The sequence below is a fragment of the Cornus florida genome, unplaced genomic scaffold (genome assembly GCF_030987335.1).
Source record: "Cornus florida cultivar Cherokee Brave unplaced genomic scaffold, ASM3098733v1 CherokeeBrave_3.0.0_Hap2_Chr11, whole genome shotgun sequence".
Classification (NCBI taxonomy): Eukaryota; Viridiplantae; Streptophyta; class Magnoliopsida; order Cornales; family Cornaceae; genus Cornus; species Cornus florida.
In genome coordinates this window covers 120,804,392-120,867,533 of record NW_026775581.1, presented here as the reverse complement: position 1 = coordinate 120,867,533, position 63,142 = coordinate 120,804,392, and the positions used below count along the sequence as shown (strand labels likewise).

General features: G+C 35.4%; 4 protein-coding genes, 1 long non-coding RNA gene, 1 other non-coding gene and 3 pseudogenes across 6 annotated transcripts; 6 read left to right on the top strand and 3 right to left on the bottom strand.

Moving 5' to 3' along the window:
• Positions 1-18,723: 18,723 nt before the first annotated feature.
• Positions 18,724-21,380, top strand: LOC132285455 (7-deoxyloganetin glucosyltransferase-like). Its single transcript, XM_059787650.1, has 2 exons — positions 18,724-19,415; positions 20,240-21,380. The coding sequence occupies exons 1-2, from the start codon at positions 18,911-18,913 to the stop codon at positions 21,193-21,195; spliced, it is 1,461 nt and encodes a 486-aa protein (XP_059643633.1). The 5' UTR covers positions 18,724-18,910; the 3' UTR covers positions 21,196-21,380.
• A 467-nt stretch (positions 21,381-21,847) lies between these two features.
• LOC132285456 (7-deoxyloganetin glucosyltransferase-like) lies at positions 21,848-24,697 on the top strand. The gene is made up of 2 exons (XM_059787651.1): positions 21,848-22,490; positions 23,498-24,697. Exons 1-2 carry the CDS (start codon positions 21,980-21,982, stop codon positions 24,442-24,444), a joined length of 1,458 nt encoding a protein of 485 aa, XP_059643634.1. The 5' UTR covers positions 21,848-21,979; the 3' UTR covers positions 24,445-24,697.
• Positions 24,698-27,500: 2,803 nt separating this feature from the next.
• On the top strand, positions 27,501-31,365 carry LOC132285502 (7-deoxyloganetin glucosyltransferase-like; annotated as a pseudogene).
• An 88-nt stretch (positions 31,366-31,453) lies between these two features.
• On the bottom strand, positions 31,454-33,096 carry LOC132285467 (uncharacterized). The gene is made up of 3 exons (XR_009472556.1): positions 32,672-33,096; positions 32,438-32,550; positions 31,454-31,832 (listed from the first exon to the last, which is right to left on the bottom strand). It is a non-coding gene; the product is annotated as an uncharacterized LOC132285467 (long non-coding RNA).
• Positions 32,742-32,830, top strand: TRNAY-GUA (transfer RNA tyrosine (anticodon GUA)). The gene is given in 2 exon segments: positions 32,742-32,778; positions 32,795-32,830. It is a non-coding gene; the product is annotated as a tRNA-Tyr (tRNA).
• Positions 33,097-41,724: 8,628 nt separating the features above from the next.
• LOC132283605 (uncharacterized) lies at positions 41,725-43,912 on the top strand. Its single transcript, XM_059785588.1, has 3 exons — positions 41,725-42,420; positions 42,507-42,750; positions 43,269-43,912. Exons 1-3 carry the CDS (start codon positions 41,788-41,790, stop codon positions 43,319-43,321), a joined length of 930 nt encoding a protein of 309 aa, XP_059641571.1. The 5' UTR covers positions 41,725-41,787; the 3' UTR covers positions 43,322-43,912.
• Positions 43,913-44,151: 239 nt separating this feature from the next.
• On the bottom strand, positions 44,152-48,040 carry LOC132283604 (uncharacterized). The gene is made up of 4 exons (XM_059785587.1): positions 47,176-48,040; positions 45,003-45,095; positions 44,822-44,889; positions 44,152-44,547 (listed from the first exon to the last, which is right to left on the bottom strand). Exons 1-4 carry the CDS (start codon positions 47,797-47,799, stop codon positions 44,385-44,387), a joined length of 948 nt encoding a protein of 315 aa, XP_059641570.1. The 5' UTR covers positions 47,800-48,040; the 3' UTR covers positions 44,152-44,384.
• A 2,583-nt stretch (positions 48,041-50,623) lies between these two features.
• On the top strand, positions 50,624-55,399 carry LOC132283603 (uncharacterized; annotated as a pseudogene).
• Positions 55,400-57,986: 2,587 nt separating this feature from the next.
• LOC132286145 (pentatricopeptide repeat-containing protein At4g39952, mitochondrial-like) lies at positions 57,987-61,422 on the bottom strand (annotated as a pseudogene).
• Positions 61,423-63,142: the final 1,720 nt, after the last annotated feature.

The window sequence follows — 63,142 nt, the reverse complement described above, 5'->3', positions numbered from 1 at the left end:
TATTTTTATTGACTAAAATACTCCCGACAACTATACCAGTGTGGTCTTTCTTGACAAGATTTTCAATTTCATTAACACTTGCGCAGGCAAGGTCTGCGATTAGCTTCCCTTTGTGTTAATTGTGAGTATGCAGTGGATGATGCTGGTTCTCTTCTACTGCAACTTTGCTTCTGCTATTTGGTACTCGTTCAGTCAACTTCTTAGATTTCATAGCTTTTAGGCATTTTATAATCTGTTACCTTTAACAAACCAAAACCTCAAAGTTTGATCAATTTCTATGGTTTAAATTGGGAAAAATCTGTAACAGTCTGTAGACTCTAAAATTTTAGTGGGCTTTGGTTTTGACAAATAGACCCATTAAATATTGGCTTAATATTTAATTAAGTTATTTAATTGGCCCAAACTTGGTCCACTTAAATTATTTAATTAGCCCAGCCCAGATGATTAAATAGAATGATAATTATTCTTAATAAAATATATTTGAAAAAATTATTTTTAAGGATAATTATCATAATATAACTGGCCCGGTCCAGTTATGATTTTTTCCTTATCATGAGAGGACACGTGTCATCATCCTATTAATCCAAGAAGCCTATAAATAGAACCCTGAAGGAAGAAGGAAGAGACACATAAATTCAAAGTCCAGAAATCCAGAGACTCAGAAATCTAGAAGCAACACAAATTCAGAGTCCAAAAATCCAAAGATTCAGAAATCCAGAAGGTCCAGAAATTGAGAGAATCAAAAATTAAGAGGGCAAACCTGAAGGTGAAGAATACCAAGCACATCCAAAGTCGTGCCATTCTTCACTAAATTCAACAAATCCTTTCTGAAGACGAAGAACAACAAGCACATCAAATCGTGCCGTTCTTCATCCAAATTCCACGGTGATCAACAAAAAGCACATCAAATCTTGCCACTCTTCATCCAAATTCCACGGTGATTGAAGATTAAACTCATGCAGCCTTTGGATCCAACCAACCAAAAAGGAGATCGAATCAGAGGACCTTATTCTTTATAAAGATTATTACAGAGGATTATACTCCATCTTTATAAATTAATAAAAATCTATTTGCTCCCAATTTTATTTCTTATTTGCAAATTACAAAATTTGTGTATACAAATTTCTGGCATGCCCGGTGGGACATCCTTTGCCTCTCATTTCTTTTTCCTACATCAAATCTTCAACAAATTCATCATTAAATTCTATAACTTCCAATAAGATTCAGATGAAGAACAACAATACTACCAAAGACATCACGGTCATGACAGACAACATCAATACCATCACAAAAGGTGGCAAGAAAGTTGCAACTTCGTCAAGTGATACAAACACCTCTGCAAGTTCAATGATGTGGAGCATGGTCAAATCATCTGTTCCTACCAAAAGATAGCATGATGCGATGAGAGTTAATTCTGCCAAATCTGTCAAAGTAACAACTCAAACTCATACCGCCTTCACCTCGCTAAGGGCAAGGAAGAACGTTCTTACAACCTCAAAGGTTACTCTACTCACAAGTTCAAGTTCTACCTCGCTAGGGGCAAGGAAGAAGGTTCCTACAACCTCAAAGGTTGCTCCAGTCACAAGTTCAAGTTCAAGGCTGGTCCACCCAATGCCAAAGATTTTTTCTGACTCCATCACTATGCCAGTCATGATGACGAGTTTTACCTCGTATGAAGAGCAATTGACGACTGTGGCCCGTGCAATTGTAAGATTACAACATTTTCTCAATAAGCAAGATCTGAAAATTGCCTCGCTGATAGAAAAATTAAAATTGCGTGACGACAATGCTGAGTCAAGCAAAGGCCGAATTTTTTATTCTACTTCCATGCCAGAGAACACTCCAATTGTTGATCAAAATGACGTGTCCGCAATCCAACAATTGATGCTGCCTCCGTCACCTCATTTTTTGTCCAACAACTTCAAAACATGATAGTGAATTACATAAGAGAATAATATAGTGGCGTTCCTCAAAGTGATCGCATGTACTTAAAGCCTTACACAGAAAGAATTGACATTTTAAAAATGCCGGTTGGGTATTAACCTCCAAAGCTTCAACAATTTGACGAAAAAGGCAATCCTAAGCAACATATCGCACACTTTGTAGAAACTTGCGACAATGCTGGTACAAACGGAGATATCCTTGTCAAGCAATTTGTTCTTTCCCTTAAAGGGAATGCATTTGATTGGTACACAGACCTCAAAGCTAGAGGTATTGACAGTTGAGAGAAGATGGAACGAGAATTTCTTAACCGTTCTACAGCACTCATCGTACTACAAGTATGCTGGAGCTTACAAACACAAAACAGATGAAGGGTGAACCCATGGTTAACTACATCAACCGTTGGCGAGCTCTAAGTCTTGACTGCAAGGATCGTTTGTCTGAAATTTCTGCAGTTGAAGCATGTATGCAAGGCATGCGCTAGGAGCTTCTTTACATCCTACAAGGGATTAAGCCTCGCACATTTGAAGAGCTTGTTACTCGAGCCCACGACATGCAGCTTAGCATGGAAAATCATGGTGCTAGAGAAGATGTTCCTGATATATCCGACAACCTTCAAGAAGATGAGAGAAGTGAGTCCGAAGAAGAAGACAATATACTTCCTAACTCGGATGACGAAATAGCTTCATCTTTAATTATAAGCATCATCTCGAAAGACTTGCATCAAAAAGCGCACCATGCAACAACAATGACTTTAATCGAAAGTGCAAAATCACAGGGGGCATTAAGTCAAGGAAACCAAGAAGAAAATCCTCAAAGTGACGATGAGATAGTCCGTGCCCTCCGGTATAAGTTGGATTGTCATTTGATTCTTGCAAAGTTCAAGAAAATTATTAAAGTTAAAGTGCTCCCAGATACGAGCCTAAACTATCGATGACACTCTTTAACACGAGTTTAAACTGTCTACTTGAAAAGAAAAAAAAAGAAAAAAAACCAAGCACTCCTTGACACGAGTTCAAATTGTCGACCAGAAAAAAATAATCAAGAACTCTTTGATACGAGTTTAAATTATCTCCTAAAAAAATATGACACTCCTTGACACGAGTTTAAACTGTCTACTTGAAGAAAAAAAAAATCAAGCATTCCTTGACACGAGTTTAAACTGTCTACCTGAAAAAAAAAAAAAAAAAAAAAAAAAAAAAAAAAAAAAAATCAAGAACTACTTGAGACAAGTTTAAACTATCTCCCAAAAAAATATGACACTCCTTGACACGAGTTTAAACTATCTACCTGAATAAAAAAAAATCAAGCACTCCTTGACACGAGTTTAAACTGTCTACCTGAAGAAAAAAAATCAAGCACTTCTTGACATGAGCTTAAACTATCTACTTGGAAAAAAATCAAGAACTCTTTGATACGAGTATAAACTTTTTGAGAAAAAAAAAACTCTTTGACGCGAGTATAAACTTTTTCGGAAAAACTCATATGTCTATTGAACTACGTGTGACTTGATTCCTCTTTTGAGGGTACGTAGGCCATTTAGAATTTTATTCTAAATTTAGTATGACGCAAAAAAAAAAATCCTCAGAGTACGCAGAATGGCAAAGTTTGCTCGTTACGAGATATCAAAAGGACTAGTCGCAATTAATCAACTTGGCTTACTGTCAAGATATTGTTGTCGCTTGTCAGATATTTTCAACTTGGCTCGCTCTCAAGATGTTGTCACTCATCATGCGATATCAAAAGTGCTTGTCGCACCTGTCAACTTGGCATGCCACCAAAGTGTAGTTGCAAAGACAATTTTGGTCTATTACCAAATTGTAGCCGCAAAGAAGAATTTTGGTCCGTCGCCATAATTGTAGCTACAAAGGAAATTTTGATCCGGCAAAATGTAATTGTGAAGAAATAAATTGGTTCGGCCAGACTGTAGGTGCCAGGAAAAATTCTGCTCGCCACCGAGGTCTTGCTGGAAAAGATTTTCGTTGAGCTATTGATGAAAAATATTTGCTTGCCGTCGAGGTGTCGCTGAAAAAAAAAAAAATAAATAAAAAAAATTTGCTTGCCGCCGACGTGTTGCTGAAAAAAAAATTTGGTTTTCTATTGAGGTATTGTGTCAAAGAAAATTCACGGCGTCGCCAATTGCTAAAGTAAAAACAAATCACCACACGGAGGCATAGGCATGCAAGCTTCGTCTGTCACATCCTTACAACATCTGCAACAACTTCTCATCGTGGTGCTTGTGGCTCGAGTATCAATGATCGATTACCACCGTGTGCTTCCTTTTGATAGTTGTGTTAACAAATTGCGGTTTATCGGTTTTATCATCACTTTCTCATCTACGAATGGTTCTATTTAGATCTTTCTATCAGAAGGTGGATCAAGTTGCAACCAAGATCATGTGCTAAAGAAAATTGCCAAAAAAAAAAAAAAAAACCTTCTTAAATGTGTCACATTGCAGATAAATGTGGATAGGTATATTTATTTGCCTCGTGTGAACATGAAGGAGGACATGGTATAACCACCTTGTGTTGATTGAATCATCATCTGAAGCATTGCAAGTTCTTGCAAAATTATTGATATGTTTGAAGCTCAAGAAAATAAATTCAAATACAATATGTTGTCTCATGAGAATGGCAGCAAACTGGAACCTCGCTATGTGACAGCGCAATTGTAACCCTACTCTATGACAGCGCGATTGAAGACCTGTGGATCATAGTTGTCCTCGTTAAGAAGAAAGCTTCTGGTGGAAGAGATGGATTCAATTAAATAACCGATCAAGATTGACTGCCACGAATAAGGAAAAAGGCTTGGAGGCAAAGTTGATTGGAGTTGGCGTTGACTGCATGGAACAGCTTCTGTGTCATTCTTAGATCCGTAACTAGAGAGCTGATTCTTAAAAAGTCCTGAAAAAAAAAAAAAAACTCCATGCCGAACCACATTTTCACGTGGCAAGTATGGGTCTGTTCATACAAATAAAGGCGTCTATCAGTCTTTAAAGCTCCATCCATGGTTGTATATGGGTCTTTGATCGCTCCATTGTTGGTTGTAGCGGGTCTTTGATCTACAGATGCTGAAAGACTAGTGAACAAAAATCTCCATTGGCGATTATGGTTGAAAACAAAATAGGTGCAGGAACTTGATTGCTTTGTTAAGGTGATTCCAATCTCTGCTTCTGTTTTTCTTTTAAAAAAAAAAAAAAAAAAAAAGAAAAATTGGCATGAAAAAAAAAAAAGAAAAGAAAAGGTTAAAAAAAAAAAAAAAAACAAGAAAGAAAGAACCGTGAAAAAAAAAAAAGGAAGGAAAAAAAAAAAAAAAAAAAGGAGAGAAAAGAAGAGAAAAAAAAAAGAAAAAAGAAAAAAAAGAGCGTGAAAAAGGAAAAAAGGAAAGAAAAAAAAAAAAAAAAAAAAAAAAAAGAAGAAGAAGAGAGAAAAAAAAGAAGAAAAAATCGTACCGATTATTTGTTTGAGCAAAGGCCGCAATCTAGCAAGTCTTCAGAGGCTTTGGAATTGATAGCAAACCCTATGACATTGGTGGTATATATAGGCAACAAAATATCTCTTATTTGTATTGGGATTTGTATAATTCAATTCAAATAGGAAAGTAAAATTCTAATCCAAAGTTGGATAGTTGTATAATTTAGTTCAAATACGAAAGTTAAATTCCAATTCAATGTTGGATAGAAAAGCAAAAGAAAAAATCTTATAATCCAAAGTTGGATAGGAAAGTAAAAAAAAAATAAAATAAAAAAAGTTGGATACTTCAAGTTCCAGTCGAAAAAGGAGACAAGTCCTGTCAAACTTGGGACTGGAAATGGGGGCAATTTGTAGACACTAAAATTTTAGTGGGCTTTGGTTTTGACAAATGGACCCATTAAATATTGGCCTAATATTTAATTAAGTTATTTAATTGGTCTAAGCTTGGTCTACTTAAATTATTTAATTAGCCCAACTCAGATGATTAAATAAAAAGATAATTATTCCTAATAAAATATATTTGGAATAATTATTTTTAAGGATAATTATCATAATATAACTGGCCTAGCCCAGATATGATTTTTTCCTTATCAGGAGAAGACACATGTCATCATTCTATTAATCCAAGAAACCTATAAATAGAAGCCTGAAGGAAGAAAGAAGGGACACACAAATTCAGAGTTCAGAAATCCAGAGACTCAGAAATCTAGAAGGGACACAAATTCAGTGTCCAAAAATCCAGAGACTCGGAAATTCAGAAGGTCCAGAAATTGAGAGAATCAGAAATCCGAAGGGCAAACCTGAAGGTGAAGAACACCAAGCACATCCATAGTCGTGCCGTTCTTCACCAAATTCAACAAATCCTATCTGAAGATGAATAACAATAAGCACATCAAATCGTGCCGTTCTTCATCCAAATTCCACGGTGATCAACAAAAAACACATCAAATTGTGCCGTTCTTCATCCAAATTCCACGGTAATTCAAGATCAAGCTCATGCAGCCCTTGGATCCAACCAACCAAAAAGGAAATCGAATCAGAGGACCTTATTCTTTGTAAAGATTATTACAGAGGATTGTATTCCATCTTTATAAATTAATAATAATCTATTTGCTTCCAATATTATTTCTTATTTGTTGATTACAAAATTTGTGTGTACATGGTTAAACCAAAATAATTGTTTCCTTATTTTGTCTGTATCAATTGTTTCCATTTTTTGCCTCATTCAGAACTTTTCCTAAATGCCTTAGGAAATTTTCAGATCTGAAAATTGTTTATCGTGAAATTTGGGACACTTTGAATGGCTTTCGGATTGGTGCCGGAGTCAACGGCGAGGCGATTGAGATACGTGTAATACCCCTAATTTTAAAAAGGATAGTCTCGGCATTTTTAATATTTATTGTATTGCATTTTTATTTATTTTATTGTCTTTATCGCAATTTTTATTTCTTTTATTGTTTTTCATTTGTTTAATTGGTTATTTGAAATTAAATTGGTTTTATGTGCATTATTTGATTTATTTAAATTCTTAAATTGTTGTGTCTATTTTTGTAAATTATTAATTGTATTATTTGTAATTCACTGTTTTAAACTTAGGTAATTAACTTACTATAATGGTTAAAATTAAGTTACGTGATTTTTTTTTTAATTTAATCATAGGTTTTGTTTATGGGCCGACTAGGATAAAGATTAGGGCCCTGTCTCTAAAATTACAAGGATTAGGGTTTTAGAGCTAAACCTATAAATACAACCATTATGCTTTAGTCTAGGGTTTACAACCATAAATCAGATTACATAAACGTGAAGTAAGTTCTTAGCACAGAGGGTTGTGAACGGAGGCCCTGTAAAAATTGTCAAGGAGAAGAACAGTGAGTACCAAGGGAGGATTTTGGTGGATTAGACCAAAACCAGAGGAGGCTAGAAGGTAGTCTGTGGTTGCCGGAAGTTAGGACAACGGCGACAAGTTTTGAGTCTAAAACTACAGGCAAGTTCTTCTCTTTCTCCTTCTCTTTGGCTCGTGTTCTGTGCACCTAGATAGTCTCTAGGGATTAGCTAATTAGTAAATGAAACTTATGTGTTTAATGTATGCTTGTTGATGATTTGTTTACATTGAATTCAAATCTGTTTACAGTTCGTGTATTGTTGCTCCCAGTTTTGTTCAGTAAAGCATATTAAAATCTGTTGAGATTTTAGTTACGATTCTTGTTTCTATCTTCTGTAAACAAACCCTGGGGATGTTAATGGGATGATATAAGACTCCTAAGATCAGTTTGTGAAGAGAAATAGAGAGGTTGGAATAGAATTATAGTTTCAGTTTTGTTCCTAACGCAGGTTAGTTCGGTAGCAAATTTAATCTCTGTAATTGATTTTAATTGTTGTTATCAAGCCATTGGGATGCTACTGGGTATTAATATGACACCTAAGTTTGGTTTTAAAAACTAACAGAGTGTTAGGAATAAGCCGAAGAAGGAGCACAAGAGCTGAAACGACGCACCGGGGACTGAAGGCTCTCAAAGGAGGTGAGAGCCGGCTCCATAGAAGTGGGAGCCAGCTCCCACAACAAAGTAGAACCGGCTCTAAGGAGTCCTAGAGCCGGCTCTAGGCTGGAAAAAGAGCCTGCTCCAAATTTTGGAGCAGGCTCCCTTGTTATTTTTGATTTATTTTAAGTTTTTTTTTTTTCTTTCTACGTACTATGTTCACTGTTGGAGCATGGAGACTATTTGAGTGAATTTGGAACTTTACAGAGGGATTAAGGAATGAATTTTGAGTGTTATTAAGACCCTAAATTGATTAAAGTTTAATTCTAAATTGTTGGGATAAACAGTGTAAAAATTAAGGCACTTCCTATGTTGTTAACAATTGGAAGTTGAATTAATTGTTGAATTCAATTTCTGCAATTTGATGGAATATAATGTGTTTATAAAACTTGTTTTAGAATGCATTCAAGTGCATGATAAGTTCATTTAATTATTAATTTTGATCTATGCATACTTAGGAGGCTAGTTGCTGAATTATTAAATCGTTTCCTGCAACTATATGGTTAATGCTTGGATTTAAATTGCCGAAATATTAAACAATCTTCTGAAATTATTTTAGCAATTTATTGGATAATAATAGGATTATTTAACCTATTCACATGCATGATGGAGTCCCTGACATATTAAATTTGGTTTATGCATGCTCTGGATGTTAGTTGTTGATTTGTTAAATCGTCTCCTGCAACTATATGGTTAAATGCTTGGATTTAAATTGCTGAAGCTTTAAATATTTTTCTGCAATTGTTTGGATGGTGGTTTTTGGGTCTGTAAATTATTAAATTGTTATATATGTTGTAATTTACCTGGATATGGAGGATTGTATGTACCGGTATGGGACGATGACATACTAGGAACGGTTTAGCTCAAAACGCATAAACCTAACCTAATGGATTAATGGAATGGATTGAAAGATATCGAATCCTAATTGTGACTAAGTCAGACCAGCTGTAACCAAGTTGGATGACTTCTTGGATTAACGGATGGTAGTTAAGTCATATCAACTGAATAAGTTGAGTGACTAACTAGTTGGTTTATTGTAGGTCAATTTAATAAATAGTTGAACTGCTTACCCTGGATTTGGACGGACTTTATGTATATGTTTATGGTACCACGAGTTAAGCTTGAATCTCAGAATCATTGGTTAGGGTGCGTATATGCAGTGGATGCGTAGCTAGTTATAATAGGTTGAGGTGTACCCTGTTAGGTCTAGGTACTCATGCCCACCTTTGGGTGCGTATTCGCATGTTGCCTTCTATTCAGGTTGAGACCCCTATTATAGACTAGTGAATGTCCCTTAGTGTGGATATATTTATACGTATGGACTAAATAGATATTGTGAGGTGTCTACGGTGTATCTGCGTATCGGGTCACTGTATGGATTGCAGTTAGATTAGAACTTGCTCGTGGGTCTGACCCACTCCTTTATTATTCTTTTCAGGTACAGGACGGTTCTAGCCTTAGAGCTTGATCGTGCTTGTCGAGGACAGTCTCACTTTCATCGGATTACGTAGGACTTTCCCCGATGTTTCGAGTCTTATCTATTTTCAGTCTCAGTTGGATTTTTAGTTAGGGGTCCATCAGTGGATTCCCAAGTTGTAACTTTGAAGTTTTGAAGGATTGGAGTTTTAAATTTTCAGTTACACATGGAGGATTTTATTATTATTATTTCTTTTAGTTTTATTCTATCTTTATTGATTTTTTTGGTCATATGTGTTCGTTCTAAAATACTTTAATTGTTTGATATTCCCTCGGGTTTGGGCCTGGGCCTGATCAACCTGTGTCTCGGATCCGAGGGGTATCACAATATATCACCGGTGCCGGCAGTCACCAAATTCAGCAATCCTATAACCCTTTAACCCACTCTCTCTTTGACGGCTGTCGGTGTGGCGGTGATGGGTGTGGTGGCGTGGCTGTGATGGGGATTATGGCCGGTGATGGTGTTGGGAGGAGGTGTAATACCCCTAATTTTTAAAAGGATATAATTGGAATTTCTTTATTGATTTTATGTGCATTTTATTGATTAGTTGATTTATGTGCATTTAAATATGATTTATCTGGCTATGTGTTTAATGGTTTTTATTTGCTTAATTGATAATTGTGTTTGTTTAAATTCATTGTAATTGTTTTTAATTTAATTATTGGTTAATTTAAAGTTTTGATTATTAGTGACTTAATTGACGTGTAATTTTTGGTAGCTTATATAATTTAGGTGTGTTGTATTTATGGTTTAGATTTAGGGTTTTATTTTCATGTAGTCGCCGACATAAATTAGGTTTTACGTAAATCTTATAATTATACGGTTATATAATTTGACTTAAGGTTGGGACGTATATATATATATCTTATACGTCTGCTAGGGTGAGGAAATTAAAACTCAATTCACGTAAGGGTTTATGAGAGGAAAAACAGAGGGGTTTCTTGAGAGAGAAAAACAGAGGGAAATTGAGAGAATCAATTGGGATTGCAGCCATGGATTGAAGGTGGGATCAAGGAAGAAAGAGTTGATGGCTTGTGGAATAAAACTGGAACAGTGGGAGAGTTGCAGGTAGTCTACAGTTCGTTACAGAATTTAGCAACGGCGATAAAGGTTTCAAACCAGAATCTTAAGGCAAGTTTCAATCTATTCCTCTCCTGTAAACTTGTGTTCTGTGCATTCTAAATGGTCTCCAGGAAGTGAACTAGACATTAAAATGGATGTGTTATGCATGATTAAATCAAACTGTAATCTGTAGTGTGCCTTCGTTTAAACTGTAACTATTTTGGTCTTAACTGTTTCGATTGTGGCTAAGCTTTTGTCAAACAATTCATAAGGGATTTTAAAGAGTTTTTAGGACTGTTTGGATCTAAATTAGACCCTAAGAAGTTAAAAAAAAAAAAATTCAGACAGAGACTTAGAATTTTGCCGGTTTTAAATAACTGAAATCGGTTCGTACATAAACTATTTTGGATTAAGTATTAAACTTCTGTAAATTATTTCCTAATGGAATGTGAGGGTTTCTAGGATTGTTTAGATTTAAATTAGACCCTAAGAAGTTTAAAAACAATTGGGACAGTGACTAGAACCTTCATCGGAAGTGAAGGGGATGAACAGACGAAGAAGAGGCAAGCAGAGACGGCTCTCAGGGAGAGAGCCGGCTCCCTAATGATGGGAGCTGGCTCCCATGAAGAGAGAGCCGGCTCTTCATGAGGAAGAGCCGGCTCTAGAAGCTTAGGTACCGGCTCTAAGGGTTTCCAGAGTCGGCTCCCTTGGTTGCTAACACCTACGGGGTGTTTTCAGGCGGTTTCTGGGTTTCAGGGACTTGGATATGATTTTGGGAAAGTTGTGGGACGTTTTAAAGGTTTAAAATTAACCTATTAAAGCTTGAAACCAGTTAGTATAAGCTAGTGTGCTAACTTTAAATGGTGGATCATGAAAAATAAACATGTGATTATGCATACTGTTAAAGATGGAGGAAGATGAAGTTGTTAATTTGTTTAGCAACCTAAACAAACTGTGAAATTTCTTATTTGATGTTATATAACGGATGTATATAACTTAATAAAGACCAAAAATATTGGTTTAGGATATGGTTATTGACCACATGAACTTTAGATGTTGAGTTGCATGCTGTCGGGAGTCATAGAAGCTTTTGTTGCTAGTTTTGATTTAGTGATCTAAATGGACTGGTCTGGAATTTCATATAATATGCTCAGGGAGAGAGCCGGCTCCCTAATGATGGGAGTCGGCTCCCATGAAGAGAGAGCCGGCTCTTCATAAGGAAGAGCCGGCTCTAGAAGCTTAGGAGCCGGCTCTAAGGGTTTCCAGAGCCGGCTCCCTTGGTTGCTAACACTTACGGGGTGTTTTCAGGCGGTTTTCAGGGTTTCAGGGACTTGGATGTGATTTTGGGAAAGTTGTGGGAGGTTTTAAAGGTTAAAAAATTAACCTATTAAAGCTTGAAACCAGTTAGTATAAGCTAGTATGCTAACCTTAAATGGTGGATCATGAAAAATAAACATGTGATTATGCATACTGTTAAAGATGGAGGAAGATGAAGTTGTTAATTTGTTTAGCAACCTAAACAAACTGTTAAATTTCTTATTTGATGTTATATAACGGATGTATATAACTTAATAAAGACCAAAAATATTGGTTTAGGATATGGTTATTGACCACATGAACTTTAGATGTTGAGTTGCATGCTGTCGGGAGTCATAGAAGCTTTTGTTGCCAGTTTTGATTTAGTGATCTAAATGGACTGGTCTGGAATTTCATATAATGTGCTCAGCTCATATTTTCTGTGTATCATTATGTTCTACTCTGTGATTATTGAAGGATGAATTAGACGTAATGAAATTTAAATGTTATGTTGCATGTCGTTAAAGATTGAGGAGGATTTAAATTGTTAGGCAGTTCTAGTAAGTTAAAATAAACCAAAATGGAAGTATTGGTTGAGAATTTTAATGTAATATGTTCAGGTTAAAATTCTGAATATTATTATGTCATGCTATATAGGTTAATTGAGGAACTGTTAAAATTATTGTTCATTCAATTATGTGAATATGGATGATTTAAATTGTTGATTATGCTTTAGCAATTTAAATGGAAGTTTTATGATTATAATCATTTACTGGATGCATGATGAGATTTTAATAATATCTGTTTTCTATTATGCTGGTTTCTGGATATATTTGATGTTCATTTGAATGCGCATCATCTGTGGATTATATGCATTATATGTACCGGTATGGGACGGTGACATATCAGGGATAGATTAGATCAAAAAACTAAGTCCTACCCCTTCATACATACGGAATGGATTAACTAAAATAGTTAAATCTTACATGGATGCATGTCCTGTCAACTAAAACAGTTGAACGACATAACGGATGTTGGTTTTATTTTTCTGCATTAGGAAAGAATTTATATATATATTTATGGTACTGTGATACGAGCTTGAGTCTCCTGTTCATGGTTAGGGTGCGTATATTGCAAAGGTTGAGTAGCTAGATATAGCTAATGTTCCCTGATAGGTCTAGGTACTTGGCCGCTGAAAAACGTGTTTTATATGTCACATTCTACCCAGGCTGAACTATGTTATAGGCTAGTGAGCATCATATAGTGTGTATATATATATATGGACTATGGTAGATATTGCCGAGCTATCAAGGATGTATCTGCGTATCGGGTTTATGTACGGATTGTAGTAGATTGGAACTTGCATGTGGGCCTGACCCACTTCTATTTTTCAGGTATTCGCCAGTACCAAGCTTAGAGTTTGATCGTGTTGATGCAGATACAGACACTCACTCTTCCTGGTTACATAAGATTTCCTTTCTATTTTGGTTTTGGATTTTAATTCTGTAAATTTATTTAAAGTTTTAGAATTAGGGATCCACTAAATGGATTCCCGAGTTGTACGGATTTGGAGGATTTATATAATATTAATTTATTATTCAAAGTTTGGGGATTTTTATTTTAGTTTCTTTCAGCGCATAATTCTTTATTATTAATTCAGTTTTTATTATTTTATTCCTGCTTGTTTACATATTAATTGTTTGGTATTCCTCGGATCTGTGCTCGGACTTGATCACCCGTGGCTCTAGAATCGAGGGGTATCACAGGAGGTGGGGGTGTGGGTCTGGCGTTGGTAGAGAGAAGAGAAAAAAATATGGGTCGGTGGCGGTGGAGGGAAAGGGGCGGTGCCTGTGTGTGGTTATATATATATATATATATATAAATGAAAAAGGTAATTTGGTCTTCTAATTATTTTGATATTTTACAATTAAAAGTAATAAAATAGTGAAAGGTAAAATTGACTTTTCACATGTTTTAAGGTTATGTTTGATTTGCAAATTTCATAAGGGGTGTCTCTGTCCCAAAATAAAATAAGCAAATTCCAGGGTGTTGCTGTACTTAATTTACCCAAAAAGTATTAGGAAAAAAAAAAAAGTAGTTTTGAACAATATGAGTCGACTCATGTGACTAAATCCATACAAGTCTGAGGAGAAGGCAATTAATTGTTATGACAAGTAAACATAACCAAGTTCAAATGAATCACACAAATATATAAGTCACAAAATCTATTTGCATTGAAAGTTGCTTCAATTTTTGTTTCGTAGAAATTGAGCAGAAGTGTTTAGTGCACAAATTTTATATAGAAGGTGTTTTTATTTTTTACTTTTTTCTTTTTCCTCTCACTTTATCCTTTATTTGATCAAAATCTCTCTTTAACTTGTCTAATTGGTTAGAATGTTTTAATTTGCGAAAATGATAAAAAGCCCAAAATTGGGAAAGTCTATTTAGCTCAGTGCTACTAGATGTTATTATTATTTAATAGTTATGAACTGATGGTTTTTTCTAGGGGTGTAAATGAGCCGAGCCGAGCTTTGGCTTGTTTGGGCTTGGCTCGCCAAGTTTAGAATGGTGCTCTGGCTTGTCCGAGCTAGATTTAGGTAAGCTCGAGCTCGACTCGCCAATATTTGAACGAGCTCGGGCTCGGCTCAATTCAAGCTCGCATTTCAGAAATTTTCTTCTTAATCATCGTCATCTCTACAAATCATCTCTACAAATCAGTCTACTTTATCATCATCATCTCTACAAACCAGCCTATATTCTTCACCGACTCATAACTCCATCAAAAGTAGGAAAAAAAAAAAAAGGGTATAAAGAAAAAGAACATGGATGAGAGAGATGAAGACATATCTTAAAGAAGGAGTTGTTGTCAGAGTAAGTTTATCGCATCAATCACCCGTAGATTAAGTGGAACTGCAATTGAGAGGTCTCATGGCGTTACCAAATACCAAGCTTATTGTCCTAACAGCTGGTCTTGGCTAGAAAGACGAGAGAATGTGAAAGTGTCTATGATAAGTTGGTAAAGTAATGGGTTAGTTTGATGCTTCATTTGCTAGATTGCTAAGTAGGAATAAACATGGACACATGTCATTATAAGGACATAGTAAAGAGATTGCAAAGAGATAAGGTGGCACGGTTTTTTAAAGATAAGGCTTTCAAACTTGATTTGTATATTATTATTTTTTTATGTTTAAAAAATAAGTTGATGGCTTTTAGTAATCTATATATTCATAAGAGTTTGTAATTTACAATGTATACGGGCCTTATATGAGCTTGTGTTCACGAACACAAATGAGCCTAAAATGAGTTCATGTTCACAAGTCGAGCTCAACACTGCTCAGGCTCAGCTCGTTTAATAAATGAGCCTATAAATTGAACTCGAGCTCGGCTCGATTGCTTAACGAACGAGCCCGAGCCGAGCCCAAGCTGTTTATGAACAGCTCGGTTCATTTGCAGCCCTAATTTTTTCTAGATTTCTTGTGCTAATGTCTAATATGGTCAGTGGTCTTCAATGGCGTGGTGAGGGAGCAGGAGGGACACGATATATATACGTGTGTGTGTGTGTGTGTGTGTGTGTGTGTGTGTGTGTGTGTGTGTATAGATAGTATATAATAATAATAATAATAAAGTATTTAGGTCATTTTACATAATAATAATATAATTGTAAATTTATAAAGTATTTAGGGATAGTTTAGTCTTTTTACCTAATTTTTAAGGTTAAAAAGTTTTTTGACAAAGTGAAAGAGTATTTAAGTCATTTTACATAGTTTCAGAGCTCGGACGCTAACGGTTGAGGTGTGAGTGTGAGTGAAAGACGGAACAAACATTTGTAGTGTGGGTACTGGGTGATAGTAATTTTCAAAAGATATTTCTAACTGATATTTGTCCAAACCTCAAGAGGTGTCACTGAAATTAATCATAATTTTTATTTTAAATAACTATATTATATATAATATTTAATTTTTTATCACATTTTTTCTTTTCAACTTCCTCTATTTAGATCTTATTTTTATTATATTTTAACTCTTTGAAGAATTAATTTTCTAAGATTTTGTTTGTAATTTATTAAAATTCATTATTAGTTTTTAAAACCTTTTGTGCTTAAAATTAATTTACAATTAAACTAATTCAAAATCATATTAAACTTTTAGTGTATAAATTAAACTGCAGAGATTAACTCGACTTTCTAAACTAGAGTAAGAATGTCAACTAGACACAAATTCTCCTTCACTTTCTCTAGGATTGATTACACTGACACTTCCAGGTTTGACCAAATATCACATTGAAACACCTTTCGAAAATAACTATTACTCACATTACAAACGTTTGATCCGTTTTTCACCCACACCTCATGCGTTACTATTCAATGGCGTCAGATCACTTTTTGCATGTAAAATGAAACTATTACCCTTTTGACTTTGTGTTGACTTGCTAAAAGATTGTCTCGTGTATAAAATTACTTAACTACCCCCCACATGACACCAAAATGCCTAAAAATTGACATGTCTCCCTCCTCTTTTTCTCTCACTAAGTGCGCGTGTGTATATATATATATATATATATATATATATATATATATATATATATATATATGTGATATATGCATATATACAGCAGTGTTCAGTTGCTCTCTGATGAGCAAGAAAAAGTATGCTCATTAATATAATTTTTGCACTATTTTAGGGAAGTGATATTATTTGAATTAGTTATTAAGTACAATTGAAGTAAAATTAATATAATAGGCAGTTTCATAAAATAAAATAAAAATAAAAAAACAAGTTTTGTTTGACATAGCCTTTTAAGATTTGGTTGAGTAACCGTGAATATATCTCTTCCATCGAAATCATATATGGTTTTTTTTTCTTTTTTTTTTTTTTAGAAGATAAAAATTGAGGAAGAGTATAACAAAAAAAAGTTTATTTTTTCTTTTTTTTTTTTTTGGCTAATCTTATTTTTCTCTATCAATTAAACACGTCTTCAAGAATTTATTACCTAATTAACACCACATGAAAACCTTTTTTTGAAAGAAAAAAGTTAAGGAAGAGTATAAGAAATTTATTTATTTTTTATTTTTTGCGTTTGTTAATCTTATTTTTCTTTATCAATTAATCACGTCTTCAAATCCTAAATGAATTAACTACATAATTAACACCACATGAATTTTTTTATTTTTATTTTTTTTATTTAAAGATAACAAGTTAAGGATGAGTATAAAAAACTATTTTTTTCCATGATATGGAGACATATTTAATTGATAGGGAAAAATAAGATTAACTAAAAAAATAACAAATAAATAAATAAATTTTTTCTTGTTATATTCTTCCTTAACTTCTCATCTTTCAAAAAAAAAAAAAAATTTGTATATGATTTCGATGAAAATAATATTCCTCTATTCACGTATAATCAATCAAATCTTAAAAAGTTGTATCAAACAAAATTGATTTATTTCTTTTTATGAAACTGACTACTATTGTCATTTTATCTTAATTGTAATTAATTACTAATTCAAATAATATCAGTCTCCTAAAATAGTGTACTACTATGCATATATATATCAGTTATGGTGTAACGAACTTGAACAAAGTTAATATGTCACATATAGGACGTTACAACGAACCATAATATATATATATATATATATATATATATAACTCTTTCCATCTCCTAGAATTATAGCAACCCAGCAACCAAAAATGAAAGGAAATTGAATTAGGCTAACTAATTAAAGTGGTAATTGCCATTGCATTTTCAATTTGATCACACTCAACCAAATAAAACTACAATTTCAAAATTAATTAAGGGGGGTTCTCTGTTGCTCCAAACCTCCAATAAGTTCTGTAGTATGAATTTAATTTTAAATATAATAATGCAGTAACTCCCAAAATAATTTCTATAATTGCAAATATGGTTATATATCATAATGAGAAGTCGCGTGTCACAGACATAAGCAAAAAAGGCATAAAACAATAAAGCTTCAGGAAGTAGCAGTTCAAAATTGGATGCTATACTAGAGTACAAATTGAATCCAAATTTATATGTATATTTTCATGATTTAAACCTATTTCATCAAAATCTTCTTGATACCTAGTATTTAAATCCAATTTTCTATATATATATATATATATATGAAGACAATGAAAAAGAGAACGGAAAGAAATCATGATCCGAGTAAACAATACCCAACTTTGTTTAATTGTTGACCTGGAATATTTAATAAAAAAAGATCTTTGTGACGAAGACAAAAATGTACAGAAGATCCAACAATGGGACCCACCACATCACTTGTGATAGGTAAGACCTCACGTAAGAGTAACAAATGAGGTGTAAAATGGCCATTTTAGTTATCTGAAATTTTGAAAAAACATTAAATTAAAAAATGACAAAAATGTAAAAAAAAAAAATCCTCAAAAGTGAAAAATAATCCCGGACCATTTCAGGCTACAAATCAGCCCATTATTTATATAAAAAGTTACAAAAAGTACCCTTTCAACCACCGGATCACATTTTTCAACGTTCAGAGGTCAAAATTATTAAAATACTCATACTTATTAATTAATATAAAAGTTAAAGTATAAAATATCATAAATATATAATACCCAAAATACCCTTAAAAAGTCATCTTGCAATTAATTAATAATTCAAAAAGATTTATGAGTTTGAGAGAGTGATATTTATTTTTAAAAAGAATTTGAGAGAGTAAGTAAAATTAACCTTATTTTTTTTATGTATTAGTGAGTTAATCATTTGGGAGTGTCACATCACTAATGAACGTGATGCCCAAGGTAACACAAAGAACGTGATGCCTAAGTCATACAAAAGTCATTAAAAAATCATTATTTGAATTCATTAAAGAAAAGGTTTAATAATGATTTCTTGGAAAGCATATGACTAAGATTTCTTTTATAGTGCCATTTTTACCCCATCACACAGTCCAACTTGTCCTCCCCTCTAATGGATGTCATAAAAAATTCAGATACAAATTCGACTTTCGCATCTTCGCTACTTAATTATAATTTTCAAGCATGCACGTGTAGGAGCTCATATATATCCACCTTTATATAATGATACAAATCACTCCTTGAAATTTTGTGGGGCAGCAAGCAAGCGCCCAAGTTAGAGAGAGAGAGATGGCAGTGAACCAGAAGCCTCACGCAGTTTGCTTCCCATACCCAGCACAAGGCCACATTGGGCCAATGCTAAAATTGGCAAAGATACTTCACCACAAAGGTTTCTATATAACCTTTGTCCACACAGAGTTCAACTATGCTCGTCTTCTTAGATCCAGAGGCCCCGACTCTCTCCGTGGCTTGCCCACCTTCCGTTTCGAAACCATTCCCGATGGACTCCCGCCACCGCAGAACCCCGACGCCACCCAAAACGTCACCGACCTCTGCATCTCCACCACCGAAAACTGTTTGGTCCCATTTCGCAATCTTTGCCATAGACTCAATTCTATGTCGGACGTACCCCCAGTGTCTTGCATTGTCCCCGATGGGACCATGACCTTCGCGCTTCAAGTAGCTGAAGAATTGGGAGTTCCTGGTGTGTTGTTCTGCACGAACAGCGCATACTGCTTTTTGTGCTATCTGCACTTTCCTGAACTCATTCGACGAGGTTTCACACCACTTAAAGGTATGATAGCGTGTGTGTGTGTGAAATGAAAATGTTATCCTATATGCACCAAAAAAAAAGAAATTTCCATGCTTTAAAGTATGGAATCTGATACCTTGAATTCGGATTGGATGATAACTAATTCAAACTTTTCTCTACCCAATTCTATGACATCATCCTCGAGTTCTTCTTTATTCATATCTGTAATGTGATTTTTTTTTGGTTCCAACACACTCCCATAAATACTCTTTGTAACAATCATTTGTAAAAAAATAATGAAAATAATTCATTTATTTGACATAAATGTAATGCACAAAACATTGTATTTTAATATGTTGCAAGTAGTTTATTATCAAAAGTGAGTTTTAAATAATTTGTTATATGTATTAATATTGGTAACAATTAGTTTTTTTATTGGTTACAAAATTTTGGCAGGAGAATTTGTATTTTAATGAGGAAAGACACTAATGTTAATTTAGTAATAAATGACTTTACTGAAAAAAAGAAAAAGAAAAAAAGTGACCATAATTCAGAGAATATATACTTATCTGGAAATATTTCAAATAAGTATAATTTCTTGTGGTATAAATTTCTTATAGAACGAACTTGTGTTTAAAGGTTAAAGATAGGACTAGCCGGTAACTTCTTCTTTTTTTGTTACTTTTATTAGGTCATGTACTCCATGGCCCCATGAATATAATCTGACAGCTAATATGCATTCACACAGAGTTACACAGGCTATATTCCTGTAAATATAATGGTGCTCTAGTCTCTAGAAAGTAAAAACCAAGTATGATTACAGCTTGTGTTCCAAATGTAAATTCTAATGACATATAGTTTTACAGATGCGAGTTACCTGACAAACGGATATTTAGACACCGTTATTGATTGGATCCCCGGAATCAAAAGTATCCGCCTACGAGATCTCCCGAGCCATATCCGGACAACCAACCCGAATGACCGCATGCTCGAATTTGGTAACGGTGAAATTTCAAAAACTCACAAAGCCTCCGCAATCATCTTGAACACATTTAATGCCTTGGAAAGCGATGTTTTGGAGTCACTTTCGTCGATTCTCAAACGTATCTACACAATTGGACCTCTTCAACTTCTTCTCGACCGGGTCACAGATGATGATACAAAGACAATCGGATCCAACCTCTGGAAAGAAGATCCAGGTTGTCTCGATTGGCTCCATTCACAAGAACCCGAATCAGTGGTTTACATAAACTTCGGGAGCATAACAGTTGTGACACCCAATCAGTTGTTTGAGTTTGCATGGGGACTTGCTAACAGCAAGCAAAAGTTCTTGTGGATCATCCGACCCGATCTTGTCACAGGTGACCCGCTAGTTCTGCCACCCGAGTTTTTGACAGAGACTAAAAACAGAGGTATGATAGCAAGCTGGTGTGACCAAGAACAAGTGCTGAAGCATCCCTCCATTGGAGGGTTTTTGACACACTGTGGGTGGAATTCTACTATTGAAAGCGTGAGTGCAGGAGTGCCGATGAGCTGTTGGCCCTTCATCGCGGATCAGCAGACGAATTGTATGAATATTTGCAGGGAGTGGGGTGTTGGCATTGAGATTGATAGTGATGTGAAGAGAGAGAAAGTGGAGAGGGTAGTGAGAGAGCTAATGGAGGGAGAGAAGGGTAAGGAGATGAAGAAGAGGGTGATGGAGTTGAAGAAGAAAGCTGAAGAGGCCACTAGTCCTAGCCAAGGCTCTTCTTTCTTGAATTTGAACAAAATGGTAGAGGAAGTGCTTCTGCTTCTGCCCCCTAACAAAGTATCCCAGGCTTAAATTTAGCAGCAATAATTAATTATGTGTTTGATAAATTTCCATTTAAGTTTTAGTTCTTATGTAACTTGTGATAAATTTCCATTTAAGTTCCAGTTCTTATGTAACTTGTAGTTGCATGTTTAATATATATCCTCCTTTTGCCAGTTAACAAAAATAAAAAACTAGATACCTAATAAGAAATGAAAGTTGACGACAATTCGATCACTAAATACACAAAAGACATCGGAGAGGATATATTTCATTTGTTCAATGAGAGGCCTTAAACAAACGTTGATACTGATGGGGAGTATAGCTGAGATAAACAGAGAAGTTGATACTAATTGAGACACTGGCTGACTAACCTAAGAAAATTGTACTGGTCCTGGAAACCACTATTGACCACCCCTTGAGTCCTATGGGCCAAGAGAAAATCTCAACTAATTGAGGAAAGGTACAAGCTCTGGGAAAGCGTGTGATCAGTTTTCAAGAAAGGACTAAAAATTCTTATAGTGCAATTTTTACCCCATCACACACAAGACGTCCACAAGTCGATCCAACTTGTCCTCCCTGGAATGACGTCCACAAGTCGATCCAACTTGTCCACAAGTCGTTTTAACTTTCCCTATAAATGTTGTCTCATGGATAGACCATTTCGATAAATGTGCAACTATGTCCTTACAATTAATCCGAACCTACTTTTCCTGCATAGTTTTGTACATCCACCTTTATAAATGATCCAAATCTCTCCTCCAAATTTGCTGTGAGGAGGAAAAAACCCAAGTTACAGAGAGAGAACTAGAGAGAGATGGCGGTGACCCAGAGGCCTCATGCAGTTTGCATTCCATACCCAGCACAAGGCCACATTGGGCCAATGCTAAAGTTGGCAAAGTTACTTCACCACAAAGGCTTCTACATAACCTTTGTCCACACACACTTCAACTACGCTCGTCTTCTCAAGTCCAGAGGCCCCCACTCTCTCTGTGGCTCGCCAACCTTCCGCTTCGAAACCATTCCCGATGGCCTCCCGCCACCGCAGAACCCAGACGCCACACAAGACATCGTCGACCTCTCCATCTCCACCGCCAAAAACTGCTTGGTACCATTTCGTAATCTTTGTAATAGACTCAATTCTATGTCATCGTCGGACATACCTCCAGTGTCTTGCATTGTCCCCGATGGGTCCATGAGCTTCGCACTTCAAGTAGCAGAAGAATTGGGAGTTCCTGGAGTGTTGTTCTGGACGGTGAGTGCATACTGCTTTTTGTGCTATCTACACTTCCCTGAACTCATTCAACGAGGTTTCACACCACTTAAAGGTACGTATGTGTGTGAGTGTGTGTGTGTCTATATATATATTATATGAAATGAAAATGCTGTCTTATGCAATTTTTATAACTTGAAATTTTTTATCAGTTTAAGCACAAGAGTGTGCACTCCCTGAACTCATCCATACTGTTCTAATTTCTAACTATAGTAGTTGCCTAGACAGTATAGGTAAGGCAGAAAATTAGACTGACTTTGTGTCTTCGTTGAATTAAAAAAAAAAATTCTCGCAACATATATTCTTTTGGTGAATTGTCTGCCAGTTTATTGTAACTTCACAAGTGAAGATTGATTCAATGCACGAGAGATGCTAGGATCGCTCGACTAACAGTAAGGGATGAGTGTGAGATGATCCTTACGGTCCTCCCCTGGCATTGAATAAGATTTTAATTCTCCGACTGGTAAAAACATATAATTACAAGAATAGTAAGGGCATGTGATGGTTTTTATTAGGTCAGACTGCTGGGGAGTGGGGACCTCATCAATTTAATCTGACAGCTTAAATGTATCACACACAGAGGACCACACACTACACAGAAGAAACTGTACATCAACATAAGGCCCAATTGAACACTGGGCCAGATCCAAACATTACATGAAACCCACCCATTACAAAACTCCCACCCCAGCGACCTCAAGCTTCGTCTCTAACACTAGGAGGAATACAGCTCTGGTTGCCATCCAGAGCACCATTCATCTGGGTCTTGGTTTGATCATCGTTAAGAATGAAGGTAGGAGGAAGATTCCATTCCAGCATTACCCTTCTAGTCGCTGCCGAGTCCTTCCATTGCGTAGTTCCCAGTTTTCCTTTAATTGTTTCCAAGATGTAATTCATGACCTAGTTAGCATGCGTTTCTTTTCCCTTGATTCTTATATTTATTATTTTGATTTAAACTTTTAATCATAGTTTCCTCCCGCTAAAATGAATTTGGCCACGGGTGGCAATTATGAACCTGGTCTGTGGCTCAAATGTAAATTCTAATAATATTTAGTTTTACAGATGCAAGTTATCTAACAAATGGGTATTTAGACACGGTTATTGATTGGATCCCTGGAATCAAAAGTATCCGTTTACGAGAACTCCCGACCTTTCTCCGAACAACCGACCCAAATGATCGCATGCTCGAATTTGCCAAGGGTGAAATTCCACACTCTCACAAAGCCTCCGCTGTCATCTTGAACACATTTGATGCCTTGGAAAGCGATGTTTTGGAGTCACTTTCGTCCATTCTCAAACGTATCTACACAATTGGACCTCTACAACTTCTTCTCAACCGGGTCTCAGACGATGATACGAAGGCAATCGGATCCAACCTCTGGAAAGAAGATCCGGTTTGTCTCGAATGGCTCCATTCACAAGAACCTGAATCAGTAGTTTACATAAACTTCGGAAGCATAACAATCATGACACCCAATCAGTTGGTTGAGTTTGCATGGGGACTTGCTCAAAGCATGCAAAAGTTCTTGTGGATCATCCGACCAGATCTCGTCACGGGTGACCTAGTTTTTCCACCTGAATTTGTGACACAGACTGAAGATAGAGGCTTGTTAGCAAGCTGGTGTGACCAAGAGCAAGTGCTGAACCATCCCTCCATTGGAGGGTTTTTAACACATTGTGGGTGGAATTCTACGATCGAAAGCGTGAGTGCAGGAGTGCCGATGAGCTGTTGGCCCTTCTTCGCGGATCAACAGACGAATTGTATGCGCATTTGCACGCAGTGGGATGTTGGCATTGAGATTGATAGTGATGTGAAGAGAGAGGAAGTGGAGAGGTTAGTTAGAGAGTTAATGGAGGGAGAGAAGGGTAAGGAGATGAAGAAGAGGGTGATGGACTTGAAGAAGAAAGCTGAGGAGGCCACTAGTCCTAGCGGAGGCTCTTCTGTCTTGAATTTGGACAAAATGCTAGAGGAAGTGCTTCTGTTCCCTCACAAAGTATCCTTGGCTTAGATTTAGCAGCTATATATAATTATGTGGGGTTTGATAAATTTCCATTTCAGTTTCAGTTTTTATGTCACTTGGGAGTGTTCTGTCACTCACCTAGTTGAACAATGCAACAATTCTCAGTTATGATTTCAGGTGGAATTCTATTGCATCCATTCAAAGTTTCAGATATGTTTCAATAATTTGTTGCATATTATAGGACAATTTTTCAATAATTAGTCACACATTCATGCTCTAATGCAAGGATGATGATGGTGATACTCATGCAATAATGCCTGATTGCCTATCCATAAACCATTTAAAACTCTATTTTTATTTTTTATTTTTTTATATCGATAAGACATTTATTTAATCGCATGCATAGCAAAAGACTAGACTAACTTTTAAATACTGCACTAGCAGCAGTACAACCAAAAAGATGGGCCTACAGTACACAAGCTTCACGACTAAAACAGAACCAGTAGGCCTGGCTACAATGGTTCAAACACGGGACCAACCGTCCCAATAACATGTACAGAGTCTACAGAACACAATGTATAGAATAGATAGACCTAATCTGACTCGGTAATGATACCAAACGTAGCCAAACCCAAAGCTAAGATTAAAGGATTTAGAAATAAATAAATAAAATGCATGATTTCTTGTAATTTTAAGCCAGAAATGCGTGACTTTACAGCTAAAACAAAAGCAGGAAATTGGCTTAAAATGCGTGACTTTACAGCTAAAACAAAAGCAGGAAATTATCGAAATGAATTATTTCATACTTTCATTAAAAATCATGTCAATGCAAACACCTCCATTGGGAGATAAGGTGTGACACTCAATTGATGTAGCTCCACCATATGGTAAGATAGGGACCTGCTAATCAAATTAGAGGAAAGAAGAAAAAAGAAAAAGTAAAATAGATGAAAATTAGTTTGGTACTCACTTATGATATATTTGAGATGACCAGAATTAATCTTTATAATAAACTGCTCAAGTACAGCAAGCAAAGCAGTTGGATAATCAAATTTGATTCTCTTCATTTTAAAATCCAGATTACTTACTACATGAAAAGATATTATCCCAAAATCAATACTCGATGCATATATAAATGGGAAAGCAGTTCCCAATTCAAAAGGAATATCGATATTTTAAAAACCATATGAAATAATAAGGGCCTGGTAACTTTAATATGATTATCAGAATCAAAAAGTTCAATTTGTTAAGCAAAGTATCATAGTGAATTTCTAAATTGTCAAAACTGTTAGATATCTGATGAAACAGTAAGACGTCAAGAGTAAGTTGAGGAGTAATCAAAAGCAACATATGCAAATGCAAAACTAGAGAAATCAAATGATATTAAGTGGTTCAGCCACTAGGGCCTACGTTCACGGAGAAGAGGGGGATTCTTCTTATTCAGTATGTCTCAGTGAAGATCACAGCAGCACAATAAATAGTTTATTGTTCTAATTAAGGAAAATCCTCAATTAAGGAAAATCAGTGGTATCACGAGTTAAGGAAATTACCATCAATCACCATATCAACCCATAAATAAAACAAATCCCATAAATCTCTCTTCTCCACCAACAGAAGTTGATCTGATTGTATGAAGAAATAAAGACATGTTTTCTTCAAATAATAAAATGATAAGTAATGTTGCATTGGTCATTGGTGACAAGCGGAGGCATGGAACTAAGCATTATAGTAAAAAGACATCCAGCATGAAAAATTGAAAATAGATTGCTTGATCATTTTTATTATTTGTTATTAGAGTTGGATTTGGAGGCCGGTCTAATAGAATGTTAGATTATGACGTTGAAGTATAATAAGATAAAAAATATACATATACAATATTTTTTTTTAATCATAATATATAATGAAATAAGAACTTAATATTGATTAATAATATTTTTGCTTATTATATTTACAATTGTTCTTGACAAATTTTTATATTAAGCAAAATTTTCATATAAATTTAATAGAAATTTTCATAAATTTAAATAACACAATTATACAATTGTTCTTTTTTACTGAACAAATTATGCTTTGTAGGATGTATATATTTCATTTTGCAAGAAAGGAATCATCGTAGATCATCTTTGTCCATGGAATCGAAGAAGAAACAAATCTTCAAAGCTATTTGAAATTGCCTTCTTTCGATCCGTTTGGTGTGCCTAATCACGATTTGGATCTTCCTCGATCCGTCTAAATAACCGAAACATCAATAGGTTCTTCCTCGATCCGTTTGGTGTGCCTACTGATCACGATTTAGAAATGAGAGCTCTGTTCCAGAATATGTCTCTGTGTTTGCTGGCTTGCCCCAACTTTTTTAATTTTCAGTTGGTTCTCAACGGTAGTTTGTCTAATTTGGCTTGGGCAGATTGGTATGGGTTTCATTATGTATTCTCAAAGGGACAATACTTGGTCCTGCCCTTTCAGGACGAATTTTGTCTCCAAGGTGACATGGACCAATAAACATTCGACACCTATTCATCTTGACTAATCATGCAAAAGTTGATACTGATTGAGACACTGGACCACCCCCAAGGAAATTCTATTGGTCCTAGCTCACACAGAGAACGTGAAAATTTATTAATTTTCATGGTGAAAAGAAGCATAGAGATATGATCAATTTGCAAGAAAGGGCTAAAATTTCTAAGAGTGTCCTTATTAGCCGAATAGTTATTGGGTTTGCCCGGCGCACTGTGTACCGAGTTCATCTGAGCTGTACGTGCACAACACACGCCTGCGAGTGCATAACACTTACGGCTCAGATGAGCCTGATGCACGATACACCGGGCACCCCCAATACCTTCCTCCTTATTAGCCCTTAGCACACACAAGACGTCTAAGTCCAACTTGTCCTCCCTTGAATGGTAATCACAGAAAAATCAGAATAGGATTGTTTCTAGCCAGAGCTCAACCTGCATATATTCAAAAAAACTGTACAAGAGATGGGCCTTAAAAAATTGGACAATGTGCAATAATGGATTGGACATGTTGCCATCGTGTCCCTACAATTAATTCGACCTTTCATTACTTACTTTTCATGCATGAACATAAAATTTTATACATCCACTTTTACATATTGATACAAATTTCTCCCCCTTGAAATTTGCAGTGACGAGGCAATTCAGTACCCAAGTGAGAGAGAGATGGCAAAGACCCAGAGGCTTCACGCAGTTTGCATACCATACCCTGCACAAGGCCATATTGGGCCAATGCTAAAGTTGGCAAAGCTACTTCACCACAAAGGCTTCTATATAACCTTTGTTCACACAGAGTTCAACTATGCTCGTCTTCTCAAGTCTAGAGGCCCCCAATCTCTCCGTGGCTCACCAACCTTCCGCTTCGAAACTATTCCAGATGGGCTTCCACCACCACAGAACCCCGACGCCACCTAAGATGTCATTGAGCTCTGCATATCCACCGCCAAAAACTGCTTGGTCCCATTTCGTAAACTTTGCAATGACTCAATTCTATGTCGTCGTCAGACGTACCTCCTGTGTCTTGCATCATCCCCGATGGGACCATGAGCTTCGCGCTTCAAGTAGCTGAAGAATTGGGAGTTCCCGGTGTGTTGTTCTGGACGGTCAGTGCATACCGCATGTTGTGTTATCTGCATTTCCCTGAACTCATTCAACGAGGTTTCACACCACTTAAAGGTATTATTCTCTCTCTCTCTCTCTCTCTATATATATATATATGAAATGAATTTGCTATCCTATATATTCGATATTTATAAATTGGAAAAATTTCTCAGTTTAGTCCAAGGTCGTGCAATCTCTTGGGGGAATGTTTTATAAGGACAATTTTGAGATCCATACAATCCTAACTGTCCTATAAGTGCCCTAACTGATAGAAAAATAAAATTACAAGTATAGTATGGGCATTTGTTGAGCACAAGGCTTTGCAGTCTTTGATTACATGAAAGTGGCACACATGTTAATCCCACTTTCATGTAATCTTTGGCTTTGCTGCCTTATGCCTAACAATTCGGTGTGTTTTTTTAACTTTAAATATCATTTTTCATATTGAGGAAAATGATTAGAGTGAATTGTTTAAATTAAAGAAAAAATTATTGGTCATTTAATGCACAATATAAGGAAGTGTGGCACTCTACTTGCTTGTATAGTGCAAACATGATCAATCAAAATTATTCGGTCAAACAATTTACTATAATACTTCCTCCTAAAAATAACTGCTCTAATCGGACAGCTATATGCATATATGTAGATTTTGGTTTCTTAGTTTTATGTTATTTTGGTGTTGCAAACAAAAAAAGAAAAAGTATATGTGTATTAAATGTAAGATTTGTGTGGGAGAGTGGAGGACCACAATTCAACGAATTGTCACACGAGTACGTACCATCCCTATCTATGGTAATGACGTAGCACTAAGTCACTAACCAATGGCAGAACTACATAGTCCTTTTTATCAATTCAAAGTTAAAAGTCCCATTTTGAAAGAATGAAGAAGAAAAAAATAAAAAAAATAAACAAAAGTCACATTCCTTTTCTCAGGACCGTCACCAAGGTCCCAGCCAATCAAATGCATTTATTAGGCCTCCCAAAAAAAAATTATTCCCTTATATTTAGACCTCATCTAATGGCATGTATTGATGTGAGTGGTACAATTTAATTCATCATATTTTCATTGGATAAGTGGTATTCTACACCTAAATTTTCTCCACTTCTCCTCTTTTCTATTTTTTTAAATCTTTTTTTACTTGTATTAAACTCTTAATTTTTATTTATTTATTTTATCCTTATCCCTCACTATCCTCATTCCAGACTAATTATCTTATATTCCTAACCAATTCCATGTATTAATAGTAGTCCCTACAATTTAATTTCTATTTAAAGGATAATTGGTATTGAAAAGTGATAAAACAATTCATCTACCCCTGCCTTTTCAAATTATATTGAGCTGGCCCTGCCTTTTCTTTCCGAGAGGACTCCAAAATATTTTTTTTAAACCCAAAATTCAAACAAACCACACATCCATAATATATTGCCCCTAATAAGGCTCCAAGCCTCCAACACTCTACCTCCCCTTTGGGGAAGGGGAGGAGAAATTATATGATATCTAAAAGCCACTGATTTTTAATTTTTTTAACATCATTACCCATCCCACATTTCTAGATACAGAAAGGACCCCTCAATATTTAAATTTTTTTTTAACATCATTGGTGTTGGGAGATTTTGACATCTACAATAGGGTCACATGTGAGTGATCAGTAAAATTAAATTTGTTTTTGATTAATTAATTTATTTTCCGATTGTCTTTGATTATTACTTGATTATTCAAGAACTAATTAAAGAGGTTAATTAATATTTAAATTATTTTAGCAAATTTGTGAAACTTTTGATTAGTAAAAAATAAAAAGAAAATTATTAATTAAAAGATTAATGGATCCATATATTATTTTATTTAAAATTTTAGTCCACAAAATTCTATTGCTATTTTGGATTTAAGTAAATTATGTTATTTTATTATTCATCCATTAAATATGAATTCTTAATTAGATTTAATTATATAAATTCATTTTTTTAACTGTAATTTAAATATATTAATATAAAATTTTTTATTTTATATTTATTATTTTTGTTTAATTTTTTAAATGATATTTTTGTCAAAGGTTGCCACCATTGAAATGAATTTCTGGCATGGCCACTGTTGTCTCTAATTGAATATAGTCTGTGGCTCAAATATAAATTTTAATACTTTTAAGTTTCACAGATGTGAAATACCTAACAAACGGGTATTTAGACACCGTTATTGATTGGATCCCCGGAATCAAAAGTATCCATCTCCGAGAACTCCCAACCCTTATCCGAACAACCGACCCTAATGATTGAATGCTTGAATTTGCCAAGGGTGAAATTCCACAATCTCACAAAGCCTCGGCTGTCATATTGAACACATTTGATGCCTTGGAAAGAGATGTTTTGGAGTCACTTTCGTCCATTCTCAAACATGTCTACACAATCAAACCTCTTCAACTTCTTCTCAACCGGGTCTCAAACGATGATACGAAGCCAATCGGATCCAACCTGTGGAAGGAAGATCCGGCAAATGGCTCCATTCACAAGAACCTGAATCAGTAGTTTACACAAACTTCGGAAGCATAACAATCGTGACACCCAGTTGGTTGAGTTTGCATGGGGACTTGCTAAAAGCATGCAAAAGTTCTTATGGATCATCAGACCCGATCTCGTCACGGGTGACCCGCTAGTTATTCCACCCGAGTTTGTGACAGAAACTAAAGACAGAAGCCTGTTAGCAAGCTGGTGCGACCAAGAACAAGTGCTGAACCATCCCTCCAATGGAGGGTTTTTAACACAGTGTGGGTGGAATTCTCCGATCGAAAGCATGGGTGCAGGAGTGCCGATGAGCTGTTGGCTCTTCTTCGCGGATCAACAGACAAATTGCATGTGTATTAGCACGCAGTGGGGTGTTGGCAATGAGATTGATAATGATGTGAAGAGAGTGGAGGTGGAAAGGGAAGTTAGTGGAGGGAGAGAAGGGTAAGGAGATGAAGAAGAGGGTGATGGAGTTGAAGAAGAAAGCTGAGGAGGCCACTAGTTCTAGTGGAGGCTCTTCTTACTTGAATTTGGACAAAATGTTAAAGGAAGTGCTTCTGTCCCCTCACAAAGTATCCTTAGCTTAGATTTAGCAGCTATATATAATTAATTATGTGGGATTTGATAAATTTCCATTTAAGTTACAGTTTTTATGTCACTTGAGTGAGTATATATTCTGTCACTCAACTAGTTGAACAATGCAACAATTCTCTATAAAACTTGTAGCTGCATGTTTAGTCTATGCCACTGTTTGCACTTTAGTCATGTTGACTTCAGGTGTAATTGTATTGCATTCATTCAAAGGTTCAGAGATTTTTCAATAATTAGTCACATATTCATGCAATAAGGCAAGGATGGTGATGGTGATGGTGATGGTGATGGTGATGGTGATACTCATGCTATAATGACCGATTGCCTGTCCATAAACTATTTAAAACTCTATTTTATTTTTCATTAACATCGATAAGACATTACATACAAAGATGGGCCTACAGTACACAAACTTCGCCACTAAAACAGAACCAGTAGGCCTGGCTACAATTGTTCAAACACGGGACCAACTGTCCCAATAAGGTGTACAAGGTCTACAGAACAAAATGTATAGATAGACTTAATACGACTTGGTAATTATACCAAACATAGCCAAACCCCACACTACGATTAAAATATTTTAAAATCAAATAAATAAAATACCTGATTTCTTGAAATTTATGCCAGAAATGTGTGACTTGACAGCTAAAACAAATGCAGGAAATTATTGAAATGAATTCTCTCATACCTTCATTAAAAGTCATGTAGCTCCACCATATATAGTACGATATGAACCTACTAATCAAAATTACAGGAAAAAGAAAAAGAAAAAGTAAGACAAATGAAAACTCAGTCTAGTACTCACTTAAGATATATTTGAGATTACCAGAATTAATCTTTAGAATAACCAGCTCAAGTACAGCAAGCAAATTTATCAGTTTGAATTAAAATAAAATTTGATTCTCTTCATTTTAAAGTCTAGACTACTGACTACAATTAAAATAAAATTTGATTCTCTTCATTTTAAAGTCTAGACTACTGACTACAATTAAAATAAAATTTGATTCTCTTCATTTTAAAGTCTAGACTACTGACTACATGAAAACCAGTCCGTGCTGAATATTATCCCATAAATCAAGTCTCGATGCATATCAATATTTTAAAAACCAAAAGACGTCAAGAGCAAGTTGAGGAGTAATCAATCAAAAGCAACATACGCAAATGCAAAACTAGAGAAAGCAAATGGTAAACAAGTATCTCTCATCATAATCCACTGTCACATTCTCCTAAAGGTAATAAACTTAACATAAAGATCACAAAAAAAAAAAAAAAAAAATGAAAAATATACCCAGAAATTACGAAAACTTATATATTTAAATTAAATGCTTGAGATGTCATACTTGGACATATGCCCTTCAATTCATCGATCAATAAGCTCCTGGACATTCTTGTGATCAGAACAGAACCACTCACCAAATAGTCGGTACTACCTTTGCCCCCAAAGCTAGCTTGTCTGAAAAGAATCCAACAAAATTAATCACCATCCCGATATCATTAAACAATCTTAAATTAAAATAATTAATCCATTAAACTCCGTGGGGAAGGGAAAAATATATTTCAAAAATTAAACTTACTCGGATCGATAAGGATTAGGGTTATTCTGGGTTGGGGATTATTCTTCCGAGCTCTAGCTTCAAACAAGAACCGACCTTAGCTCAGTTGGTAGAGCGAAGGACTGTAGTTGGTGATTATCAGACATCCTTAGGTCGCTTGTTCGAATCCGGCAGGTCGGATCTTTTTTCCTATTGAAATTTTTTCCCTTTTATTACCAATTTACCACCTAATGGTTTTACTATGTAAATTAGTAAAATTCTAAAATAGTCTTTTAATAATCAATGTTTCGTATTAAAATTCCTTCCTTATCTTTAATAATCAATGTTTTATTAAATTAGTTTTTTTTTTTAAATTTATTTTGTCTTAAAGTTATTTTTAATTTTTCAGTTTTCAAAATGTCTTTATTTATACAATTTGAAAAATTTATGGTATTTTTTTTTTAATTGCTCAGTCCAGTATATAGGCTAGAGGTGGAGCCAAGAGGGCCAGACGAGATCAGAAGCCAATAAATAGGAGGCCCATTTACTAAGAAGGTGTGGGCTGGCCTGTTACATAACCAGATTGGGCTTTCATGATTTGTTGATGTGTTGAATGTCCCAACCTTTAGGCTACCACTGTCATGCTATAAATAGATTTTAACTTTTTAGTTTACTCTAATATTTCAAAATTTTCAACTAACATTGCTCTTTTCTTCTAAAATAATGTGAATTCAAATAATATAAATAAAATAGACACTACATGATTCACTTGAGTTTATAATCAACGTCATGCCATGCAACCCTTCCCACTATTGTTATGATGTAAAATGACTATAAATAAAATTATTTAGGCATGAATTCAAACATTCTTTTTATAAATATTTCATTTTCATAATTCATTTACTTCACATTATTTTATTTAATCTTATTGCCAATTTAATCTACACAATTTTATATTTGTGCTTGATTTACCTCTCAGCAGTGTAGATTTAGATGAAAAGATTTTCATGTAATAATCGGACGAGAACGCGTTAGGTTTTTATCATCAATTATTCAAACAAACGTGACAATATATCAATTATAAATTAAGCAACTCGAATTAAAATAGTCGAGTGAAAATTGAATTGATACTGGATTCCATCGAGGTAACATAATTAGTCCGCGAATAGAATTATTTCCTACGTACCATCTTTACACACGTTTTATGTTTTGATTTTGGTATTTTTATAATCTGACATAAATATCCATTGTCAAATTGTAATATATACAACATTCACATTTAAGTTCTTGCATTTAACAAATAATTTTAATGAATTTAGTGCTAAAAAATAAGACAATATCAAACAAGTTTTCAAATTAATATATTTAGCACTTAAAATTTGTGCGCTTAAATTTCAGTGCTTACAATTATTTTCAGTGCTTAATTTATAGTCTTATCAAATAGCACTTTAGTCCCCGTATTTTTTCAGTCCAAGTATATATATTTGATTTTAAATGGAAGTCAGGCAATTAAATTGATTTATAATTAGAAGTAGTTCTGAAAATCATATACGAGGTGGGATTCAAGTGTCATAAAAAGTTTTTTTTTTAAATTTGTTGAGAGCAGTTTCGAATTTATATGCTATGTTTGGGGTGCAGGAATAGAATGGAATACAAGTGGTAATGAAATGAGAATGGAATGAAATGGTCATTCTCATTCTATTATTTGGTTGTAAATATGAAATGTATAGGAATGAAATGATAATAATCATTCTAGTGTTTGATTGGACCAATTTAAAATTTAGAATGGAATAAATTTCTAATAGAATTCTCAAAAATATCCCTTTTAGTAACAAATAAATTAAGTTAATAAAATGACATCCTCTAATAATTTTTTAAAAATAAATGGTGGCAATGGCGGTGGTGGATAGTGGTGTAGGTGGTGGCGTCGGAAAGCGGTAGTGGTGGCAATGGTGGAAAATGCATGGCTGCATCGGTGGTGGTGGAAGGTGATAGTGGTGTTGATGGAAAGTGGTGGCAGTAGTGTGGTGGAAGGAGATAGTGGTGCAATTATGGTGGTGGTTGAAGGAAGTGGAGATGGCGTTGGTGGTGGTGGTGGAAAGTAGTGACGATGGTGGTGGTGAAAGGCGGTGGCGGTAACGGTGGTGGTGGTGAAAGGTGGTGGCAGAGGTGGAAGGTGGCGGTGGTGGTGATGGAAGACGATAACGGTGGTTGCGGCGGTGGTGATGAAATGTGGTGGAAAGCGATGACAGTGGTGGTGACGGGGGTGGTAGAAGGCGGTGGCGGTGATGGTGGTGGTGGTAGTGGAAGGCGGCAGTGGTGATGTAGGTGTAATACCCCTATTTTCCAAAAGGATAAAATTAAAATTTAACGTTTATTTTTGTGCATTTTTAATTAATTTTTGTGTCTATTTGCTTATGTGTTTAATTGTTTTATTTCTATTTGATTTAATTGTTAATTGTGTATTTGAATTTGTCTTACGTGATTAATTATTCTATTTAATTGGAATTAATTATTTAATGAAATTATTTGCTTTATTTGTATTACTGGATTTAATTAAATTATCTGAATTATTTTTATTATTTGTGTGTCCTTGATTTATTAATATAGATGTTTAATTATTTAATTACGTTAATAAAGTCTTTAGGGATTTAATAACTGAAACTGTTAGAAGTTCTGTAGGTGGAAGCAACAAAGTTTCTAACGAGGGTTTTATCCTATGGGCCGACTAGGGTTTAATTAGATTAGGGTTTCTGTCGTGGATTAGCATTGGAATTAGGTTTTATCTGTGCCTATATATATATGGCAAAACACAGAAAGATACAGAGTGAGGGTTTGAGAGAAACAGAGCAAGTCTGTGAGGTTTCCGACTGAGGCTTCAAAGTCAGACCTAAGAGAAGGGAAGAGCAGAAGTAGAAGGAGGCTAGACAGTAACTCGGTGTTGCCGGAACAGTGGACACGACGCCGGGATTTCAACTGAAATCATGGGTAAGTTCTTTTCTTCCTCATTCCCTTTGGCTTATGTTCTGTGCACCTAGGTATGCTCTAGGGTTTTAATGGATCAATAACTAAATTGTGCATGTTTTTATATGTCAAATTAATCATATTTTTGCCTTGAATTAGTTCTGTGATGATTTTTGAAAGTTTGGTTACAGTACTTGTTTTTATAAGCATACTATAATTGGTAGGTGTTAAAGGATTTTAGTAATGCTATTTGGTATGAATAATGAATCTGGATGATATTGGACATACTTGGGACATCTAGGTTCAGGTTTAAAATAAACAGAGAGGGTTGGAAGCAGCCGGAGTCGGGGACGAAGGTCGTAGAATGTAATACCCCTAATTTTAAAAAGATAGTCTCGGTATTTATTTATTTATTTTAATTGTATTTTTAATTTTTTTAATTGATTATTTGACTAATTGCTTATGTATTTAATTGAATTAGGTATTACTTAATTATTTGATTATGTATTTATGTATTATTTGTATTTGTCTATGTGTTAATTGTTTAATTAGATTATGTGATTAAATGGTGTTTTGATTAACTGTAAATTAAATGTTTTCTTTTCTTTTATTATTATTATTTTTTTTTCTTTAATGGTATGGTTAGTAGTAATGGGCCAACCAATTGGATCCCATGGACTACTTGGATAGGAGGTTGGATGTATACAGATTATTACCCATGGATAGTTGTGTATGTATATATATAAATATATATTATATATATATATATAAAGGAAAGTAATTTATTAATTACTTTTATGGTAACTTGGGTAGTAATATTTAATCTGATATATATGTTTTATATTTAAATAATAAAAATATACGTAGATTTTATACGTGTTATGTTTTAAGTTACTTTATAATATTATGGTAACTTAAGTATTATTGGATAATCTATTAATAAATAATGGAATGTGTATAATTTATTTATTTAATAAACATATATATAAATTATATACGTACGTAACATATTTTACTTACCTTTTTAATATATATAAAAGGGAAAGTAATTTATTAATTATTTTTATGATAACTTGGTTAGTAATATTTAATCTGATGTATATGTTTTATATTTAAATAATAAAAATATACATAGTTTTGATACGTGTTATGTTTTAAGTTATTTTATAATATTATGGTAACTTAAGTATTATTAGTTAATCCATTGATAAATAATGGGATGTGTATAATTTATTTATTTAATAAACATATACATAAATTATATACTTAACATATTTTACTTACCTTTTTAGTATATATACAAGGGAAAGTAATTTATTAATTACTTTTATGGTAACTTGGATAGTAATATTTAATCTGATGTATATGTTTTATATTTAAATAATAAAAATATGCGTAGATTTGATACGGGTTATATTTTAAGTTTCTTTATAATATTATGGTAACTTAAGTATTATAGGATAATCCATTAATAAATAATGGGATGTGTATAATTTATTTATTTAATAAAAATATACATAAATTATATACGTAACATATTTTACTTACCTTTTTAATATTTTATATTTTATTTTTTTTAAGTTGACTTGGATTGGGAAAAGGGTTAGGGTTATTTTATTTAGCTTATAAATATATAGCTATAGGTTGTAAAAGGGGGTGAGAAATATTCACGTGATATATTCTAGAGAGAGAGAGTTAGAGAGGGAAAGAGGAAAAAAACCCTGTAGAGAGAAGATCAAGGAAGAAGAAGTTTAACTTTCGATCCGAAAGTTTAAGGCAAGTTCTTCTTCTATCTCTTTCCCTTTGATTCGTGTTTCTATACATGCCTAGGAAATTCCAGAATTTATTAAACACATAAAATTAAATAATTATGCATGTTTAATTGGATTAGAACATAGGTTTTATGAATTTTGTTTATATATGTTCTTGTGTTATGAATTGATAAATGCATGATTTTGATTTGATTTCCGGTGTGAATTTTTACATGTTTAAATTATATATTTTTCATATCTGTGGAATGATGGAACGTAGAAACATGCCTAGGATTCCTGAACATTAAATAGAAACTAGGTTTGGGTTTAAATAAATTTAAATAGACTCAATCATAATGATGCTTGCTATTTGAATGTTTTAAACAAACGAATGAATTTAATCTTTTAATATGTTTTAGCAATTGAGATTAAATGTGTAGGATGAATTGGATATGGAGAATACTTATTTGACGGTATAATAAAATATCATCATGTATATAAGATTCAGTTTATGTAGGACATATGATATAGGAAGCTTAAATAAATAATAAGTCATTTCTATTTTGTGATAACTTGATATCATATTATCATAGTTATTTCTGGATTGTTTGATGTATTTCCTTAATCGTTACATCAATTGTTGGATTGTGTGGTTTAATGCACCGGTATGGGACGGTGGCATTCTAGGGACGGATTAACTTATCAGTTAAGTCCTACCTATTTTATATAAGGGAATGGATTAACTAAAATGTTAAGTCCTACTTATATTCAAGTCAGGTCAGCTGAACAAGTTGAATGACTTATGGAGGATTAATTTATACTGAATATGATGGTTACTAAATTATATATATATAAGTATGGTGCCATGATATGAGCTTGAGTCTCAGGATCAGTGGTTAGGGTGCGTATATCGCCAGGGATGTGTAGCTAGATATAGTGTAGTTGTGTACCTTGGTAGGTCTAGGTACTCATGCCCACTATATGTGCGTTTTGCATGTTGCCTACTATTTAGGTTGAGACAACCCTATACTCTAGTGAGGTTCCTTTAGTGTGTGTATATATATATATACAGATTACTAGTTACTGTTGGATTGACTAGGATGTATACGTGTATCGGATCTCTGTTTGGACTGTAGTAGAGTAGAATTTGTTTGTGGGCCTGACCCACCATTATTTTTCAGGTGTTCATCAGGAGTAGAGGTTGTTCGTGCTGAGCAGGGATCAGTCTACTTCATTCTTCCGATGCTATATAGGAGTTCCTTTATGATTCAGTTTCCTGATTTAGACAGTTATTGTTGTCATTTGTTTAGTTTGGATTTTCTAGGGGTCTACACAGTATGGATTCCTAAGTCAACATAGGAGGATCAGTTGTATCAGAAGAGTTTATTAATTAATGGAAATATATTCTGAGATTTATTATTAGATTATCATTTTAGTTTCTTGTCAACATTTTATTTATTCTTCTTTATTCTTTTGTACTATGTGTTCGTTTATTATCAATTTGTTTTGATATCCTCGGGTATTCGGGCGTGGGCCTGGCCAACCCGCATTCAAAAATCCGGGGGGTATCACATAGAATTCATAAAATTGCGAACGGCTCTCAGAGAGGGAGAGAGCCTGCTCCAAAAGGAGGGAACCGGCTCCCCCCAATTGTAGAGCCTGCTCTAGGAGAGGTAGAGCTGGCTCTACCCTCTTGGAGACGGCTTTAGGAATTCTTGGAGCCTTCTCTTTTGTTTTTTGGAGCCTTCTCTCTTTTTTTAGAGCCTTCTCATTTTGTTTTTGGAGCCTTCTCCTTTTTGGTTTTAGAGCAGTCTCTCACGAGGATTGATTTTCTGAAGTTTTAGGTGATGTTTGGATGTTTTTAATTTGGTCTGGACTGTGTGGTGAGCATACTGGGGTTCTTAATACTAATTTCAAGTGTGGTTAAAGCCTCTTGTTGCATAGTTTATGTCTCTACACTAAATGATGGACAGTATAAAACTATACAATTTAACATACTAGTAACGGGTTGAAGGAATTGAATTGTTCTAAAATTTTGGGACTTCACAGAGGGATTGAATGGTTTATTTTGGGTGTTACTAAAACCTTAGATTGATCAAAGTTGGCCTCTGAGTCAGTGGGACAAACAGTATTAAAATAGTAAATTTTCTATACTGTTAACCGATGAAAGGGGGATTAATTGCTAAACTAAATTGTAGCAATTTAATGAGATTTAGGATGTTTATAAAACTTATTTTTAAATGCATGATAGGGTCATCTATGTATTTGTTTTGATCTATACATGCTTTGGGATGCTAATTGTCGAAATATTAATCTTTTTCTGCAATTATTTGGATTACTGTTGGATTGCAATTGCTAGAATAATAAAATATTTTCTGAAATTATTTGGATAATGGTTTGGACTGTAAATTACTAAATTATGATTTATATATTGTAATTTACATGAATATGGAGGATTATATGCACCAGTATGGGACGGTAGCATACTGGGGACGGTTTAGCTCAAAACGCTAAGACCTAACCTACCGGATGGAAAGTATGGATTGTAAAATATTGAATCCATTAATGTGTTTGAGTTGAATCGACTGACTAGGTTGAATGACTCCCTGGATTAACTGGTTGTAATTAAGACACATCAGCTGAATAAGTTGAGTGCTTATCTGGACGGTATTTTTGTATGTCTCTTCATTGAATAAGTGAATGACATACTCTGGTTTTTGGACGGACTTTAGATATATGATTATGGTACCACGAGATGAGCTTGAGCCTCAGACTCGTTAGTTAGGGTGCGTATATACAGTGGATGCGTAGCTGGATATAGTAGGTAGGTGTACCCTGTTAGGTCTAGGTACTCATGCCCACCTTTAGGTGCGTTTTCGCGTGATGCCTTTTATTCAGGTTGAGACCCCTATTGTAGTCCAGTGAATGTCCTTAGTGTGGATATATATATATATATATATATATATATATATATATATGGACTAAATAGATATAGTGAGGTATCTAGGGTGTATCTGCGTATCGGGTCTCTGTATAGATTGCAGTTAGATTAGAACTTGTTCGTGGGCCTGACCCACTATTATTTTTCAGGTAACGGACGGTTTCAGGTTGTAGATCTTGTTTGTGCTGAGCAGAGACGGTTACTCATTTTTCCGACGATGTAGGAGTTTTCTTCATGGTTTAGCATTGGAGTTCTTTAGTTGTTATTTTTTCGGTGTTGGAGTTTATTAGGGGTCCATCAGATGGATTCCCGAGTTGTATTAAAAATAGAAAAGTTGGATGTATCAGAATAATTCTTTATTTATAAAATTTATTCTGAGGTTTCAGTTTTGGTTTATCATTCTAGTTTCTTTTCAGCAGTTTTATTTATTTATATTTATCTGAATTGTATTCTGTGTTCATTTATTGCCAATTGGTTTGATATCCTCGGGTAGTCAGGCGTGGGCCAGGCCAACCCGCATCACAGTAGGGCGGTGGTGGAAGGTAGTGGTGGTGGTGAAAGGCGATGGCGGTAGCAGTGGTGGTAGTGGTGAAAGGTGATGGTGGCGGTGGTGGTGGAAGATGGTAAAAGGTAATGGTGGCGGCGGTGGTGGTGGTGGAAGATGGTGGCGGTAGTGGTGGTGGTGGTTATGGTAAACGATGGTGGTAGCGGTGGTGAAAGGCTGTGGTGGTGGTGGGAAGTGGTAGGTGATGGTGAAATTTGGTGGCGGCGGTAGTAGTGGAAGGCGGTGGTAGTGGTAATGGTGCTAGTGAAAGGCGGAGGTGGTTGTGGTGGAATACTAGGGTTTTTTGAAAATTGATTTTTTTTTAAAAAAAATACTTAGGAATGGAATGACCATTTTATAGGTTTAGTTGTGGAATCAATTTTCATTCTCAAGAATGGATTTTAATTCCAATGGAATGACCATTCCCACTTGAAATTGCATACCAAACAAAAGAATGGTTGGAATAGATATTCCAATCCATTCCATTATTGCACACTAAATATAAAGTATTACTTAACCACTATTATTTCTCAAGAATAGCTCGTAGAGGAATTCAAATCTCTCCAAAATTTTTTTCTCTTCATTAATATATTAAGACAATCCAAACATTCATTCGTACTACTTCATACTATCATTCCTTCTCCCTTATTTCCAAATCCCTTCAAATCATTCAATTCAAACATAGCCTTATTGTTTACTTCTATAAGTTTGATGTATGAAAACCATTATTGCTTTATTTAATCCCTTTATTCATTCTATGGACACTTGATGTGGTCCAAATGCATACATAATAACACATTTCTAGTGAGCTTGACTAACAATTATTCCTTTGTAATTTGTGATCAATAAACAATTGCCACTGCATTGTGAGAATAATCTGTCTTTTAAGTTTGGCCTAAAACAAACAAGAGCCCATCCCATCAACTTTCCATCCTAGAGAGAAAAACAGAAGAGAGCAATGACAAGTTCTCTTTCCTCCCTCCTCCTCAACACCATCCTCTTCCCCATCCTAGTTATACTCTTCACTGTACCCCGGCGCATGATAGCTCTAGACCCCGTGTGCCGGACCAAGTGTGGCCAATTAGAGGTCAAGTACCCTCTAGGCAGCGGCTGTGGCTGCGGCTCACCCCGGTTCCACCCATACGTGACCTGCACACCGGCTAGCGACCAGCTCCTTCTCACCACCCACACCGGCTCTTACCCCATAACCTCTATATCCTACACCACCTCCACCTTAACCATCACCCCACCCTCCATGTCCACTTGCACCTCCATGCAACCTTCCAAAACCAAACTGGGTCTGGACTGGGCCAGCCCGTTCCAGCTCGGCCCATCAACTTTCATCCTCTTATCCTGCGCACCACCCACCTCTTCCCTCACCATCAAGGGCACACCCATCTGTGATCCATCCCCCTCCTACCTCTGTGCCTCAATTTACACCTGTCCAGCCGTCGTCAGCATCGGATTACCGCTGTTTCCTCCGACAAACACGTGCTGCATCTACTCTCCGGCGAATCTCAATACGAAGGATGAATTAGACCTCAATGCGCTCAAGTGTTCAGGGTTTGCATCCATAGTGTCACTAGGCCAGGTTTGTACCATTAATCCTCGCCGATTTACTCTAAAAACTTAAGTTGTTAGATACCGGGTAATTTAATTATTAATATTCTGTAACAGGTACCAACGGACCCGAGCCAGTGGGAATACGGGGTGGCATTGAAGTACACACTGGGAGGGTGGGATAGTTACAATAGTGCCACCAGTTGTCATGATTGCGAGATGAGTGATGGGGTATGTGGGTATGCCCCTCCTGGTAATTCTTTTGTATGTGTTTGTAAGGATGGTTTCAATACAACTACAGACTGTTACAACTACAATCGCCTCCAAGGCATCATATTTAGCTCCACTTCTCAATCAACTTGTAAGTCTCTCTTTCTCTCTTTGTGGGATTTTTTTTTTTCCTCCTAAATACACGTATTATAGTCGAATTATGTATTACAAAATTTCTATATAGGTATATTATATATATTCAAGTAAACCGCAAAACTACATATGCCTATTTTTCAATGTCCCTGCAGTGAACATAAAAATCATGTTAGTATAGCACCCTACGCATATTTTATCTGAAATTGTACATGTGTCAGTGATATCTTTGAAACTAAAAGGCACATGAATTGCTGATCCTCTTGTGAAATGAAGTTCCTTTTTGGCCAGTGTGGTACATTTGTTTACACATATAAATTAAAAGCATCTTTATTCCCCCCTCCCCCCCCCCAAAAAAAAAAAAAGAAAAAAAAAAGAAAAAAGAAAAAAAGAGCATCTTTATTATGTGAGAGAGACACGCATACTTAATTAATTGGAGTAAAAAAAATTAGGTAAAATGAAAACTAGTTTTGACGATAGAATTTAGTTTGATTTTGTAATTCGATGGTTTTGCAGGGAAAATCTGGTTGGCGATTTTGGCTGGTCTAATTTTATGCATAACACGATGATGAGAGAGAGAGAGAGAGAGAGAGAGAGAGAGAGAGGGAGTCTTTCTGATCTTTTTGTGAGGTTCACTTTTAATTTCTTCTTTTGTTGGCATCAATTCTCAAGTTCCTCAAGAAATTATAAAGAAGTTGTTGGTATGGAAAAGAAGCGAAGGATGAGAATATTATCAACTAAAGGACTGATATATGGAATAAAGGTGAATTGTGACAGAGCATCTTCTGTGTGTGCATGAATTGACAATGTCCACCACATACTGAGTGTTCCAAGGTCGGGTCAAAATTGAAGTCCGGGTTGATCAGATGGACCCCTATTACTATTAAAAACCAATTTGGATTTTGGTCAAGTATTTTATTTTCAGAAAGAGGTTTTGGGGAAAGCCCTATGGTGATGGGTAATGGATTAAATGTTGGGCTTTGACTATAGAACTAGGTCACTTCAAAGCCCATTTGCCAAAATAGAAAAGGCATAAACAAAAGATGCTCATCAAACTAGTTTGTCATTAACCACCACCACCACCACCAAAAAAGAACTACGTAGTAGTTTGTCATGAAGGCTACATAAATATAATCTACAGACCTCCTGTGTTGAAAAGTTTCTCCTAGTGCTAAGTTCAACAATGCCAAAAATTTCTTAATGCAACATTGCAAAAAAAATTACATCACAACTAGCTAATAATATCTTATTAGAGTGATATAATGTAACAGAGCTTCAAAATACCTGTTTGAAGTGATATTTTTGGGGAAAAAGAATGGCTATCCCCTATGCCAGCTTACTAGCCATTTATATCTGATCTTTTGGCAGATTAAACGAAAAGAAAAATGCTTCAAATGTCTTTCTGCAATGTCAAACCAAATTAAATTATACCAATCTAGGAACGTGTTCTTGGGGCTGATGGCCGATGGGATATTTGTACATTCTGTATACATTATCATAAATATTTCCAAATCGCAAACTTGAAAATGCCAGTGCCTGTGCCAGCAGCAGTACTCCAAATCCTGGCGAGACTGATGAATCGAAAACCCTGATGCTGGCTATGTTTGACTTCCGCTGTTTTTTCTAAATGTTTTAGTCTGCCTTGCGGTTGTTGCTGTTATTTTCATGCTTAGGAGAAGGTAGAGACTCGATAAGGAATGACTTCATGTGTTTGTAGAGCTCTTTCGGCCTCTCCATATTGATAGCGTGTCCTACATCCTTAATAACTACTAGTTGAGCGTCCTCACCTAGATGCCTGTGAATTATAAAACAAATAATAAATCAAAACTCAACTTGGAAACAAGTCTTACGATTGAAAATGGGGTAAAAGCCCTGGTTAGTTGCTATGAACAATATTGGCAAAAGATGTCAAAATGTAAGAAGACATGCTATTCAAATGTTTCCTAATTGTCTTTGGTAATGGAATGCAGTATCAATGACATTGAATCGTAACTTATGTGATTTTGAATTTTTAAAATTTTCTAAAATGCAAGAAATATTATTTGACTAATAAAGTTCTTCAGATTGACCTTTTTAATCTGTGTCCCAATTCCAGTGGGAATATTTGATCTTGTTCCCCCCAAATTATTAGTGTGGGCTGCATCAAGGAGGAGTTATGCCATCAAGGGGGCTTGTCAAACTAAGCATTATGAAAAAGAACTATGTTAAAATTATATATATATATATATATATATATATATATATAAGAACCTGGGTAATCTTGGGAAGATCGGAGACTTTTCTGTCTTTGTGTAATGCAAGCATCAATTCTTTTTTTTCTTGACGATAGTCCGTACACAACACCTGTCCGCAAACCAAATTAAGAAACCAATCAGAGGCAGCTGAAGGATATAGGATATATCGCACTTGCTCACATCAATGAACATGTCTGCAGAAACAGTTCGAGCTAATTTTCTGAAGATTACTTGATCTGCAAAATGTAGTACTCTAACTCACAAAACATTTATATTCTATATATTGAGATAAAATAAAATAAAATAAAAATTGAAAAAAAATCAAATTGTTATTAATATAAGAGATGGAATCATTTGGTCATGAAGGAGCAGAAATGGAAGGCTAAAAAGAATTGTCAATTGACAAAAGAAAAAAAGAGATACCTAAAGGGATTATAAATCCAAGTTTCTCATATCAACTCGAGACACAGGAACTCAAAAGATTCAGTCTTTTCTTGGTGATACTATTGGGTTGGCAGCAAGATCGTTATCAGCAATTTTCTTTCCATGCCCTTCAGGCATTCATCTAAGTTCTAACTTCTACTTGCTTCATCACTCTTAATTAATCATTTGTACTAAATTCTTCTATATCACATATGTTAGTTAAATTCATCCTTTTGAATGTCTCATTTCAATTTTCACTCCCTTGCACAATTACTTGATCTAATTTGACACCTAAATGTAGTATATTAGCAAAAACCAAATACCTTGCTTTATGCTTGTACAGTTCCACAATGCATAGTCCTTAATTTGATGCTATTGGGTGAATAGACAAGCACAAATAAGGATGATCTATTCAGACCATGTGTAAAAGAAATTAGGTATAAGAGACCATAGTAGTAGCTCCAGAATATTTTCTTGCATTGTCTTCCATTGGAATACGTCACTTTCAACCAAATGGACAATAGTCCAGCTGGTACGAACCCACCTCCCCAAAGAGGAGGTCGGGGGCTCGAACCTTGGGTGGAGGCATATGTATATGAGTTTGTTCAACCTTCCAAAACAAAAAATATATATATACGTCACTTTCAATCAACCCTATGATTCATAGCACGCTATCTCCATAAAGAGAATTAATATAAGTAATCCCATTGCTAGAGGTGTCCCACATTAGATCCAGATGGAAAGTAAAATGGGTACGAATGCGGCACCATACAATAGATTAAGCTTTTGGATTAAAGTGCAAACCTAGATGATTCATAGCATGCTATCTCCATAAAGAGAATTAATATAAGTAATCCCATTGTTAGAGGTGTCCCACATCAGATCCAGATGGAAAGTAAAATGGGTAGGAATGCGGCACCATACAATAGATTAAGCTTTTGGATTAAAGTGCAAATGCTCGACCCATTACAGTTGGTATCAAAGCGAGACTCAGTTCTTGATCTGATCTCACGCCAAGCGCCCGACTGGGAGTCGTCCAAGTCCGCCTCCAGGTAGGTAGGGTGGCCTGACCTCAACGAAACTGTTGCGAGTTCGGATGGGAGGGAATGCACTACCCAATAACTTAAGCTTAGCTTAGTTATTAAAAGACTACCATGCTTGAATCTCTAACGAGACGGTAAAGATTTTTTATAATAAATTAGGCGAATCAACTGCACAAGTCTTTCAGGCTGTTTTGTATTCTTTGACAAGCTTCATAGCCATTTACTGATAATAAAGTAATAAAATATAACAAAGGTTAGCTTACTCGCCAACAACCCAAGCTGCCCTGAACTCATCACAAGCTTGAGCTGAGCGGCTGAGCCTATGGACATAAACATATCCAACCATAGAATGAACTCGATTTGGATCAGATCTCAAGTAAAGTTCAATCCCTTGAATCCAAATCCAATTTGAATCCAAGATAAAACTTTCATTTTATTATTTAGATTCAAAATTATAGTCAATTAATGCAACCAAAGATTCATGTGATGAAGCAAAAAGTTATGTAAATAAAGCTATTTTAGGGGCATAGGGGCATGGAATAAAGTGATTCCAATTCATCTAAAAGATGAATAAACAAAGAAATTTCAATTCTAAGAGACCAATTTTGTAATCAAATTAAATAAAGCAATTCCAATTATACGGCACCGATTTCATAACCAATTGAAAACAAATCAATCAATCAAAAGTGTTGATCAAAGAAATTAAGCAAATGTGACACTCACATCGATGAAATCATTGAGAAAACAAGAGGGCATGGTCTTGGGCGGCTTATAGAATGAAAGGCGCATCAACTCCCTCATCTTCTGCGGCGTCTGCGGCAACAAAATCTCGGTCGCCGCCTCCACACTCTGCACCTTAAACATCCCCTCCTCCATATCCTTGTCCTCCAAACACACCCCGGCGCAACCTATCACCACCCGCTCCACCGCCTCCGGGAACTGCGCCGCCATGCTGTACGCCACGAATCCGCCGTAGCTCAGCCCCACGACGCTCATCCTCCGCACCCCGTGCGCCTCCATCGTCCGCATCACGCACTCGGCCTGGAACGACTCGGTCCGCTCCGGCCGAGTCGTGGACGATTCGCCGAAGAAGACCAGGTCAGGAACATAGAGATTGAATTTGGAAATCAACGGAGACACAAAGTCGTTCCATTGCCACATTGCGTTCGCTCCGATTCCGTGGATGATGATCAGAGTGGGTTTTTTGGGTTTGTGCTTTCTGGGGACCCAACAGTGCATGACCGTGCCGTCGCCGAGGTCGGTGGTCCTCGATTTCAGGCCGGAGTAGCTGAATGAGTATCTGTAGCACTGATTTCTCGTCGACGCGAAGCTGAAACACTTGCCCATTGATTGAAGATTGAGCAATTAAGAAATTTGGTCAATAATCAAAATTAAGAAATCAATTGAAGATTGAGCAATTCCCTATTAATCGAAGTACAGAGAGAGCGAGATAGAAAAGGGTACAGGGAGTTTGACGTTGGTCCAACAAAAAAGTACAAAATTTTCTTCAGTCTGAGTTGTCAATGGGGTTTCCTTAATTAAACGGATGAGACGGTGTGAATAAGACGTTGAACGTGCCCAAAAGCCAAAATGAGCACATTTTCCACCAATCCAGCGGCTAAATAAAAAGGTGGGAGTTAGACCGGATCTCTTTGTTTTAAGTTAAGCAGATTTTGATAACTAACCTTAATAAGATTTGCCGGTTTTATTTTATATTTAGAGAGAAATGAGCGTAATTTACTTTTAAATATGGACTAAAATTGGCAAATCCAATTCACCAAGGCGTACAATCTTATCACGGATAACTTATTATCTTGTGAACGTGCTCCTGACTTTCAAATTACAATATAGACACAAATATAATAACTCTACTCCCTCTGTTATTCACTTATTTTATTTTAGAGATTGAAATTAAATAAACAACGCCGCTCTTTGTTGTGAGGTTGAACAACCAACTTAATTTAAAATTTATGTAGTGTTGTGAAAAGTGTGTTTCTTTAAAGAATTACTTATACGTAGAAGCAATAATATTTTATAAAATAAAATAAAAATATTTTCACGTAATTATGAGGTAGATAAATTTGTTTTTCAACCAAGTAGAAAAAAGATTACAATGACATTATTAGATAGAAAATTAGACTTTGAATGGCCTGGGATGCTTATCTTGACTGGTGGACTAAGTAGGAATTTTGGTTTTGGTCATACATGCCGTCTGTGCCTTGGTCTGGCCTAGTACATTGTCAACGGCCTAATAGTTGAGCTAACAAGTCAGTAAAAGAAGATTTTCCAGTTATACAAGACAAAACTTTAAAATGAGGCCAATTGATAATTTGATATATAATATGTTAATATAGATACAATGAAGTCAACATGAAAATCGTTGTGACACTGTTGATCATTTCATCCATTTAAGTCCTCTATGCAAACAATGTAGATAGCAGACTGAATAGCCTTTTCATCAGCACAAGGCCAAAAGAAAGACAGGATTTGAGTCCCAACCATCCACAAGACAACGTCTTCTAAGCTTATGACCTTATAAATAAAATAAAACAAAACTTCTAAGCATTTGAAGGTACCATCATGAAATCAGCGGAATTAGAAGATCAAATGGCTGGATAACATCATCATCTTCTCCATTGAGGCCGTGCCAGTTTGGACTACTGAAGTTATTTGAAGCTATGCAATGGGGCTCACTGAAACTTCGAGGGGCAAACATAAACTGTTCTATTCAATCATCTCTTCAGTCTGTTACAAAGATTTTGGCTGCAGCTCTGTAGTGTTGAAAGGACTACTACGTTTGTAATCTGACAATCCTGAATCCAGAAACAAAAAAACGGATAATAGGGTTGGTAACTTTGTTTCCATTTTCGGACCAGTAACGCAAAAGGACTTGTTCATCCATATGGACAACTGGTTTCGAGGCTGCAGTTTGGAAAGTAGCTTCTACTTCTAGGGAATGCTCCCAAGTGAATGAATTGTTGATTTTGGAAGACCGATCACTGCATCGAAGAGTCTTGAATTAGTAGAAGAGAACTGCCTGAAAAATTATCAGCTAGAACCCACGAGATTAACTCCAAATCAAATACCAAAGCTTTTTGCTATTCTGTGATGCAAATGACTATTTAGATCTGAAAATATGGAAGATCCTAGTATTCATTTCCCAACCCATGCCACAAAAGTTCGATTTTTGTCAACCCACGTAGCATGCAGCTTATGGTTCTTATTTTCAAACTGGAAAGCACAATTAAGACAAAGAAAGGACTCCGTTCAAATGTAGTTAACCATCACATCTCTGAAACCTCTATGATCTGTATCTAGGCCATGCTTCATCAATTGATCTCCCCAAACTTAGATCCTTGGAAGCCCAGATTTAAAAGTTGCGGAAGTTACTAAAATGCTTCATACCTTAATTTTAATAATAGTGCTCACCAAATTGTCTCAATAGTATGTGATTAAGAGAACATAACGAGAATCCATGCCCCTAGTCTCTATGTATAGCATTCACGATGATTCAGTCTACTTCAAAGCTTTAACATCCAGACAACCATAAGCTAGAGAAGACAATTATCTCCACCTTGTTACTCTATATGGATATAATGCTGATTCAAAAGAATTTAACTCTTACAGAATTGATGAAAAAGGGAATATTGATTATTGAACCCGTTCGTCTGTTTTTATAAAACGACGGACAATTTTTTATGTATCAAACCCTCGGTATTTCAATGGTTCATAAGAGTAAGCACAAAACTAATCAAAGATACCGAGAAAAAGAATATCTTGATAAGAACTTTGATGAATTCATTGCAAAACATCAAAAGATAACCGGAGACAAAAATCATCATGATTTGCTTACTCCTGAAAATATTTTATCATCTAGACGTTGTAGAGAGTTGAGAATTCTAATTTGTTTCAATTCAAAGAATAGAAATGGTATGGATAGAAATCCAGTATTTTGCAACGGGAACAACATAAAAGACTGGGGTCCATTTTTGGATGAAAATCCGCATCTTGATAGCGAGAAAAATAAATAAATTAAATTAAAGTTTTTCCTTTGCCCTAACTATCGATTAGAAGATTTAGCTTGTATGAATCGTTATTGGTTTGATACCAATAATGGAAGTCGTTTCAGTATGTTAAGGATACATATGTATCCCCGATTGAAAATTTGTTGATGGTACATTTTTCCTCTATATCCTCTATCATATCTAGTATCTAAAAGCAAACAAAACAAATGCGCACATGCCTTGTCTTACACTAATATACGATACTAATTCAATGACGTATCCATTAGATATAGAAATGAATCTTCTTTATTTTAGGCCTAAATTATTCTCTTTCGTAAGTGCAGAAATGTATTATCCTTTTGTATTCGTATCCGACTCCAATTTTAAATTGAATTGATTATTGATTCATTTTACTTGATAAAATTGGAATCCATAAAGAAATTTAGATTATTGTGTATATCAGATTAAAATGACTAGCCTTATTATTATTACTGATCGGTAAAATTAATATATGTAAAAGGAGGGTTCTTTTATGGTAAAAAATCCATTCATCTCGGTTATCTCCCAAGAAAAAGAAGAAAAGAGGGGGTCCATTGAATTTCAAGTATTCGTGTTCACCAATAAGATACAAAGACATACTTCCCATTTGGAATTGCACAAAAAAAACTATTTATCTCAGAGGGGTCTGCGGAAAATTCTGGGAAAACGTCAACGGCTATTGGCTTATTTGTAAAAAAAAAAAAAGTACGTTATAAAGAATTAATTAGTCAGTTGGGTATTTGACAAACAAAAACTCGTTAATTTGATGAGTCATTTTGAATTATTCGCTTAATTTGTGATGAACTTCTTTTCCCTTTCAGCAATTCATGGAAGAATGAATCGGGGAAAAACTTATGACTGCAACAGCTACAAGAAAAGACCTCATGATAGTCAATATGGGCCCTCAACACCCATCAATGCATTGTGTTCTTCGACTCATCATTACTCTAGATGGTGAAGATGTTATTGACTGTGAACCAATATAGGGTTATTTACACAGAGGGATGGAAAAGATTGCGGAAAACCGAACAATTATACAATATTTGCCTTATGTAACACGTTGGGATTATTTAGCTACTATGTTCACAGAAGCAATAACTGTATATGCACCAGAGCAGTTAAGAAATATTCAAGTACCCAAAAGGGCTAGCTATATCAGAGTAATTATGTTGGAATTAAGTCGTATAGCTTCTCATTTGTTATGGCTTGGCCCCTTTATGGTCGATATTAGTGCGCAGACCCCCTTCTTCTATATTTTTCGAGAAAAAGAATTAATATATGACCTATTCGAAGCTGCTATCGGTATGCGAATGATGCATAATTATTTTCGTATCAGAGGAGTAGCTACTAATCTACCTCATGGTTGGATAGATAAATGTTTGGATTTTTGCGATTATTTTTTAACAGGGGTTGCTGAATATCAAAAGCTTATTACGCGGAATCCTATTTTTTTAGAACGAGTTGAGGGGGTGGGCATTATTGGAGGCGAAGAGGCAATAAATTGGGGTTTATTAGGACCAATGCTGCGAGCTTCTGGAATACAATGGGATCTTCGTAAAGTTGATCATTATGAGTGTTACGATGAATTTGATTGGGAAGTCCAATGGCAAAAAGAGGGGGATTCATTAGCTCGTTATTTAGTACGAATCGGTGAAATGAAAGAATCCATAAAAATTATTCAACAGGCTCTAGAAGGAATTCCGGGGGGGCCCTATGAGAATTTAGAAATCCGATGCTTTGATAAAGTAAGGAATCCCGAATGGAACGATTTTGAATATCGATTTATTAGTAAAAAACCTTCTCCAACTTTTGAATTGTCGAACCAAGAACTTTATGTAAGAGTCGAAGCCCCAAAAAGGGAATTGGGAATTTTTCTCATAGGAGATCAGAGTGTTTTTCCTTGGAGATGGAAAATTCGCCCACCAAGTTTTATCAATTTGCAAATTCTTCCTCAGTTAGTTAAAAAAATGAAATTGGCTGATATTATGATGATCCTAGGTAACATAGATATCATTATGGGAGAAGTTGATCGTTGAAATGATAATTGATACAGCAGAAGTACAAGCTATCAATTCTTTTTCCAGATTGGAATCGTTAAAAGAGGTCTATGAGATCATATGGATGCTTGTCCTTATTTTGACTCTTGTATTAGGAATCACAATAGGTGTACTAGTAATTGTTTGGTTAGAAAGAGAAATATCAGTAGGAATACAACAACGTATTGGACCTGAATACGCCGGCCCTTTGGGAATTCTTCAAGCTCTAGCAGATGGGACAAAATTACTTTTCAAAGAGAACCTTCTTCCATCTAGAAGAGATCCTCGTTTATTCAGTATCGGACCATTCATAGCAGTTATATCAATTTTACTAAGTTGTTTAGTAATTCCTTTTGGCTATCGCCTTGTTCTAGCCGATCTCAGTATTGGTGTTTTTCTATGGATTACTATTTCAAGTATTGCTCCTGTTGGACTTCTTATGTCAAGATATGGATCAAATAATAAATATTCCTTTTTAGGTGGTCTGCGAGCTGCTGCTCAATCAATTAGTTGTGAAATACCATTAACTCTATGTGTGTTATCAATATCTCTACGTGTGATTCATTGAGACAAAAACTTTCCCTATTTCCTTGCTTTATAGGAAAGAAGTTAAATGTGTTGAATACGTATTTTCATATTTTTTATTCAACATTTGGGTTGATGAATTAAACCAGATAGTTATATGAGTGAGAAAAATAGCTTCTAAATTCGCAGTAAAAAGATTGAGTCTCATTTCCTGTGTTCAAGAGTTAAGTGAAAGTAAACACAAACAGTAGAGGCTGCTTACCCCAAGATTGGTTGATTAGTCATCATGTCTTGAAGCGGGTTCAAAAGATCAACTGGATGGGGTTTTTATTATTTGTTACCAGACAGGTATTATTATAATGGGGGATCGGGCAAAAATGAGTGGTTGGTTAGGAACACCAAGGTACACAAAGGATTAGTAATACAGATTATGTAAGTTATCCAACAGGATATTTCTGCATAAAAGGAATTCTAATTGGGACTTTAAGTTGGTAGAAACGATCAAGCAGTACTCCCCACGATTCCGATCCAGAGTATGCTCCTATCCACCGATTCGGTAAATAACTATCAGGAACGAAGTAGTCCTCAAATTTTTTTTTTTTTTGAAAGCCCCCCTTTTCTGAGAAAGGAGAATAGGAACGAAAAAATAAATAAAATAGAAAGAATTTCATTGCAATAGAAAAAAGGAAAAATCTTTTTTTATTCTTTCTTTCCTATATACATATTTAGAGAGACGGGCTTTTTGTCATGATTCATGAACTAATGTAATGTCTAGTTCTTTTTCGTAATTGAAAATGGTAGGTTGAAATATGTATGGATATTGCTACAAAAAGTATTTTATTGAAAGATTAAGTTATTACTCATACACAACAAAAAAAGAAAAAATATTAAAAGATGAGATAAATTCAGAAGTGCTTTTTTTATTTATTATAAATAGAGCAGACAGAATTCCATTGGTCTAATTCGGGACCTTATGATAGATTTTGACTCTATCTATCCTACAAACATATCAAGATAAATAATATTGAATGTGTCCTTAGATTTATTTGTGACCCTCGAGGAGCCGTATGAGGTGAAAATCTCATGTACGGTTCTGTAATAGGAATGGAAACAGTGATGTTATCACCGACTATGATTATCTAACAGTTCAAGTACAGTTGATATAGTTGAAGCACAGTCAAAATATGGGTTTTGGGGATGGAATTTGTGGTATCAACCTATAGGGTTTATCATTTTTCTAATTTCTTCCCTAGCGGAATGTGAAAGATTACCTTTTGATTTACCAGAAGCGGAAGAAGAGTTAGTAGCGGGTTATCAAACCGAATACTCAGGTATCAAATTTAGTTTGTTTTACATTGATTCCTATCTAAATCTACTAGTTTCTTCGTTATTTGTACAGTTCTTTACTTGGGCGATTGGAATCTTTCTATTCCGTACATACTCGTTCCTGAGCTTCTTGAAATAAATAAAGCGGGTATAGTCTTTGGAACAATAATTAGCATCTTTATTACATTAGCTAAAACTTATTTATTCTTGTTCATTTCTATCACAACAAGATGGACTTTATCGAGGCTGAGAATGGACCAACTATTAAATCTTGGATGGAAATTTCTTTTACCTATTTCTCTAGGTATTCTATTATTAACAACTTCTTCCCAGCTTATGTCACTGTAAAGGAATACGATATTCATGACTTGTCTCAAACAAGAGAAAGAAACAGGCATAAAATTTTTTATAGATATTCGCGATATATTCCCTATGGTAACTGGGTTCATGAATTATCATCAACAAACAATACGGGCTGCAAGATACATTGGTCAAAGTTTCATGATTACCTTATCCGATGCGAATCGTTTACCCGTAACTATTCAATATTCCTATGAAAAATTAATCACATCGGAGCGTTTCCGCGGCCGAATCCATTTTGAATTTGATAAATGCATTGCTTGTGAAGTATGTGTTCGTATATGTCCTATAGATCTACCTGTTGTTGATTGGAAATTGGAAACGGATATTCGAAATAAACGATTGATTAATTACAGTATTGATTTTGGAATCTGTATATTTTGTGGTAATTGCGTTGAGTATTGTCCAACAAATTGTTTATCGATGACTGAAGAATATGAACTTTCTACGTATGATTGTCACGAATTGAATTATAATCAAATTGCTTTGGGTCGTTTACCAATATCGGTAATTGACGATTCCACGGTTCGAACAATTTGGAATTCGCCTCAAATAAAAAATGACTAAACCCCTTGATTCAAGAGCAATTCCCAATTACTAAGGTTAAGTTTTGATCTAAACGAATACGGTTTTTGTTTCGTCAATAACTAAAAATCCAAACTATTGATTAGTTGGTAAGAACCGCGACTCAATTTGGATGGAAAATCTATTTCTATATTTTATTCCATATTCATAATGATTTCAAAATATATAGTTTCAAACTTTCCTTTCGGATAAAGAATGAGATTTCTGTACCTAATACGCACTCATTAAGATTGAATTCAATTAACAATTAAGAAATCTCATAAAAAAATATAGAGTCACATTTTTCCTGGTCAGGTCAATAAAGTCATGAAATATTTCGATTTATTTATTTCTTATTTTACATAGAATGGATTTACCTGGACCAATACATGATTTTCTTTTAGTTTTTCTGGGATTGGGTATTATATTGGGAGGTCTGGGAGTAGTATTACTTAACAATATAATTTTTTCCGCCTTTTCATTGGGATTGGTTCTTGTTTGTATCTCCCTATTCTATATTCTATCTAATTCCCATTTTGTAACCGCTGCGCAACTTCTTATTTACGTAGGAGCTATAAATATTTTAATTATATTTGCTGTGATGTTCATGAATGGTTCAGAATATCACAAAGATTTTTATCTTTGGACCGTTGGGGATGGGGTTACTTCGATGGTTTGTACAAGTATTTTTGTTTCACTAATTATTACTATTCTAGATACGTCATGGTACGGGATTATTTGGACTACAAGATCAAACCAGATTCTAGAACAAGATTTGATAAATAATAGTCAACAAATTGGGATTCATTTATCAACAAATTTTTTTCTTCCATTTGAACTCATTTCAATAGTTCTTTTAGTTGCTTTAATAGGCGCAATTGCTGTAGCCCGTCAATAATAAATTTTTAGAACTAAGAATCAAAATCCAATTTTGTTCTAGGTTGTCACATTTGTTTCCCTTCAATTCTATTTGAATTCGTGTATAAAATAGAAATGCTTTTAGTTTGATCTATTACTAATATATTCATTCCATACTTGTTATATTCGAGTCAATCGAATCTATTGAATTGTTGTTCATATTGAAATAAATCAACATCAGTAAGGAGTTGGTTAATGATGCTCAAACATGTCCTTATTTTGAGTGCCTATTTATTTTCTATTGGTATCTATGGATTGATTACAAGTCGAAATATGGTTAGAGCCCTTATGTGTCTTGAACTTATATTGAATGCAGTTAATATAAATTTTGTAACATTTTCTGATTTTTTTGATAGTCGTCAATTAAAAGGAACCAATTTTGCAATTTTTGTTATAGCTATTGCAGCCGCTGAAGTAGCTATTAGACTGGCTATTGTTTCGTCAATTTATCGTAATCGAAAATCAACTCATATCAACCAATCGAATTTGTTGAATAAGTAAAGGTATTATTAATTATATAAATTCTAATAATCGTTGATTAATTTAGCATGTCTGCTACATAAGGTATAATCGTGCTTGCAAAAAGGTGGAAATTAAAGTATCTTGGTGTTCTCTTTCATAAGTCAATCCAGAAGTAAACTAATTAAAAAAATTCTGATAAATCATTGATTCGTCTGGTATCGAAATATATGATTCGTTTATAAGTTTACTAGATCGAAATTTTGTGATGTTCAAAAATGTATCGGGTGTACTCAATGTGTCCGAGCTTGCCCCACAGATGTATTAGAAATGATACCTTGGGATGGATGTAAAGCGAAGCAAATTGCTTCTACTCCAAGAACAGAAGACTGTGTCGGTTGTAAGAGATGTGAATCCGCTTGTCCAACGGATTTCTTGAGTGTTCGAGTTTATTTATGGCATGAAACAACTCGCAGCATGGGTCTAGCTTATTGATACGTTCCATAAAACTCCACTTGAATCCATTTGATTTTTTTTTACCGACAAAAACCCCGTACTCAAAATATTTTATTTTCGAGTACGGGTTTTTCTGGTCCAAATGTATCTTGTCATTACCACGAATGATTTTCCTTGGTTAACAATAATTGTAGTTTTGCCAATAGCCGCGGGTTCTTTAATTTTCTTTCTTCCCCGTAGAGGAAATAGCGTAATTAAGTGGTATACTATTTGTATATGTATATTAGAGCTCCTTCTAACAACCTATGCATTCTGTTATCATTTCCAATCAGACGATCCATTAATCCAACTAGTGGAGGATTATAAATGGATCGATTTTTTTGATTTCCACTGGCGATTGGGAATAGATGGACTTTCTATAGGACCCATTTTACTGACGGGATTCATTACTACTTTAGAAATACCACGAGATTAACTCCAAATCAAATACCAAAGCTTTTTGCTATTCTGTGATGCAAATGACTCTATTTAGATCTGAAAATATGGAAGATCCTAGTATTCATTTCCCAAATCTCTGCCATAAAAGTTCAATTTTTGTCAACCCACGTAGCATGCAGCTTATGGTTCATATTTTCAAACTGGAAAGCACAATTAAGACAAAGAAAGGACTCCGTTCAAATGTAGTTAACCATCGCATATCTAAAACCTCTATGATCTGTATCTAGGCCATGCTTCATCAATTGATCGCCCCAAACTTAGATCCTTGGAAGCCCAGATTAAAAAGTTGCGGAAGTTACTAAAATGCTTCATACCTTGATTTTAATAATAGTGCTCACCAAATTGTCCCAATAGTATATGATTAAGAGAACATAACAAGAATCCATGCCCCTAGTCTCTATGTATAACATTCACGATGATTCAGTTTGCTTCAAAGCTTTAACATCCAGACGACCATAAGCTAGAGAAGACAATTATCTCAGAGTGATCTGGTACTTGGTCTCAGTTAACATATCCTGTCTTTTACGAAACTTTCATTTGCTATGAACTGCTGACTCTTTATCTGCAACATAAAAGGCATCCTATTATAAACAAAGGCTTTTCCCATGAAGTATACTAAACAATCTAAATGATTAATTTGAGCTGGAATTTGAACAAAGATCATTTAATCATATATTTACAATGTCAAACCTCCATTACATTTTTTATAATGAAGACTAAAGGAGAATATAAGACTTAGAACGTGTAAACTAATGTGTGTTCATTCTATGATCTTGCCCGTGCATACAGCTCAGTACCTGTTCAGACAGCATGTAACAATGTCAAACCTCCATTCCGTGCTCGCTAGTCGAGTTCAGACAGCAAAAGGTCAGTTACTCTAATCATTTTATTAATGTGTAATCAACAATCAGGATTTAAAGTAAACATCTGCTTGAACTGCAGCAGGAATCTAACCTAAAACAAGGGGGACAACTTTCTCCATATCATACATCAGCAAGAATGTTATCAATGCTCAGCTAATGCAAGAAAAATAAGGGTCAGAATTCCATAATGAATAAGATTTCCTGCAACCAAGGTAGTGAAACTGCTGGTTTGGCATTTTCTTTGCCAGTGGGGACTTGGAGTGAATTTCAGGACCAGAGATAATGGCACCGAAGGCATCAAAACCATCTGCAGATACGCACATTGGCTATAGCATGGAGTTTAGCACTTTTTTGTATATTTTATGATACCAAGGTTGGTACCTTTCGTACACCAAAGAGCAGATGGGTATTCCCTATGAATTATACTGCACTCCAACCAGCTCTCTTTCTCACTCCTTCTTTCCTTCATGATTATTTTCACACGCTCTGCCTCCTCCCACCTCTCTGTCGAGGTGTATAAGTTGGAAAGCGTTATATAATAGCCATCATTTCCTGGGTCGGAGGCAATAGCATGCTTCGCAATCCTTATTCCCATCTCAGTATTGTGGTGAATTTTGTTAGCACTTAACAAAGCACCCCACAAACCGCCATCAGGGTCCATGGGCATCGAGAGAACCAAAGCTTCAGCCTCATGCAGATTACCTGACCGACTAAGAAGATCAACCATACAAGTGTAGTGCTTCAATGTGGGTCTCAGAGAAAAATCACCCATTCTATCAAACAGCCATTTTCCTTCTTCAACAAGCCCCGCATGCATACAAGCTGAGAGAACAGCAAGAAAGGTGAGCTCATTGGTCTAACATTTGATTGCAACATCTGCTGGAAAATCTCTATGGCAGATTTTGCATCTCCGTGCAATCCATAACCAGAGATCATCACATTCCAAGAAATAACATCTTTTTCTTTCATTGAGCAAAATATTTCACTTGCTTTTTTGAGCTGCCCGCATTTTGCATACATATCAACTAATGCAGTTTCAAGAGATAAATTAAACTGAAATCCCCCTTCCTTGATGTAATTGTGAATCTGTTCTCCTTTCTCCAGAGATGCAATATGAGAACAACCAGAGAGCACTGTCACCAATGTTGCTGAATTAGGCTTGAAGCCTTTCGAAACCATTTCATCAAATAGGGCTAAAGCCTCGGCAGAATGCCCACTATGAGTATAAGAAGAGATCAAAGTGTTCCACGTGACAGTATCCTTTTGTGTCCCACAAAATATTTTCCATGCAATGGTTAATTTCCCACTCTTACCATACATGTCTATGAGAAAATTGGCAACTGAAACATTCTCATACATAATACTGTTAATCGCATAGCAATGAAGACATCGACCTAGATGGAATGCTTCTAATTGGGAACATGAAGAAATCACAGATACCAAACTGTTTGAATCAGATTCAATGCCTAGATGTTGCATTTCGCTAAACAATTCTACACATTTGGCTCTTGGCCCGATCTTACCATAGCCAGACACCAATATGTTCCAAGACTCTGTGTCCCGATCGTGTACTCTATCAAAGAGCTTCTTGGCAAAATCTAGAAGTCCAAACTTACAGTACATTGACAACAATGCATTATGGACCATCTGATCTACTACATAATTTTTCTTTATGATTAAACCATGGAAGGCTTTTCCTTCAGAGATCCTCATGGAATTACAAAAACCTGAAATTACACAACTGATAGCAGTTCCATCCGGATATATGCCAGCAGACTGCATTTCCATAAACATGCCTAAACATTTGGTGAGAAACCCAAATTTTGCAAAAACACCAATGATTGATGTCCATGAGATAAGATCCTTGTTGAAAACATCACAAAACGAAAGATAAGCTTCCTCATGGGTACCACACTTGGAATACATTGACAATAGCAAAGACTGAATGGCATGAGAATACCCAATTCCAATTTTTACTGCTAAACCATGTAAGCACCTACCTTCCAGCGAAGCCCCCAAATTCCCACAAGCTTGAAACCCACCTTCCAATGTTCTAAAATTCGACCTCTCACTATCCCCACCAACCTTGTGCATCTCACAAGACACTCTAACCCCTTCTCACTCTTGTCATTCTGCACATACCCAATTACAAGTGCTGTCCAAGCAACCACATCCCTTACAGAAATTTCATCGAACATAAGAGATGCATCCTCCATACAACCACACTTCGAATACATATACACAAACGAAGACCCAATTGCTGAATTTCCTGCAACAAGTCCAAGTTTTGAAACCAACCCATGTATGGTCATGCCATAATTTAACGATGAAAGCTCCGCACAGGCTGCAGCAACCATTGGAATGGTGAAATGGTTAGGTTGGGTATCAGATAACCGCATTCGGAGATATAATTGAAGAGCTTGTGGGTACTCTCCATTGGAGTAATGAGCTTTGATTACAGAGTTCCAAAGGAAAGTATCTCTGAAATGAACTGAATCAAATACTTGAGTTGACAAGTTGGGTTTACTGAAAGAAGCATAGAGAGAGATGAGCTTTGATGCTATGAAAATGTTGTTTGTGTGACCAGTTGTGATAATGTAAGCATGTGATCGGAGGAGAGATTGCAGGTCTATGAATTGGTTGGAGAGGAAGAAGTTGATCTGACAGTTCAGGTAGTTGACTACATGAGACGCTGAAGATGAATATAAACGTTTATGGAGGTAGTTGGATTTGAATCCCAACATGGGAATTCTCTAACGGCTATAAGAAAAAAAGAGGATTTCTTTTGAATAGCTTTATGTTATGGATGATTCATATACCGTTTAAAAGCATGAACACATTATTTTGTTGAGTTTTTATTAAAAGCATGAACCCATTATTATTATTTTATTTTATTTTTTCTATTTTGTTGAGTTACAGTGATAAAAATCTATTCATGAAATTCTTTTTCTATTTATTGAATGTGTGTGTTATTTTTATTGCACAAGAATGATATAAATCTTAATCTTTCAACTTATAGTCACATTAGCATTACTCATAAATTCTTAAAAAATAAAATTATACCCCTAATTAATTATTCATAATCCAATTATTCTTAAACTCATAGTAACATAATCTTACATATTTAAAATTAAAAAAGAGATGATAAATAGTTATTCTTAAACTTAACATAATCTTACGAATTGGAATAGAGATAATGTTGGAAACGGCATTAGAAAACGCAAAACTTTGGAAGGATTTTTTAAAAGATTCCGCTAAGAATTTTTTGCGAATCTATTGACGAGTGCGTTCCTCTCTGCGAGGAGATGAACGTGGTATATTTATTTTCTCAAATCCGTTTCCGGGTGAATGAGAAATTGGTTCCAAAGTAAGTGATTTATAAAGCCTAAATGGGTGTGAATAAAGTGGGAAATGCTTGTCCCACATCGAAAAAGTAGCAAAACAACCTTAAGTATATATATGTCTAGTATGGGATTTGGGTTTGGGCCCAAGGGCACCTAAGTTTTTAAGAGGGGGAGGACCTAGGCTAGCCTGGATCCGAACCAACTACCACACGCGCGCGCCGCCCGCCCGCTTGGGCGGGGCTTAATTGTAAAATGGGGTCTAACCTTTTTACACAAAGTTGGATTGGGCCTGTGTGGTTGAAATTTATTTTATTTGTCTATTGGGCTTGCGGGTGGAGCACGCTGGGCTGGGCTGAATTAATGGCCGAAGTTTGCTTGCTGGGCTGGATCGGATTAATCTGTTTTGGGTTTAAATTCAAATTAAAAACCATAAAACAGTTTTTGTTTGAACCAAGGGTTGCACCTTTTGAACCTAAATCAGTTTTGGCTTTCTAATGTCTCATTGGTCCACAATGGTTGCATCCATTCGGAATATGGGTGCACCTATTTGGAATAGGCACCATTAAGCCTATAAATAGCCCTCCTTGGATTCATTTCAATATACCAAATTCAGAACAAAATCTTCTCTCTTCTGAATTTACTTCTCCCTCTTTTTCTTTTATAATCTGTTTGGGTTTGACCCTAACCAATTGGGTTCAAACCTTAGGGATTCTGTTTGGGTTCAACCCTAACTAATTGGGTTCGAACCTTAGTCACTCACTTCGAGTCCGAATCCGAGTCTGAGAGTACTTCACCGAGCCGGTTCGCCTATTCCATTGGTTTGAAGTGCTACTACCAAAGGAAGAAAAGTCGTTGTATCCTGGTGAGGAGGCCCGATAGGACATGGGCCGGATATGACTTGCAAACGCGACATTTAGTCCGTACAGGTGGGTCAGGCCCATAGAAAGGCACTGCCATATGGGCCGAACGCGCATAAGCCCATCAAAGAGGACCGGGACTCATGGAGGAACGGGCCTAGATCCAGCAGTCCATCGACATTTGTAAATCTCTATAAATAGGAGAAGTAAGGTAAAGAAAAGAGGAGATCTTTTTGGTTGAGATACAGGAATTCTAGAGAGAGAAAGGGGGAAGGAATTTCTTGTATCTTCAATTGGCGCCGTCTGTGGGAAACGCATGGAAGTTTGGTTGATCAATGAGGAATATCGCGTGGATTCAGACCAATTCGGTTGATCGAGACTCGATCTTTGGGAGTTGGATCCAGATCTGAGCGATTGTGACCTACTCTGGAGGAATTTCAG

Bases quoted from the DNA above. Each gene is read 5' to 3' on its own strand.
- LOC132283604 (XM_059785587.1), bottom strand. From the start codon at position 47,799: ATGGGCAAGTGTTTCAGCTTCGCGTCGACGAGAAATCAGTGCTACAGA. The intron at 45,096-47,175 runs GTGAGTGTCACA...GTTTGCGGACAG, and splicing joins TTCTCAATGATTTCATCGAT to GTGTTGTGTACGGACTATCG. The intron at 44,890-45,002 runs GTTCTTATATAT...TCCTTGATGCAG, and splicing joins ATCTTCCCAAGATTACCCAG to CCCACACTAATAATTTGGGG.
- LOC132285455 (XM_059787650.1), top strand. From the start codon at position 18,911: ATGGCAGTGAACCAGAAGCCTCACGCAGTTTGCTTCCCATACCCAGCA. The intron at 19,416-20,239 runs GTATGATAGCGT...ATAGTTTTACAG, and splicing joins AGGTTTCACACCACTTAAAG to ATGCGAGTTACCTGACAAAC.
- LOC132283605 (XM_059785588.1), top strand. From the start codon at position 41,788: ATGACAAGTTCTCTTTCCTCCCTCCTCCTCAACACCATCCTCTTCCCC. The intron at 42,421-42,506 runs GTTTGTACCATT...ATTCTGTAACAG, and splicing joins CCATAGTGTCACTAGGCCAG to GTACCAACGGACCCGAGCCA. The intron at 42,751-43,268 runs GTAAGTCTCTCT...ATGGTTTTGCAG, and splicing joins CTCCACTTCTCAATCAACTT to GGAAAATCTGGTTGGCGATT.
- LOC132285456 (XM_059787651.1), top strand. From the start codon at position 21,980: ATGGCGGTGACCCAGAGGCCTCATGCAGTTTGCATTCCATACCCAGCA. The intron at 22,491-23,497 runs GTACGTATGTGT...TTAGTTTTACAG, and splicing joins AGGTTTCACACCACTTAAAG to ATGCAAGTTATCTAACAAAT.